At 51.8% G+C, this 68,466-nt stretch overlaps 6 protein-coding genes across 6 annotated transcripts; 3 read left to right on the top strand and 3 right to left on the bottom strand.

Moving 5' to 3' along the window:
- Positions 1-7,627: 7,627 nt before the first annotated feature.
- Positions 7,628-13,667, top strand: rempA (intraflagellar transport protein rempA). Its single transcript, XM_003742272.1, has 9 exons — positions 7,628-9,976; positions 10,460-10,632; positions 10,719-10,965; positions 11,100-11,243; positions 11,387-11,548; positions 12,075-12,497; positions 12,585-12,843; positions 12,944-13,160; positions 13,412-13,667. Exons 1-9 carry the CDS (start codon positions 7,628-7,630, stop codon positions 13,665-13,667), a joined length of 4,230 nt encoding a protein of 1,409 aa, XP_003742320.1.
- Positions 13,668-14,373: 706 nt separating this feature from the next.
- On the bottom strand, positions 14,374-17,147 carry peng (Pumilio and CPL domain-containing protein penguin). Its single transcript, XM_003742273.2, has 7 exons — positions 17,031-17,147; positions 16,820-16,888; positions 16,324-16,719; positions 15,987-16,229; positions 15,559-15,885; positions 15,188-15,463; positions 14,374-15,110 (listed from the first exon to the last, which is right to left on the bottom strand). The coding sequence occupies exons 1-7, from the start codon at positions 17,142-17,144 to the stop codon at positions 14,400-14,402; spliced, it is 2,136 nt and encodes a 711-aa protein (XP_003742321.1). The 5' UTR covers positions 17,145-17,147; the 3' UTR covers positions 14,374-14,399.
- A 248-nt stretch (positions 17,148-17,395) lies between these two features.
- LOC100904462 (glycosaminoglycan xylosylkinase) lies at positions 17,396-19,049 on the top strand. The gene is made up of 6 exons (XM_003742274.2): positions 17,396-17,461; positions 17,620-17,787; positions 17,893-18,075; positions 18,232-18,437; positions 18,516-18,709; positions 18,874-19,049. The coding sequence occupies exons 1-6, from the start codon at positions 17,396-17,398 to the stop codon at positions 19,047-19,049; spliced, it is 993 nt and encodes a 330-aa protein (XP_003742322.2).
- On the bottom strand, positions 18,837-21,038 carry Slimp (Seryl-tRNA synthetase-like insect mitochondrial protein). Its single transcript, XM_003742275.2, has 5 exons — positions 20,684-21,038; positions 20,396-20,574; positions 19,695-20,268; positions 19,344-19,573; positions 18,837-19,243 (listed from the first exon to the last, which is right to left on the bottom strand). Exons 1-5 carry the CDS (start codon positions 21,036-21,038, stop codon positions 19,109-19,111), a joined length of 1,473 nt encoding a protein of 490 aa, XP_003742323.1. The 3' UTR covers positions 18,837-19,108.
- Positions 21,039-23,647: 2,609 nt separating this feature from the next.
- On the top strand, positions 23,648-27,151 carry LOC100904755 (solute carrier family 40 member 1). The gene is made up of 11 exons (XM_029111160.1): positions 23,648-23,775; positions 23,929-24,191; positions 24,343-24,588; positions 24,733-24,922; positions 24,991-25,178; positions 25,438-25,660; positions 25,768-25,970; positions 26,059-26,186; positions 26,371-26,489; positions 26,579-26,777; positions 27,050-27,151. The coding sequence occupies exons 1-11, from the start codon at positions 23,648-23,650 to the stop codon at positions 27,149-27,151; spliced, it is 1,989 nt and encodes a 662-aa protein (XP_028966993.1).
- A 231-nt stretch (positions 27,152-27,382) lies between these two features.
- SCaMC (Short Calcium-binding Mitochondrial Carrier) lies at positions 27,383-36,305 on the bottom strand. The gene is made up of 6 exons (XM_003742248.2): positions 35,865-36,305; positions 34,427-34,625; positions 30,112-30,245; positions 29,199-29,375; positions 28,835-29,054; positions 27,383-28,628 (listed from the first exon to the last, which is right to left on the bottom strand). Exons 1-6 carry the CDS (start codon positions 36,174-36,176, stop codon positions 28,261-28,263), a joined length of 1,410 nt encoding a protein of 469 aa, XP_003742296.1. The 5' UTR covers positions 36,177-36,305; the 3' UTR covers positions 27,383-28,260.
- Between the last annotated feature and the right edge of the window lie 32,161 nt (positions 36,306-68,466).

Here is a 68,466-nt window from a genome sequence, read left to right on the forward strand (position 1 = left end):
CCTGTAAGCGCAGCTGGGCCGACGATGTCCAATCGGCCCCCAAAAAATAGGTCTGAGCGAGGAACAGAAAGCGGGGGGATCCTGCAATAGCCTATTCGCTGTCCGTCCGCCGTCGGGTGTCGCGTCGTGGGGATCTGAAACGGGAAAAGACCACAATTCCTCTTGGTTCCGTTAACGGAGCTCGGTCGGGATTCACGGTGCCTACCCTCGCAAGACGGTAGGAAACTCAGCGACGGCAGGTCAGATCAAACGTATATACCAGAGGAGGAGTAGGGTCCCCTGAAAATTCATTTCCTGCTTTGATGTTCTTCGACTTAATTTTGTTATCCTGATTGAATCTTCCGGTGGCGCTCTCGTTCCGACTACTGGCTTTCGGCTTGTTTATGCCGGTCCGTTACGTCTTCTCTTCTCATCTAATCCGAGGACTCTCGCTGTACGTTCGTCCTCAACGATGATTAAGGGTGGTTAGCTTACCCATGCACGTCTTCAGTGAGTGAAACTCTTACCGAACCGGTGGAGATCAGGGCTAACAGCAGGCGCTCTTATGTTGCGAATGAGCTCTAGCTGGAATTACATCCGTTCAATTGAACATCCGCTCAAGTGATGAAACGAAGAAGCAACCCCTCCTCAATAGCGGAGGGATGTCCGGATAATTGCGGTTTCGTGAACGATTCCGTCGGATTAGTCTAGCGCGAAGTCTCCTCATTCTTTCCGGGAGAATTTAGATGACGCCATATACGAATCGACTTGCCAGCAGCGGAACATTCCGCACCGAATCTCGCAGGAAAGGGTTCCGATCCGATGTCCCGATCCGTCGAAGCGAGAGGCTGCCGAGTAAATCGGCGTCTGCGTCTCCGTTTCCGATCATAGGATCACCTCCTACGGCTCGGGGGTCCAGAGTAGCCTTTCGGCGACTCGTTCGGTTGAGACGCGACGATCAGTGAAGCGACCGACGATGGGATGTGCGAGCGATCAGGGGGAAGTTTGCAAATTAATAACCGGTCTGGAGCTGATGGAGGAGTTCGACATTCGTCGGAGTTCGTCTTCGAATTGAGCCCCTTCCTTCGGAACCAGCAGATTCATGAGCCACGGAATATATTCATGCACGCACACACGTGTGCGTACACGCATACGTACATCCATCGAAGCGTGCATGCATTCAGTCATTCGTTTAACTCGACCCGCGTTGCCGCATGCTGGGCCAACACCCGATTGAAGAAAAAGGAGCAGACTCAATCTGTGGCCCCTTATTGTCCGATGGAGAGTCTGATGGATAAGCGCCCGGAAAGACATCCCATGTCCGCGGGTTCCGATAGAACTACTGCTCCGCATGCGTGGAAAGGTTGCCGGCTAAACTCTGCAGCGATGCTCTTCCTGCGCCGATCGATTTACGAGCATCTTCATGCTAGCGGAGATTCTCCAAGAGTCCACGTTGCTGATACGAATCCAATACGAATGTCAGAGTGAGGAGGGAAGGGGTCCAAGGGGGGTTGGGGGCAGGTAAACTCCGTGAACGTAAGCCTCGATAAAATCCCGACCCCGTCCGTTCATCAGTGGTTTTCAGTCCAGATATGGGAAACCGAAGACGTTGTGTATGCGCTAAAATCAAAGAGTCAGCGTGCGAGCGATTGAGGACAGAAACCTTGCCTCGTGTCCGGAACCATTCCTTCTCGAGCGCTCCGGAAGACGCTCGAATCGAGAGCTCCACGGGTCGGAGGACGTAACGGTAAGCCCAGGGAACAGGTTCAGCGGCGTCAGCGAGCTCGGGTCTTGCTGTGATTCATGGGGCTTAGTGAAGTCTGTTCGATCCCCGAGCGTGCATTATTCCTGTCTGTGCCATTGTTTTCGACTGGATTCTCCTGACGCTCTCTGGAGAGATTTGCGTTTTTGCTCGCTGTCCATATCGGTATTAGAGTTCACGGTTCCATGCTTGTTAGTGGCTACAGCACGCCCTGCAGCTTCAGATTTCGCGGGATGTGTTCTCAACTCCGTAGCAACTCGCGACTTCCGTTCCTCTAAACGCCGTCTCAGAGACATCTTTAGCACCGAACGCAGCCGTCAATCTAAACTCGGAACCGATCATAGTCCTTAGAGGGGTCGTCTCTGTCGATATGGAGCTTTCGGCTCAATTCACCGCTCTCGATTTCCAAGGTCGTCGGTCTGCTCAAATTTTCTCATGAGATACGAGTTGCTGGATCTATTAGGTCCTATCAGAAAAATACATCGAGGGTGGCAAAAGCTTCGAGGTCTGGACCGAAGGGCAGAGGAGGCTTTCAGTACCCTCTCTTCGATGGTTCATTGTTCCTGTCCGGCTTGCGCTAGTCCTCGCGACAGAGTTTCGCATCGGAAGAAACCCGATGCAAGTTCCATACACAGGCTCCAATCATAATTTTCTTCGCCTCTTCCCGTCCTCCGTCACCGTTCGAGTTTTCTTCTATCCGCTTTATACGCTTCGAACGCAGCTCGCAACACCTTCCGTGTAGAAACGACGATTCGTCAAGAATCTCTACGGTGCCCGCGCTTGTCGCTGCCGAGAGGAGACGCCCAATGGGGACCCCCCCTCGGGGAATTGAGCATTCGAGCCCCCGTTTCTTTGCCCAAACAGGGAGAAGCGAACCTCCGAGCGTTGCCCGATCGATACGATCATCGCGAATTGAGATGTGTTCGTGAATCTAATCATTCCATCGTATGAGCATTCCGGGGCTTGATGACCTTCCCCCGGCCGGGGCTCAACACCTGGGAGGGTCTACATTGAGGCCAAGCGACACTTTAGAGTGAGAACTCCCTTATTCCCCCTCCTCAAGGTCGCTCCGACACACCTTTCGATGCTATTGCATAATTGCCTGCCCCGACCGAGCGACTCAGCAGAGCTCGCTAGCTCCTTGCGAAATTCGGTCGCTCGCCGCTCTGTAACCTTTCCTTTTTTGTTCTGCGTATCCGATCTCAATTTTCGTCTCGCTCCCTTCGTTCAAGGTTTTTCTCTGTCCACCCTGCGTCATATCTCACTTCCTCACCCTCCATCGTGTTCCACACGTTCCTGCGTTCGGACCTCTGTGTGGAGAAGGATTCTTATGCTGAAACGAAAAACACCTGGCCCGACTCTCAGAGCCTCAACCCACGTCCATCCTCAAAGATGTGAAAAAAAGAATGCTAAGCCAGCTGGATCGGTAGATCGCTAGCTGTGAGAGCATGTATGCTCGATATCCACGCGCGGGGCGGAGAGCTAGATGAACTGGACGTCTCGTGTTGGCAGAAGCCGAATGCGACGGGAAGAGCAGAGAGAGCGCGGGATTCTCCGGGGAAAAACCCAGTGCTCTAGCTCATCATGAAGTCGACCAGCGCAGCGCTAAGATGACTTGGTGGCAGATCACCTTCTCCCCGTTAACTTGGTCTACTCGTTTGTCGGTGAATCTTTTTCTGTTGCTCTTTTTGACGTTCAATCAGATCTAGGACTAACTCCTCAGACGTAGCCGGGAAGCGATAGGTTCCTGCCTTCGGGGATCCCGTTATCCGGATCATTCGGGAGGCCTTGGAGACATCGCTCCAAAATGCCCAGGACAGGATTTTAAAAGCTCCGATAGGATATTGGGAAAGATTTCTCAACAAATGGCACAGTGGGCGCCGCAGGCCCTCCCATCGAAAGCGGGTCATTACTTCTTCCTCAGGAGTCACGTTCTCAGGCTCACCGCCGATTTCTCTCAGCCTGCCCCGGGCATTCGAGGCAGGTAATTAAACAAGGCAAGCGATATGTGGGAGAAAATGGGTTCGGGCTGGTGGCTGACTCCATTACGGGTGCTCTGAGCGCGCGCTGTAAATGTTCCGCGCATGTGTATACTCTTTGAGAGAAGTCTGAATGTTCACTCTGGAGTCGAATGAGAGGAGGCGCCCTGTTTGACGGAGCTGTACTCGTTCTCTTACATTTTCGGATTACGTCCGTACTCACAGATGCCCAAATGCTGTGTATGGTTCGTTGGCCCGTTGAGGTTGACCACTTCGCTATCCGCCGGACACGAGTAATTCTCCTGTGAGCAGGAGGATTGAAATTTGGGAAACGTGGGCGATGAGTATACATTCAACAGGCTATGGCGAACATCATAGGTTTCCCACGCTTTTCCAAATGCTTGTCTTCCAATACGCGGCATGACGAGGTCATCGTAGCCCTCCGAGGTCTGGAACCATTGGGTCCCGGCTTGTGCGAAAAGATGCGCACACCGATATTGCCTAGATCAACAACGAACCGGCTTGGTTGATTCCTCTGCTGAAAACGGCACGGAGAGCGAGGGAGCGTGAGTTTCCCCCATAGCTCTTCCCCAAACGTCTCGCGAATCGCGAAGATACGGTCGAGATCCAAGGGCTTCCGTTGAACATCAAGCGTCGACTTTTCAACTTGAGACTGAAGCCGCAAGGGAGCTCTGTCGCAGGCGTCAGTGCGCCAGGATAGACGACGGGCTCCCGCTCCCTGAGAGCTCGCTACTTGATTCCAGGAGGGTCATTCACGGCTTATCTGTGCGCGGGGGATCGCCCTTCTGATAGGGTCGTTCAAATTCATGAAATTCATATGAGGATCGAGGAGGAATGAGACCCTTCACGCTAGACTGCTCGGCTGCTCTCAACTGACGTATGGGATTTTGTTGAATTGCGAAAACAGCAGAGGGTCACTGACGCGCCGCACCACAGTTACATACTCGACGGCTTACGTCACTTGCATCCGCGGATTTTTTTCTCCCCGCTGAAACCATGTCAGACCCGGTTTTCATCTCGCGGTCGTGTTCTTGTCACTGGTCAGCTCCAGATCCCTTGGCATTCCAATGAGGGACATCGCAGCAGCTGAGCCGGGAACAATAAGAGCGACAAAGTCAGCGGTTTCTTCCTGCGATAAGCGAATCGAAAGCGAAGAACACGTTCATGGAGGGCCAGCGGAATTCCTACCGATGAGAATAAGGAAATTTCGCAGAAAAAACCCTCTCTGTAGAACATCGCCATACTTTGCAGAGCATGTTACCGCTCAGATTCGGCGGGAGAGGCCACAGGTGGGAGCCGCGAGCGGAGCTGATCCTGACTGTGAATAGCTCGAGACATCAATGAACATTAGCATATTATTGGAAAACGCGCGAGGACTAACAAGACCACCCTCTCAAGGCCCTGGCTTTATTGGAAGGAATTAGGGACGACGACCGCGAGAATAGCGCTACATTCGACGTATACATACGATTGACGGCTTCGGGGCTGTAAATCATTTGATCATTGTCCAGGGTGTCCGGGCGTTCTGGATCGTTTCCACGCCGACAGCGATCACATCCGAGCGAATCGTCCTTCGCTGGAACGATCCATGGAGACACCGAGGGAGAGGTCCGCAGCTTTGCTTCTGCTCAGAATGATTTGATAGATACTCTGTGGTATTTTCGCTCGGAAAAATCCCGCTTGAAGGGATCACTTATCGGATGTAGCGTGACCGAGAAGAACATAATAAATCCTTGGACGGAGCCCTGAATCGATACCCCTCCGATGTTCCAAGGCTAAGACACCGCGATACTAAGCAAGCTTAATTTTGATGACCCCGTCCTCGCGAAACGCTCGTGAGAGGCACGTGAATGGCGGATCCGTGTATCTCGCGGAGCTAATACCTGGATGTTTGGCTCTGGATCGTAATCTTCCCGCACCCACGCTCTTTCGCCAATCATTCGCTCCGCTTCGCTCCTTCCAACTCCTGGGCAGAATTCGCGTCAGGGAGGAACTCGATCACGTGACCGAGCATCGAGGCCGACGGTTCGAACTTTACCGCGGAGGAGATGATGTCGAATAGGGATCCGGACCTGTTTGTCTCTTCGTGAAAGTACAATGCCTAACGTGAAATCCCTGTCGAGCGCCGAGAGCTGTCTCGTGCTCGTGAAGGATGTTCCGAAGCGAAAAATGTACGGATTTCCCCTCCGGATCCCACGCGTGCTACAACATCGGGCGTAAGACAGATATAGATTGACGCAAACATCGATTGTGAATTCGGTGAATTCTCAGAGGAGCAACGAACACGAACTATGTCGCACGAAGAGGAAAAATGTCCAGGGGGTGCTTCGTGACCATACAAGATTCGGCCGTCTTTCAGTGGCTCCATATCATTCAACGCCCCTATGATACTTTCTGTGGGGTGGCGTTCTGTGTGAGCGTTTGACTCGATACTTGAGTAGAACATCATCTCGCACAGACATCGGCGAAAATCATGAGATGAGGAGAGATATGAAAATTCCGTCGCGAAGCTCGCTCGACCGATCGATGTCTCGTTAGTTCCTTCTGGACGAGGAGCAAATCGATGCAGCCTTCCTAGCGAATGAGAACTGAGAACTTCATCCAAGTCGAAAGACCCAGACTCTCGCGCCATATCAGCGAACCGTCATTTTGAAATTGCGAACCACTTCTTACTCTGCTTAGTATTTCATGAATAATGACGACCCACCAGATCCCTGCTCAGGAGGGATGACAATGAATCCCATATGGAAACTATTATTCCACGACATGCAAGGACGCGACGAGCACGTCAGTCGACACCGGATCGAGGCTGTGTCCGGAACATCTTCATGCCTGACGCATCTGCTTCTATTGCGAAGCTTCAATTCGCCGCTGTTCTTCATGAAATAATCGAGAGCTGGATGACGTGACGAACAGCTCGGAGGGTCTGCCTAAGAACATGACGCGGGGAATTAATCGCGGCGCGGCGTCCGAAGGAGCAGCATGGCTATGAATAATGCATTCCATTCGTTGAGGAACTCGACCGTTTGCTCGGTGATCTCTTCCCGACACGGTCATTATTCGAACGAACTGCATTCATTACCATCAAGACCTCATCACCATGAACCTTTACGGAAAACTATCGAAGAAGCGTACTCGGTGGTGAGTCGAAAAGAAATAGATTGAAGTCTCGATAGATTCAGTTGGGTCATAGCGAAAGTACATATATCACTTCCATGAGGCCTCGAGTTCATGCACAGCAGACGCCACCGCCGTATACAAATTCAAGGGGCAAATGCTCTCTCCGTCGGGGGAGTTCGATCGCTGCAGGTAGTTCTTATTTTCTAATCATTACATGATATGATCCCCTGTCGAGTGCGCCGACTCGCGATGGAGCGTGAAATCCTTCATTCTGCTCGTTTCCGCCTTTTTCTCTGTTCCCAGAACCTCCCTTGATATTTTATGAGAGGATCAATCAGTCCAAGTATTCCGGGTCACCATTTCTCCCCGAAGAGCCGTTCTCGACTTTCTGGCATCGGAGTCTCTCCCGGGCACTTTATGCGGAAAAAACGTGAGAACTTCGACGGGGTCGAGGTTGAGAACAGCTGAGCAAAGACGGATCAGAATCGAGCGCGAGGGAGAGGAGCGGCGACCTCTGCGCGGGCTCCGCTCCGGGGATTCCCATAGCAACCCCGTGGAAACAACACTCGTGCTGTCCTTGATTGTGTTCGCCGGCTCGTATTCGATATTGATTCCCCGAAGCGAGATCGTTCCTGAGCGTTCTGTTCCCGAACCGAGACAATGACGTTCGCGAAGCAGCGCCGAGTCTTTCCTCTTTCGAACGTGTGTGCCCCCGTCAACGAGTGGAATCGGTGACTCGATCGTTTTTGGATTCAATCGGCCCACGATGCCGGCAATTGTTTATCTCGACGCCCCGCTGAAGTTCAACGACGACGATGATGAAGACGACGGCGGCGGCGACAGCGCCACCGCAGGCCAAACGACACCGAGCGACGCGGTTTGGCACTCGCGTTTCCCGCTGCTCGCGGTCGCGTACGCGAAAGGCGCCGGAGGTCTTGTGCGAGTCGTCGAGTATTCGCTCGAGCACGATAGCACTCGCTCTCTGGACGACTACGAAAGCGACTCGGCTCAACCGCACCGTCTCTCGTGGCATCCCTTCGAGCGTTGCCTAGTGGCCGGCTGGGAAAATGGAGAAGTTACTATATGGACGCCGATGGGAGGAACAATGCTCCAAGCCGTGCAACACAAGCAAGCTGTTTCCATTATTGAGTGGAGTACGGCACCGCCCCTCAGACTGATCACAGCTGACGTTGCCGGTTCCTGCCTCGGCTGGCAGGTGGAGGACAACAGCGGCGAGCAGGTGTTCTATCATGAAATTCGGGAGACTCTCGTCGACCTGGTGTTCAGGCCGCGTGCCAGGGACTTTTTCGTCGCTTCGGAGTCGAACGTTATCTACAACGTCGCCGAGACGGGTGCCTGTCAGGATCTGCTCCGAGTAGACGGCGCTCTGATCCGTCTTCTATTCAACGATGACAATAATACGCTCGTGACCGTCACGGACAATCTCGTCGTGTCTCAGTTCCGCGTAAACGACGAGGCCTCTCTCGAGCAGATCAGCCGAATCAAGTTGGCCGGTTCCGGCTACCGGGCACAAATAGAATGGCTTTCAATGGGGATCCTGGTCGTGTCTGCGGGAGATACGGCCCTGAGGGTTGTCAACTTGAAAACGAACGACAATGCGACGCTCAAAATAAATTCGGACAACGCCACCGAGCTGTTCGTGTCTCTCGCTGTCGACAGTGGCGGGAAGCGTGTTTGCGCTGGAACCACGAGCGGCCGCATTTTCATTTGGACCGATCCCTCGACTTCCGACGACGCCGAGGAGAGGAATTCGAATCCGTACGAGATCGGAGTCGCGGGAAATCTCCGGACCCTGAGCGTGTGCAACGCGTTGGGTCTGCTGAGTGCCGTGGCGCGAAACGTCACCGTATTCCGTGCTCACGAGGCGTGCATGGCGTACTCCTCGCAGCTGCTCGTGGTGCAATCGAGCGCGCGGCAGGCCTATATCGACGTCATTCACATGTCGAGCAGCATAAAGCTGGACACCGAGGTAGCGATGAGGGCGCTTTTCGCTGGACGGGATGTCGTCGCCGTTTCGAACAGGAAACGTCTTCTGTTCTACGAACTGCAGCACGCCACGAAAAACGTCAAGTTCGTGGGCGCCATGAATACGAGCTCGACGCTAGTCTCGATCCACGACCAGAACGCGTTCGTCATCGAGGACGGCCAGATTGAGGTGAGGTCGTTCCAGGGCGTCCTGAGGCAAACAATCGTCGCCCAGCAGGACCAAGGCGAAATCGTCTCGATTCATGTGGCGGGCTTCTTCATGGGCGTGGGGAGCAGCAAGGGCTTCATCCGTCTGTGGGACGTGGGCGGAAGGAAAGAAATCACTTCGCACGCCGGACCCAAGTCGCTACTCATTCCCGAACGATCCAAGCTGCACAGTGTGCGATGCAACTCGAACGGCACCAAAGTGAGCGCTATAGTCAGCGCCGCGGGGAGCAATCGCATGCTTCCGTTATTGTACGTGTGGGATATCGAGGAAGACGACGTTTCCTGTTTGGACTTTTCCAAGACCACGAAACCCGGCGATCGGAACCAAATTTACAAGGATATGAGCGGAACCTTCCCTACAAACCACATCTGGGACACCGAGGATCCCCGACTGCTGCTTGTCGAGTGCCATCCGTGTGAAGACGACGGTCGGGCGGCGATGGCCATGGTTTTCGCCACGGCCGAGTTCGGACTCGTGGTTCAGGATGCGAGCGATTTCTCTCATGAGAAGTTCACGATGATAGGCGTGCAGGTTCCGTATATCTTCATGGCCGGCCTCGGCGTCCAGGAGACGCTCGGCCTCCCCGAGAAAATGACGTACTCAAGGAACGTCTTCCGTCAGAGTATGCGCGATTTCGTCGGAGTCGAGTCGTGTGACCGAGAAACTCGAGACGCCATTCTGAAGCTGAGCTTTTATCTCACGGTGGGAAATATGGACGAGGCTTTCGCCGCGATCAGAAGCATCAAAAACGAATCAGTCTGGGAGAATATGGCTCGAATGTGCGTCAAGAACAGAAGACTGGACGTGGCACCCGTGTGCTTGGGGAAAATGAAGCGGATTTCCGCCGCGATGGCCCTGCGTCAGGTCCAGGAGAAATACCCCGACAACGTTGATCTCCAGGTTTGATATTCTCCGACTGAAATGCTTTGTGAATAGGTACGGCCGACGACTGTGACTTCGCAGGAATCGTGATTCTCGAAATGTTGTTCCCTTATTGTCGCGAAGCAGTCCGAGCGGAGGAGAACTGCGATGTCTATGACATGAGAAAAGACCGTAAAGGGAATTCGCAGAATGTCCTTTGCATTAAGTGGGCCTTGGAGGCTCTGCGATGGCGACATCATCGAGCAGCCATCCGGTCGACGAGAGAAAACTACGCCGCCAATAAGATGAGGGCGGAGATCGGGCTTTCTATCATTCTTGAGGCACAAACAGTCAGACGGTCACTCGGTCCGTCCATCCATCCGTCCGTGCGTCCGTCTTTCTGTCAGCCGTCCGCCCGTCCGTCCAGCCGGTCGTTCAGCCACAAAAGCAGTTACTCTTAATATAATGAGATCCCCACTCTCTTGCCGGGTGTCGTAACCAGCTGCTTCGTCACTTATACAGGTTGCGACCTTGGCCATCCACCTCGGAATGATAGAAGAGGCCAAAGACCTGCTCGAAGTCAGCGGAGATCATCGGATGCTCGTCAAACTGTTGTGCGACTCCAACAGGTGGGACCAGGCGCTCGAGTTGGCCGAGAAGAAAAGCCGCATCAACCTCAAAAATACCTATTTCAGGTGAGACTCCCATAATTTGTACTCGGTGGTCTCACGGCTCCTTGCTGGGCTCCAATCAGCTCCCATTGACGAATCTCCCTATGCAGGTACGCCAAACATCTCGAAGAGCTCGGCAAAATACAGGAAGCCATCACTTACTACGAGAAATCCAATACGCACCTGCAGCAGGTTCCAAGAATGCTCGTCGAACGAGACATTCATGGACTGGAGACTTACATCGTCAAAAGCCGCGAGCCACAATTCTATAAATGGTGGGCGCAGTATCTCGAAAGTCAGGGCGACACGGAGGAAGCCTTGCGTTATTACGAAATGGCAAAAGATTTCGTCAGTCTGGTAAGCGTCATGAGCCCCCGTCGAGGATTCTTCCCTCGTTGAGCTCACGAACTCTCCAGATCGAAACACCATCCACTTACAAGAGAGCGAGAGTCTTCCGGAGCATTCAACGGCGTTTTCGTTCTCTCTCCTAGGTTCGGATAAACTGTTTTTTCAACAACGTGGACACCGCCATGGAAATCGCAAACGACGTCGGCGACCGTGCCGCGTGTTTCCATCTCGCCAGGCACCTGGAATCTATCGATAGACCCTCGGACGCCGTACACTTCTTCTCAAAGGTATAATATTCGGCGGCGTTCCGTGGAAACCCGCGGAAATTTCTCCTCTCCCACGAGCTCTCGGAGATGGTCTCTCTCCGTCGGGTGAAAGTATACACTTGTGCATAAACCCCTCACGATACTTTTCGTGCCTCGAATACCAGGCCGGGGCGATTTCGAATGCGTTGCGCGTATGCAAAGACAACAGCATGGATGACCAGCTCTTCTATCTGGCGATACAAAGTCGGAACAACCAGGATATGTTGGATGTCGCAGCCTACTTCGAGCAAGGTGGAGAGACCCAGCGCGCGGTGACCCTTTATCAGGTATTTCGGAAGCGGGAAGAGAGAAACGTCGTCTTCTCCCCCCCACCGCTCAGCCCACCGATCGATTTGACTATTCGCTTCTGGACGTTGCCTTATTCCTTTTTTCACGCGGGCCGTCGGGCACCGTAATGAGCGAGACTTCGGATATCCTGGTCGAGTTTAATAGATTCGAGTACGAAAAGGTTAGGTGGTTCCCCGAAAAAAAAACGTGGAGGCTCATCCTCAACTTCCAGACAGCTCGACTGACTGCTTAGCGGAGCTATTTCGCGAGAGCCGTCGGAAGAGTGTCGGTGCTCGTGCATAGAATTCGCTCAGCTCTTTGGGGACGGGAACTCCCCGCTGACCCTGAGGCCAGCTGTGTAGTCCTCGTAGATAGACACCGTGTCGTTCCGAGTAAGAGGCCCGAACTTGATGGACAGACAAAGAAATTCGAATTCCTCTCGATTCGAGACTCAAGCGAGATCCGCTCACAATAGACTTGCTTGGGCCGCGTAAGGGATCTAACGGGATCGAGCGACTGTTGCAGAAAGCCGGATGGCTGGAGAGGGCTCGAGAGCTCTCCGGCGACGCCGTGAATCTCGGAGACGAAATTATTGGCGAAGTCGCCCAGGAAATCTCCCCGAACAGCGATGCGGCTGAGGTACAGGCGGCCACCAAACGTCTCATAGACATGGGCTTAACGGAACAAGCCGTGGAGATCCTTGCTCTAAATGGACAAGCGTACGCCGCCCTTGATCTCTGCGAGCAGTACGACGTAGACCTGACGGAACCGCTCGCCGACAAGATGCTCCGGGGAGTCTACGGAGTTCCTCGAACGCAGCTGCTGAACAGAATTGCGGAGTTCTGCATCAAACAAAAGAGTTTCTTCCTGGCTGCGAAAAAGTATACCGAAGCCGGCGATAACCCCAGCGCGATGAAAGCTTTGATCCAGAGCGACGATACCGATAAGGTGAGAGCTCCGTGGGGCTTTTACGGCCGAGATGTCTTCTCACGACTCGCTCCGCCTGTTATCTGAGAACGTTCCACAACTCGACAGGTGATTCTGTTCGCCCAGGCCATAGACGATCCTGAAATCTACGTGCAGGCGGCCAGTTATCTCCAGACGCTGAACTGGCGCTCACAACCTGCAATAATGCGCCACATAATCGAGTACTACACGGCAGCCAACGATATGGAACTGCTCGGCAATTTCTACGAGAGCTGCGCGCTGTCCGAGATTGCAGAGTACCACAACTACGAGACTGCGTTGAGTGCTCTCAACGAGGCTTACAAGGTTCTCAAGGAAGCTCCGATCGGTAAGTGGCTTCATATTGGTTTTCGATTCTCGGAAAGAGTCTCGATCGAGCGTGTGGATTATGATGTGCAATTAGGTCATGTCGTCGTCCCGTCTTTCAGGAACAGCGCTCGGAACGAAAATCGAAGCGCTGAGAGCTAAGATAAAAGATATCCAGCAGTTCCTGAAATTGAAGAAACTCTACACCGACGGCGAAGTGCGCGAAGCGCTCGACAAGGTTCAACAGATGTTGCAGTCTCCGAGCAATAATTCTGTTGTTCGCAAAGGAGACCTCTACGCTTTCATCGTAGAGCACTACGCGGAGAACGGGCAAATGAGGTGAGCTTGAAGCGTTGTGATGTCACCGCCATCCGTATCGCCGTATACTCGAATAAGCGGACGACAGGTGCTCGGCTAGGGGAAGAACTGCTAACTACTACGCAGGCCGCAGCGTTCTATCTAATAATACTGCTCTGTCCTGTGCGATGTTGTGCACAGAGTTAGTCTGTCGTATTGGCCGCAGTCAGAGTCTGATTATCAGGCTCCTATTCAGAGACTTCTCACTAGATAATTATTATCTACTCCGTCAGGACGGCGCTGCGGAAATTGGAAGAGATGGAAGCCGACTGCAACGAGGGCGCCAACAGTTTCCTTTCGGAGGACGTTCTGAATAAAATATTCGACTCGACTAGCGGTGGTTTCTCGAAAACAACGCCGAACCGCTCGTCGAAAGGAGACGCTGCAGGTGCTGCAACATCCCGGAAAGGATCCCTGTCAGAAATGGGCCAATCTGGTGATGCCGAGACCGGCGAACAAACGAAGGAAATCTGGACGGCAGCTCAATGAATAGCTTTTATATTAGCGGAAGGTTGTATTTTTCCTAATAAAAGAAAATAGTCCCGTTCCGTTTACCACGAACAGCTCTGAGCGACGGAAATTCATTCTCGACTACGCCCCTGCTACATACCAGACAGACTCGGTGGCTATAATGGATGATCGAAAAATCCATCGGTGGGGAAGTCGAAGTCCTCGCCGAAAACACTGAGCCCAGACTCGGTCGTAGCGTCGCGTCGGTCTCTCGTGCCCATTCGGGCGAGGATTCTTAATGAGCCGAGAGCTGGATTAGCGACACAGCATTCGGGAGTATGCGAAGTGATAATTGAATCAATTCAGCGGACGGAACGCAAAGCGTACGTTCCGGGTCTCACTCAGATATCAGGGCTGAACCTGCAGCAGTGGTTCCGACGTGGACGGAAGCTGGCATAAACTCCCCGATGGGTTTCCACGCATCGTGGGCTGTCCGACACCCCCCGGGCCTTGTGTGTTCAGTCATTACGGACAATTAATCCCATTATCGGAATTTCAGCGCCGAGTCTAAGATGGGCAAACGACATAGCGAGAGATTGCCGCAGCAGAGGCGAGAGGAGTTCCTTTCCCATAGGGAGAATCGACAATATTTATCTTTAATGGCTCATGGGACGAGGCTTTGACGTCCTCCACGGATTTCAGCTCTGATTTGGATTTTTCTCGCTTCAATTATTTTTTTATTGAAATTTATATGTACAGTCAGGAGGAACTCTACAATTTCTCGAGCAAAATCTCCGCTCCCTTGCTTTTCTCCTTCTTGATCCCGGCTTTGTCTTTCGAGAGGAGACTCTGCGCCCAGGACTTCACTTCTTCATCCTTGACTTCCAGTAGGCGAACGCTCAAAAAGGCTCCACGGTTGCATTTCCACCAAGACCGAAGCGCGTCCTCACGGAGGTTCTCCATGAGAATTCTTGCGAAGAAAGACTTTCCTTCAAGCTTGTTGCTCGAGAGCAGCTTCTTGAGGAGGAAGTGACCGTGATTACTCTCGATAAAGTGATTTTCAGCGTTCTTCTCATACGGCACCTGCAGGTGTTCGACGACTCGGAGGAACGCTTTCCGCCGGAAGTCTTCGTCCGCGGCAATCATGATCTCCCCGACTGCGACCGAGACCTCCCCCTCCCCGAAGAGTTCTTCGAAGTTCTCGCATATCGCATCGATCAGGGGCTGCTGGACGATCGCTCGGAGTTCTTTCCGACGGAGCTCCGGGTCTTTTTTCGAGTCCTCGTTGCCATCTCCTTGTTTCAATAGCTCGATAGTGTCGGGTGTAATCACGCAGGGATTCCTCCCCATCATCAGATAGGCGAAAACCTTCACTCCGAACTTATGTTTCACGAGCTCGTTCCGGTTTTTCACGAGTTCTGAGATGATATTCTGATTCAGCATGACGGTATCATCCACGGCATCAAACAATCCCATGAGGACCTGCAGAGGAATATCACATGAGAAATCGTCCCCTCGACTTGTCTCGTTCGCAGCAGCGACATTCGGGAAGTACTGACCTTGTGACCCTGATCATCGGTGGCGATTCTGTTGACGAACTGTTTGAACGATTTCGCGATCGCTTTTCGTTCTTTGGCGCCCGAATGCCAGATACATTGGAGCGCGACCTGCATTCCTTCCTTCGTGTGCAAAATCTCAACGAGTATGTGTTGGATCTGTTTAATCATGTCCAGTCGATCGGCTTTGTCAGTGAGCACTTCGAACAGCTGTTGCAGAAGCATATGGTACAGTCCGTACTTGATCACTCCTTTGTCGGTCAGCTTGACGAGTGTCTCCTGAAAGAAGAAATCGAAGTCCAGGAATCTCCGAGTATGACTCAAGACCGGAACACGCTCCCTTCCGTCGGATACGGGCAGGAATCTGCTCTAACCTTGAACTCGGACAGCATGTTTTCTTTGGCCAACTTTTCGGTGCAATTGTCGTAAGCCGCTTTGAAGGTCGTCGCCGTCTCGCTCTTGAAATAGACCAACTCTTTCGAATAGAATTCTTGAGCCATTTCAGCTTTCTTCTTATTATTGCAGACGTCTTCGTATAGGGTGGAGATGATCTGGGCGGCTTCCTTGTGCAGGAACAAGTCCGGAACCCGAGTTTGCACCGCTTTGTAGATGACGTCTTTGTGAGCTTGGCTACCGTGTCGCAGGCAGGCCATTATGAGGTTTTTCGCATACTTGCACTTGGCGTAATGCATTATTTTGTCCTGGATAGGGGGAATGAGGTTCGGAATTCCAAGGAGAATACGAAAACTTGGTTTCCAAGACTCACTTGGTGAACAATCAGAGGAATCGTCCTTCATCTCACCTTGATCTCGTCAAAAACTGAGTTCTTTATCTCAGGACTTCCGTTAGTGTAGAGACATTCGACAACTCTGGAGGTGTCGTGAGCTTCCGCAACGTTGACGATATTACCCTTGAGTAACTTATGCAGTTCCATCGCGAGCTGGTTTCGCTCCTCAGAACGAACATCCGATCTCCGCAGCTTTTCCCAGATTTTCTTGGCGCTGCATTGCAGCACGTAGAACTTGTTGTCTTGCTGTTGACGCATCTAAGTAGCAAAGCACGCCCCTAATTAGAACCCCAGCGCTCAATTTTCGATCATCTAGATGGAAGAATCGCGCCACAGGCTGTGCGTGGCCTACCTTCTTACGGTCCTTCTTCTTCATCTCGAACCACTTCGGTTTTTCATCGGAGGAGCCTTTTTCGTCGCTCTTCCCGGTTTTCTTCGCGAAGGGCTTCTTCGCAAACGGTTTCTTGCCCAGAGGCCCCTTCTTCGTGAATGATTTCTGACCTTCAGCTCCTTTTTTCATGAAAGGCTTCTGAGCCCCTGTAGCTTTTTTCGCGATGGATTTCTGACCATCTGTATCTTTTTTCAATGATATTTTGCCCGTGATCTTTTTCCCGTCTCCGACCATAGTCTTGAGGGTGGGTCTCTTCGTCACCGATTTCTCTCCATCGGATGCTTTCCTGAGTTTCCCAGGCGGACCCGTCGCTCTTTCAGCCGGACGCTTGACGGGCGATTTTTTCTTTGAGGAATTCTGCAGCAGAAATCGATACACAGACATGACAACGATCTCGACACATGAAACTAAATGATGGAGAAAGACCTCGGTAAATCAAGCGTGAGCACTGACGAACCTTTTCCAAGGGTTTCGATATACTTCCTCCTTTGGTCTTGGCTCCGGCCTTGTCGCCCATCCTGTTCTCCTGCGATTGAGGGAGAGTCAATTAGGTGAAGTCGCCGATTTTTTTTGCTTCCATGCGCCCCAGCTACAGCGCCGGTAACTCTCTCATAACCCCGAGTTGTCGTTGAATGACGCGGAGAGCCCGAGCGGCGATCGCAACACACCTCGAATCCTGAGGAATATCCCGGTGGATCGTTCACTTCTCGAATGTCTAGCAACGAAAAATTTAACAACCTTCGGAAGAACACGTGTGTTTTATTTACCTCGCGACTGGGCATACGTACTCTCTCCCAAAATCAGAGAGTGAGTACCCTCGTCGTGATGCGGTTCGAGACTTGAAACAAAAGCGAGGGCGTACAAATCACCGGAATCTGGAGAGCTCACGCTCTAGACCCCATCCCATCGAACCGTACTGTCGATCTTCCACCGAGGAAGCCCTCAACTCAACTCCACATCAAGCAAGCAAGCAAGGGTCCTTTCCTATGTCAGAAGTTTCGTCTGCTCGAATTCGGCGGTCCTTTCGAATGACATGGAATCGAACGAGTGGGTTCTCGTCGAACAGCTGACTTGGCTTCAGGGAAATGATTTTGAGAATGTGAGCTGACATCTGTCGTCGGTGGACCCCTCACCGGTCCTCGGAGCAGCACGAGCTGCGAGGAGGTCAGTAGAAATTTTCCGCCTATTCCCCGGTCCTGGCAAGAATAGGACTGAAGGAGCTCTCATGAAGTTCTTAGGACCAGCCCGAAATTACAGATGTACTCGATTCGGCGCTTGACTTCTGTGACCGCTATTCTGTGTCTCCTGATGCTGCTATACTTATTGTCCGGGCTCGACAACTTCGAGAAGCAGTATGTTCGAAGTCGCGCCAAGACTGACCTCCGAAGAGGCCTCAAAGTTCCAGCGCACAAGAAATCTATACCGGTAAATTTTCCGATGAAGTACGGCTCATGTCCCGTGAGCCTCGTTTAGCTGCCTCTCGTGATAGCGCATCCTGCTCTTGTTTCTGTTAACCTTTCGATACCATAGATCATGCCGTCAAACGTTCTCGAACCGCGACTTCTGAGCGATCGAGTCAAGAGTCTCGTCCACAAGATCAGAGTCGACCAGCAGTCCGGTGGCGCAAGAGTGAAGCTCATCCATGTGAACATGACGAGGGAGCGAATTCTACGAACTTACGAGCAGGAGTTGATGGCGTCGGAAACTATGGAGGTCTGTGATCGCGTGCAATGTTTCGCTTCATTTATTCCTGAAGAATTCCTTCCTTTGCTCATACATGACTCCATGACGAACGCGAACTCTGTCTCTCCATGGTAAACCCTGGTCACCGTGTTCCGACGAGAATGTCGACATGTTTTTCCTCGACAGCAAGCGAAACCACCCTGGGAGTTGGCCGGAGGATGGATTGAGCCCACTAGGCATATCATTCCACCCGCAGAGCCACAACTGGGGCAAGTTCTGAAGGATCTGAGCTCCACGAAGATCATCAGAGCGGATGTCGCGGACAGAGGAACTCAACTGAAGCTCAAGCTAACATTCGAGGACGGCCAGGAGGTCTTTTTCAAGCCTCAATTGTGAGTTTTTTCGATCCTTGGATTATCACTCCTTGATTCGATTAAGAAAACTCTCTTGCTAAGTATGCTCGATTCCAGTTACTCAAGGGACCACGTCATCCATGGTGAACCATATGCCGGGGCCGATCGGCACAATGGGGAAATTGCCGCCTTCCACATAGGGCGACTTCTAGGGTTCAATCGCTGTCCCTTGGTGGCAGGGCGCAAAGTAAATATAGAGGAGCTCAGAAATATCAGCACCCAGGTTCTGGAGCGAACTTTCTACCGAGAAGGTGGGAGAAAATATCCGGACTAAAACACGGATTCTGATCGCACATACTACATACATTGTAGGAGTCGGGAATCTGTCGTGATGTCTGACGTACGAAAATAGGCGGAGCGAGGGAGGGTTCGAGGAGTCCAGCTCAGCTTTTATTGAACACATTCCTAATTTCAGGAGATGAATGGTGTTTCTTTGGGAAATGTCGCTACTGTAAACGGAGCAGCGGTGTCTGCGGAACATCTGGCATTATCGAGGGTGCCGTCGTCTTATTGCTGCCAAAAAAATACGTCCTGCAGAATCATCGGAGCCCGTGGCAACGCACGTATCGGAAAGGCACATACGCCAGGTGAGTTCGCTGGAGTTCCTCGTCACCTCACCGTCATGAGCCCATCCAAATCTCCTAGATCCGTCAGCAGGTCACTAGGTGCTTAGGCATTGAATAAGTACCGTCCGGATTCTGATGGTTTTCTAAAAGTAGCCCGATGATCCTCTGAGCGTCGGCGCAAACCCCGAACATTGTGAACATGGGTTCCCCTCTCGAAATCTGTCGAATAGGGTGCGTAATTATTGTACCTACTGGGGCTCGGTATCGATTTGTCGGAAGGAGCAGCAATTTAAGGAAATTATCAGGAGGAATGTCTCACCATTGTCAATCGGCTAGCGATAAATTGTCCGTGAGAGGCGACGTGGGCAACCGGCTTCCAAGTTTTCTCGAAAGGACTCCATATTTCCAGATCCACCCGAAGCTGCTCCACGAAGGACAGCTCCGGCGGATCGACCAATCGCAACCGGAAAGGTATTTCCAGAGAAGCGTAGACTTCGACCAGCAGGCGAAGTAGCTCGTGGACATCATCCAGAACTTCCCTATCAGATCCTGAAATTTCAATGTCATCTCATTATGCTCTTTTTCTACCGCGTCGCGCTTATTGCTGCAGAATCTCTTTTGATATACACATGCGTCGCGATAATGATGCGAGACGAGCAGAAAGTCTTGCCTGTGAACGCGGAGACCCTCGTTGACTGCGAGAGCGTGTAGAGACCTCCTTCGACGCTTCCTTCCCGATAGAAGCGAGCGCAAGCGTACTGCCGCATGAGTTCCGTTCCGGTGTCCAGCCGGACGAATTGGGCACAGAAGGCCTCTAGACTGCTTCCCCCAGTGAGATGCATTTGGTGTCCACCGCTCTCCTGATCTTCTACAATTATATTGTTGTCTGTGGCAGCGCCTTCAACAATCGTGTCGACCACGAAATCGGGCCCTGACACGGGCGTGCGGCCTGTCTGATCTAGTTTGTCGATGAACAGATCGCAGATTCTCTGTTCGAGACCCGCGAGGTCTTCCAAAAGATAGCAGAGTGTCTGATTCATGAATTGTAGATTACGGCCCCCTAATTCCACGTGGCTCTTCGGTTCGAATCCGAGATCACGCGGTGGGACGTAAGTTTTACAAAGCGAAGTAATCGGCTCGATGTTTTTCGTCAATATCATGTTCGGCGTTTGGAGGAGCAGGGGCGCACAAATTGTGTCTACTTTGTAGAATTCACTCTTCACATTCCGCAAGACAGCTCGCAGCTGGAAAGGAGAAGGGTATGATTGGAAACCCGGGATTCCCATCGGATACATAATAACGCCGGCTAGGAGGACGATCCCCTGATGAGCTTGAGGGAATTCGGTCTGAAGGAGGAGTCAGGAGAAGTACCTCTCTCAATTTGGCTGTTACGGCTATATCACGGGTCCTCCTTTCCTCAAGATCTAATTTTGTCGTTTCAGCCTCGAGTCTCATGAGCTCCTTGCGAATGACCGTGTAGTTCCGAGCGGCGTCGCGCAGAGGAGAGAGATCCAGGATGCGCCCTCTCAGCTGGGCTTGACGTTCGATTTCTGGTGTTTAGGAAAAATGAAAGAGAAGCTATAGAATATTCCCGAGAGCTTGAGCTTTCATGCTTCTCTTAGAGACTCGTTGAGAAGATTCTCGTGTTCCGGTACTCACCAGGAGCATTGTTTACGATTTTCACTAGGTCGAAGTACGGCAATACCAAGGATCGCTTTTTCTCTGACGCTCTTCCCCGGAGGTACAAGGAGGTGTTCGCCAATATGTCGATCGCGAAACCGCGGCGCGCGTGGAACGGCAAGAGAAAACTGCGAGAGACCAACATTCCCGAGAATTGACAGAGCTCCACTCGCGCATGGTTCTGTTCATGCGGTGCATCCGCACAGCTGATTTCAATGGAATTTCCCGGAGCGCGCCAAATTTTGAATCGGATGGCTTTGAATCGGAGAGCACTATTGGCCCCGCAGCTCAAGATTTCGACCCGGATCTCGCCCGACGTGCAGAGATGCCTCATCTCGAGGATCGTCGAATTCCGGGGGAACGCATCCGCCAATGTAACGCCGACATTCTCTCGAACTACTTGGTGCAAAGCTGAAAGTCGACTAAGCTGTCCACCGCTGTGCTAAGGCCTCCACGATACAGAATCGCACCGTGCTGCTCCCGAGAGCGTGAGACTCGATCTAAGAGCCGAACAATAGTCTAATCGTTGCGTCATAACAATACAGGTGGGAAACAGATCCGCACTTCTGCAAGAAAATTCGATTTTCCCCCGAGTCTTCGGGACGTCGGCTTCTGGATCTCATCGATAATTCGATACTCGATTTCCTAACTCAAAACGCAGACCGACATCACTTCGAAACTCTCCAGGGATACCCGGACAGTATTATTCTGCTCCTTGACAACGGGAAAAGGTAAATCCTCCGATGAGACTCCCATGAATTGAAAGCCTGCGATGGGGACCGGGGGTGCTCTCCCGTACATTCGGAAGCTGCTTGATTTCTTATCGGGGTCCCATCTACATCTCTCATCCGTTTTCCAGCTTCGGCGATCCGCAAACCGACGAGTTCTCCATATTGGCTCCGCTTTACCAATGTTGTTTGTGAGTAGTCAGCCCAAGCATTTTATTCAGAGCTGAAAAACGAAGACCATCACTAATCCTACCTGATCTCGAATTTTTTTTTCGCATCGTTCTCAGACTACGCAACTCAACTTATCAACGACTGTCTCTCTTTGTGGATCATATGGGGAGCAGCGTCGATCGGATCACGCGCAGCGATCCCCTATATCCCCTTCTCACGAATGACCACTTGACTGCTCTGGATAGGCGAATTCGATTAGTGATGGCGACGGTAATTTATTGTAAAAAATGGGCGCGCTCGAGTTTGTATAGTCGGACGTCCAAGCGAGGGCCATACCGATGGAAGTGCTCAGTCTGTCTCCGAATTGTCTGGAGCCCTAATTGATTCTAAAATACCGACCTTCTCATAAATGACCCATAAGCCCTATGCTGCCAAAGAATGAACTCCTGCGACTGATTCCTGGGAGACCCTCCAGAAAAATAATCAGCATCGAGATCTACGGCGAGACCCACGACTTGTGAATGACGAATGTGACGAATTTCATGAGTTCAATCGAGGGATGGAAAATGAATAAACAAATATGGATCCGGAATGGTCAAGGGGAATGGAAGTCGATATGATTTTGAGAAATCGGAGTAGGACATGCATGAGTAAGCGATTTGCTGGCGTTGGGCGTCAACATCTTGAGATGTTGACAGACGAATGATCCGGAACTCTGTGGCAGTCCACGATGAGACACTCACCCCTGCTCGAAATCACTTTTTCTTCTAACAAAGACGCGATCGGTTTCGCGCCTAATCGGTCTAGCTTGTGCGCCCGGAGAAAACTGCTGTGCACAGAACTCTTTCGTTTCCCATGAGCTGTCGGGAATTGTTTGCCTCAATCCACCCTCTCGAGCACGAGGCTGGAAAGTCATTACGGAGAGGGATCGAAATTCCGCTCTGTTGAATTCGGCCTTCGCTCGGTCTCCGATCCAAATGCAGACCGAGACTGCTTATATAACTCTGGCGCTAATTGCGCAATATCAGTCCGGTATCGAGCATCCGATCGATATGAATCGATCGTGGTGGGTTGAGAGCTTGAGAAGAGATGACCATTCGGAGCTCATCTCCATGATTTCGTCTGTAGAATGCCATCTTTGTCCTTCGCGATCGATTCTCCCCCGCCCACGGTGCGTCCTTCTCCCTTCCTCTGTCTTCTACTCGTGGGAGCATCGGCGGGATATCTAGACGATGGAATCCACGGGGGGGATGCCTGGCCCTACAGGAACGGTCAACTCTCAGGACGCGCGTGGTCCCACGGATTGTATACGGGACACGGATACGGCTACGGAAACGCTCTTCATGCATATTGAAAATGACCCGCTGGGACCATCCTGCTTTCGTTGAGCCAATAAAGTCGTTGCCATATCGGTTCTACTGACTCTCTGTATGGCATTCTCTCCTTGCTGGAGGGCTCGACGGCGATGATCAAGTCGACAGGTGTAACTTTCCTCAATTTCCTTGCGAGCTAATCGTAGGACATCCTCCTGCTCTATTTGTGAAATAATGGATTGGTGATGAACTCGTGTAATTTGGAACCAGGGACAACAACCTAATGGCTTGAAGCCTCCTCCAAGAGCCTAGATTGATTATCTATCTCACGACGGTCAACCATGTGAGAGCCCAAGCTTGCGGGTCGCTTAGTGAAGAGTACAGTCTGAGAAGGCAAACTCGCTAGCTGGCACGAGTCGAGTGACTTAGTGGGTATGTAAGTGTGCGAGCGTTTGTTTGTGCAGCAAGACCTCAATCGATGAGTTTCCTGAAATAACTCAGGAGAAGGGCTCTGCATCATCCTTCGTGCTGGACCTTCCGCTCTTCTGCGAATTCGTCTGTGGACCTCTGACGCTTATCAGCAGAACCTTCATTCGCGCTCGCTGTCGAGCCAGCATGCGATACCTGCGGACTCACGCCGCGATGGGTGATCATTGACAGCTCAGCGCTTCGCAGGAGCTCTCGAGTCCTGAGCGGGATCTTTCTCTGTCACCGGAGGAGCCTCGGAGGCCATGCCGCGTTACACGAAGACCAGTTTCCGGGAAGTGGATGACGATGGCCCAAGCTCCGGTGGCACACTGCGGAGGAACCGAAGTCTCGACAAACATCCGCGGGGCAGGAGGATCGACAAAGAGAACCGGTGAGCATTTTATGCGGGGCTTTGAATTACCCGAACGGCATCGCATGACGGAGCCCACGGGGGAAAGTTGCACCTGTGTATCCTGGAAGCTCTTCCGACGCGGCTCCGTCTCTGATGTCGAGTGATTGTCCATGTTCCGTGTCTTCATTCCAGGAGAGCTCGGCGAGCGGATGCTAGGGGAGATTGTGAAGGAGGTAGTAAGCCACGGTGGCGAAACACAACGAAGCTCTACCTCAGTCGTGCTTTGTCTTCATGGGGTGATAACATGTGGTCGTTCGCGGTGGGACTCTTTTATATTAAACTGTACCCGGACTCATTGAGGCTAGCCGCCATCTACGGCTTCAGTGCTTCAGTCGCAATCATTTTGTTCGGTGCACCTATAGGCCGTTGGGTAGACAAGACGGCAAGACTGAAAGGTGAGTTTCCGGATGCGAATGAGTTGGAATTCCCAGCCGTTGCTGTTGCCATCCGACTTTTTCGGAAGTAGCCGGAAACTTCTCGAACCTACACTCGTATCGACTCTGGCGCTACGAGGTGATCGGTTGATAACGCGAAGAATATTTTCAGCGGCAAAGATGTCTTTAGGTTTCCAGAACGCGACCGTGGTTCTGTGTGCGACGTTCCTCTGCATGGTAATGATGTTCGAGACTCAACTGAAGACGAATATCCATGACGCTTGGATCGAGATCGCCGGCCAAGGCCTGGTGGTAGCTATGGCGGTTTTGAGTCGTCTCGGGTCCCTCGCGAATATCATATGCGTGGAGAAAGATTGGCTGATCGTCTTGGCGCACGGCAGCCGTGAGAAGCTCGCGGGTGAGCTTCTGATGTTCCTCATGCTTACGATCCGATTGGATGCAACCTCCATATCGGGTGTCCGGCAAATGCTTGGAATGGACTATAGGATCATTCAACGTTGAATCATGTAAATTCGGAATTGAACGAATATTCCCATTTCAGTCATGAACGCAATGGTCCGTCGAATCGACATGGTGTCGAAGCTCCTGGCCCCTTTATTCGTCGGCCAAATCATGGCAAGGTCTCTCGCCCTGGGAGCTGTATTCCTCGCGGCATGGAATCTCGTTAGCGTATACCTCGAGTATCGACTCCTGTTAGACCTCTATGTGAACGTGCCCGTGCTCGCCATGAAGTATATCTCCCACGGAGCATGTGAGTTCACCGGCCCGTTTTCCCCCAGTGCCAAGATGTCACTCGTAGGACAAGCTCATTACCCGTTCGTGTTTCTCTCGTAGATGAGAACATGCGACCCTGTCAACGAATCCGCTACAAAATTCGAGATTATCTCGGCGGCTGGATCCGTTTCCTCCAGCACCCGGTGTGCTTCGCCGGATTGGGCTTGGCCTTGACATTCATGACAGTCCTGATGTTCGACAGCATTACAGTCGGTTAGGATAATTTGACAACTCATCATCTGCCTCAGTCCAATTTTAGGAAATGTGACACACCGATGTCGATGCTGTCGAGCCTACTAACGATTGACTTCAAAAATGCATTTCGTTTCACTCCAAACCGTTTTGAAATCGGCGGGAATCGTGTACTGATCGAATTTCCTAACCGGGAAGAAGGCGGATTAATCAATCGCGAAATGCTGAAAAGCTCCGAGTTCTCCGGATCTGACTCGCAGGCTCGCTCCTCCTCTCGCAGGGTATATCTACAAACAAGGGATCTCCGAAGCGGCCGTTGGTATCGTCTCAGCAGGGACTGGATTCGTGGGAGTATGTGGAACTCTTGCCTATCCCTGGTTGCGAAGGCGAATAGGATTAGAGCGAACAGGACTCTTCGGATTCGTTCTATTGGTGTCCTGTATAACACTCTGCGTCGCCTCCGTGTTCGTCGAAGGAAGTCCCTTCGATCCCATGCTGACCAGGTGATCGATTCTCTCTGATGGACTTATGAATCGATCCGCTCACAATTCTGGGGATTAGCATCGACGAATGACAACTCTCCAAAGACAGCTATTCAGTTAATCCACAGACTCTTCGGGGACGCTGTATACAACTTCACCCGAACCTTAGGATTCGATATCCGGAGAGAGATTGACATCACGGGAAATCTCAACAACGCCACGATGTACTTCGTCAACGATACGCTGCTCGAAGATCCCCCGCACGATTTATCGCTCGGGGCGAATCGTTCGGTCGTCATGCTCGTGGCGGGGATGTGTCTCGCGAGATTCGGTAAGAATTCAGAGCATACACTGCCTGAGCATTTTCACTCAGAGAGCCGTATCCCTATCGAATAATATTTTAAATGGTCATCAACTAGGATTGTGGATCGCGGATTTGGCCGTCAATCAGCTGCTCCAAGAATTAGTCGATGATGGGGAACGCGGCTGTATCAACGGTGTTCAGTATTCGATCAATGTATCGATGGATCTCCTGAAATTCGTCATGGTAAGAAACTCACGGAATGTCTGACGGTGACAAAGAATCCGGCGGGTCTAAGGAGAGACGACCCTGAAATCGGAAGTGAGGATATGATTCAAACAGATGTCTCAGCGATCGAAACGTTAATCGACCAGACTTCGGCTTTCGGACTTAAATCCCTAGTATCGCCATGAATTTTTCTTCATTCCAGGTCATATTCATCCCGTGGTTCGATACGTTCGGATTGCTGATCATCATCTCGTTTCTATTCTCCTGCGCGGGGACCGCATGCTATGCAGAGTTCTGTCGACGTCAGGAAGGGGGCGGGAGGTGAGTTCCGAGATCTCCGACGCAAAAATTCCTGGAATTGAGGCTCATGATTTGCTGGAAACCCCATTTAAGACGCACTGCCCTCCAAGGTCGCTCTTCTGCTACTTCTGCCTGAACTGCTGTTCCCGACCATTGTCTGATCAGGAGGACATCGGGACTCCGGTCACGGAAATCGTCGACATGGCTCACGTCGACGAACTATTCAGCTCTGTGCAAGTGGTATTGGACAGCTCGAATCCGGAGATAATATTTCCCGACGACGGAGAATGTTCCAGCATTGACTCTGAGGTGAGGCTGTTGTAGAATGGCATGTCAGCACATTCCATTTTTAGCTCCTATAGTGACCGTGGTCGCTGCAGACTAAATTTGGGCGTATAAGTTTCCCCCACGACGGACAGACGAGACTGGCGGGGTCGCTCCACGATTGCGGGGAGTTCTCATTTGATTAGAACACGAAAGGGCCTTATGAAGAAGAGACCAGTCTGGAGCGGTACGCAAGGACTTACGGGCGAGTAAGCTTGACCGAGCGTGTTGAGGTAGTCTTTACTCTCTGCTTGCAGGAAAACGACTTCAGCCTGACGAATCTGTTGAGTTCGATGCCGATCTTACCGCGACTGAGCGTCGCCTCAAGCCACGAAGGCGTTCGATTGCTGCAACATTGACTTCAATCGACGGGCGCTGTAAATGTACATTTTTAAAGATTGTGTGATCTCGAAATTCCTTTGAATCCGCCGAGTGATTTCGCCCGGAATATATCGATGTCAATAATATATCAAGCTATGCACAATCCAGTAGCATAGGAGTGATAAATATCATCGGCCTTTTAGACGCTGAGAGAACTTGATTTTTTATTGTGGGGGCGCTTCGAGTGAAGATTACCAGATTGAGATTTCGAAACGTTCAGTTTTATTCGCCATCGGGCAAGCAATATGGTAACTTAGAGCTTTCTCGCTGACAGAAACCTTGGCGCGAAACCCGTGTATAAGGAGGTTCATCAACGAGAGATGACTTCCACCAATTTTCCTATTCTACGATGTCCATCACTTCGATCATTCTCCTTGCAACGATGAAGCTCTCCGCGCATCTCGTCCGAGCGAAGGTGATATCTCTTCTCGTTTGTCTAGATTTAGATCAATCGAACTAGTTTGTTCGAAGAGCGAAACATGCCGAAAGAGCCGCGCACAGTAGCGATCGTAGAGTCCTCGCGGGATCAGCTCCGTAGCGACGGTTTCCGATATAAAAAAAGCAATCACGTGATATTTTGCAATTAGCAAATCCTTTGGCAAAGCTGAATAAGCTTCTGTTCCGTGTCGAAAAATTCGTCTATCTATCACGAAATTCCCCGCCGTCGGATGACTCCTCCACGAATCCATTCGTCTCCTACATGCGTCTGTCTTCCAGAGCTTCATCGCGATGATTGTTTATGTACTAAATTAGTTGATGATGATACCTAAATCGCGGGAGGACGTTTTCAGGATTCGGCCTGTCATTCTGTCGCCGAACTTATACAAGATACGTTCAAAAACCAGCAGAACCTTCAATCGGTTTCTCGATTATCTCCCAGAGCACTCTAGGACCGGAGGTCCTGGGCAATGTACTAGAGAGAGTCGATATCACAGCACTTGTCGAAGCGATCAGCCTCGCGACCTGACTTTCAAATTCTTGATAATGCTAGCACAATAATGCGGCAGAAAGTATACGAACAATGATATTCCGACGAACATTCGAGAGATTAACATACGCTTCAGTTACGGACACTTATACGGAGCGTTCACGTCATTTCCACTCCGAGGGCCTTCCGCACGTGTTCGTATACGACGTAGCTGATAGAAACTGCAGGTGCGACTTTCATGAAGTTCGGCGCGATCCCCCGATAGAGTCCTCGGGGACCTTCGTTGACGACAATCTCGTACAGCATTTTCCCAAATGAGTGCCGAGGTAGTGAGGGATCGGCGGCTTGTAGCCGTGTCCTGACCAACGCCAGGGGATAACTCGCGATTTGACCACAAGTCGAGGATGTTGTGCCACAAGCGACCATGACCCATGCACTGGGATCCTCGCTCAAGCCCCGCTCACTTATGTAAAGCTTCTTGAGCGTCTCGTACACGGCGAGGTCGATGCCGGCATACGGAATGATTCCTGCCAAAAGAGAGTTCGCGATTAGGTCGGTAGTTCAATGCGCCAGAGGCTGGTGGCGAATCTGATACGATGGATGAGATCTTTTTTTTGATTGTCATGAGTGAACATACGAGCACTCAGCTGTCCCGCATTCCAGAGAACAGCTGAGCTCCAAGTGAATCCAGAGCTGTGCTGGACAGCGGATGCATTGGTTAGGTGGTACGAACCGAGCAGATTGGGCACATAACCCCTGTAGAATGAAGAGAGGCCCTCCTGACGGAATATCTTGCGTGCGGCATCGAAAATCCCATTATACTGTCCAGTTTTCCTCAGAGCCAATCGTGTCTTCAAGACCTCCATCGGATAGATGATCGTCTGCGCAGTCGAGCCGGCTATGGAACCGGCGCAGAATCTCTCCATTGGTGTGACATCCCTCTGCTCATCGCCCTGAAAGAAGAGACTGACAGGTGAACTTTCGTCGATCGATAGCCGCCTCCCGCAACAATCCCATGGAATTTTCCGGTCACGTGATCTTGATTCGATTGGAGCTTCGGTAAACGAGGACGCTTTCGACAACGACTCGAGACTTACCCGAATGATTTGTTTGGCCTTCTCGTATGCTAGGAACTTGATGGCGGACTCTGGACCGATTTTCATTACGTTCACGCCATTCCCTCTCCATAATGATTTCCGTCCGCCCTCTGCTATCATTTGCTTGTAACAGTTTTTAACCGTACCACATTCTTTCCCGTGAACTTGGAGGAATACCTGGAATACAAAGGGAAATCAGTCTCGAATGATGAGTCACGAAACAGAGTTCCGCGAAGCGTCAAAGCCGCCGCCGCCAGCTGCGTTTTCCGGGATTCCCCATTTTTCTCCGCCGCGTTCCGGAATGTTAGAATGTGACGGTTGTCTGACGGGTGAAAGGATTGCTGAATTGTTATCTTTGGCTGCCCACCAATCGTTTTGCGCAGAAAAACCAGATCTAATCGAGATGCAATTGAGCGGCACGCCGATGAGGTTCCCCAAGAAGAGAAGCACCTTTGCGGGCAGATTAAGGTGGTCTTTGCACTACGACCAAGCACCGGTCAGCGATAAGGAAACCTCATTTCATGATCCTACAACCGCTGAGAGGTCCAGAGGTTGATTTTTACTGTGAGCCTAGTGCGCTGTCAGGACGACCGACATCTATGAATTCGATTCGGTGACCGGAACCGCTGTGACAGTGATTTTCCGCTTCGGAGTAGGCTAACGTTCTGTTTCTCCCTTCGTCTGCTTACTAGCCGCCCCGCAGTTCCGGGTCCGCTCAATTCGACATGTGCGTGACGCAACTAAAAGAACTTTCCAGACGGTAACCAGCGGCCCTCGCCGACGCCGCTCGCGTTATGACGGAGTGATTTCGATTCCCGACATTTCACCGCTCACAGGAGCCGACACTTGGGGGTCCGTGGCAAACCTCGGAGCTCCGGCTCCGCGCTCGGAGACTCGGGATAAACATACTAACCTTGATTCTGTCCAGAGGTGCCGTGCAGGTTCTTGAAACTGTTCCAGCAATTCCTCCTGAAACCAGATGTCGCCACCAGATTCCTTCCCGAAATTCAGCCTCAGTGAAATCATCCGGAACTAATGAGTCCTCGCCTGGAAATTAATTGGACCACTTATGCCTTGAGAAAGATCATGTGTTCGATGTAGGTGACATTGTACCTATCCCAGAATATCCAGTGTTTGCAGGGTCGTTGCATGGCGACCAGAACCCGAACTATCCACGCCGGTAGATCTGAGTCGATCAAGGTATCAGGAAAGAATCGATTCTGTCTCTCAGACAGCGCCGTGAGCGCGGAAGGTCCTTGGGAGCCCTCGGACGGCGTGCCCAGAAACAGGGAATGAGCTCCGCAGGACCAGCTAGCAATTTAGATCATTTGAGCCCATCAAAAGGGAAGGGTCGCGTGGAAATTTCTCTTGGACTTGGCTTCGGGTCGGAGGTACAAGGAGCCTCGAAATTCTTGAGCAAAGCTACAGGTTCCGCAATCATCTCTGGATCAAAGTGGGACAACTCCAGATTTCGCGTCCTGGGGTGTGGTGGTGAGGAACTCATGGAAGATGAGAGTAATTTGCCGCTTAGCTCTCAGCATGCCGATGGAGTCGATCGGTAAATCGAACAATATCATAAGTTCACGGAGCCTCCACGTGTCGCGGTGATCTCCGGACAGAAGCGGTCACGCGCCGTTGCCGTCGTCGAATGCCCTAATGCGGGATTTCGATTGTGTGACGAAAAGAATTTCGCAATCACGCTCCAATGACAAGTGCTCAGTAGGCAACGCATGAGAGCCGAAACCGATGATTCCGTACAGTCGCCCGGTGGCTCCGCGGAACGAACAATTAGGCGACGAGACGTCTCGCGATACCCAGAAGAACGACGCAGAATTCGATGTGCCGAGATAAGTGGAGTCAATACGCGAAAAGGCGAAGCGCTGCGTCAGCGGCTCAGCAACATCGGGGAATCCCCCTCCTCTGTGAGTTGGAATCAGACAGTGCATCTCGCTTTCTCTGATTATGTTCTAAGAGATCAGACAGAGGAGCGAAAGCTCTCGAAACCGAACGCTGGGCTTCGGAAGTCTCAAGAGAAACCTCTGCGGATTAAGAGTCAATAGCTTTCTAAGCAAGTCGACCAATTCCGTTGGAAGCCCCGGCACTCGACAATCGCTGTCCGAAGTCTACGACGTCATGACTGCTCACGGTGACGTAAAACCGACGTCACAGCGACCGGGGAGCCAGACGGTGCGGGCGCCTGCCACGATGACGCGTCGACAGGTGAACATTCATATGTAGCGGCTGTTCTCTTTGAATGTCTCTCGGAAGACGATCAGATTGCCAACTCTTTGTGAGAATTTCGAGGTCAGACAATGACCTCAGTCGCTTCATCGCTTTGCTTTTGGAGACCGCGCGTCAATCGGACAAGGAGCCGCAGCATCTGGAGGCTCGGGACTCGTTACTGAACTAGAGTCGTTGCTCGACTCGAGGCTAGCCAACTTGTGACAAGTTTCGACCGCATAGACGATGAATGAGGAACTGAGAATGCTTACCGAAGACATTGCCATGGGATGTCACCCCTCTGCTCAGAACTTCATCCCAATATAAATCTGGTACTGGAGAAAACTGGAGGAAGAGTGCGCTCATCATCTTCCCGGTGGAAACGATCGGTTCGAGATCACAGTTCAAAAAATATCACACGAACACACGGAGTCGTCTCAATGAGCCGGTAGAGGTTTATCCCAAACCTGGGCCCAATATCACTGACACTGATTCGAACGAGGTCCGCGTTTCTTGAAGGAACGAATAGCAACCCTTTTTTCTCCACTGGATCAGTGAGTTCTCTCGGCGCGAATTCGGTACAGATCGTGGCCTTCCACAAACACCATATCACTCACAGAGCGGATGCAAGAGGTCTGGCCGAATGCTTCGGCTCGGCAGTATCTAAGGGGGCTGGAAAGGGAAAGCAGCAGCGAAAGTCCGCTTGCCCGCGCGCTCGCTGCCGCTCCTCCCGCCTACAAGCACCGTCGGGTTTTCTCACGAGAAAGTCGCCATAAAATCTCCGCCCCGATGGTGAATCTGATCTTGGAGTCACGTGTCACCTTGACCCTCGAACGGGAGGAGGATATCGGTCACGTTTTTCCGATTGTCAAGGTCGCTTGGGGTTTTCTCTGGCTTGGAACCGCGGCCCGTTGCTCATGAGTGATGCTCGATTAGTCTTCCGGTCTGATAGTGAAAGTTTCTTCGAAAGTTCATTCGATGACGCAGAGAATGTCGGGAGATTCGCAATCAGCTTCCTAAGATACCGTATCAGCGAATCTCCCGCACCGGCAACACTCCGCAGGTATCGCTCAAGCCCGGATAAAACGACCTGGGGCCCGACCGAAGTTCTAGAAACTTCTAGAACCCCACAAGCGGCTTCTAGTGAGGGAGCTCTGCTTCGGGGATTATTTTTTTGCGGTGGGAAGTTGACCGCTCTCTTCTCGGACCCGAATACGGCACTCTCGACAAGGAGGATCGTCAGACCAGACGAGGCACCGCGAGGTTTCCCGGACGAAGATTTTCTTGCCTTCGAATGGTGATGGAAATCGAGTTCTACAACTCACTCGTATAGAAACAACGGATGTCGAGATGAGCGAGGGGTTTCGAGAAGAGAGTCTTCTGGTCGGGAGGTAGTGCTGGGCGGACTCACGAGAACATTCCAACGACACCCTTAACCCCACTGATGGTCTCTAACCATGGGGACGCCCCCGGAATCTAAGAAAACGCTTCAATGAGACCCACTCTCAGCGTGTGCAACCCCAGCTGACGAGTACCAGTCGGAATGGGTTTCACTGGTGAGCAGATGTTCGGGGGCAAAAATTGTTCTTCTCGAGAAAAAATCGTCAATCAGAGATCCGACGCAGATGACGATCGCGGAGCTGACAGCAGATGATCCGCGAATCCGGCCTCGGACCGTCTTCTGCCTGATTCCGGATCGAGGACATACAATAAATCAATGAATCCTCCAATAAGCCACGAGCAGGGAGACAATCGGTCATCCCTAATCAAGAGTTTCTAACCGACTTTCGGGATCAACCAGCTGAATTCACATCGACGTCGTGCAACTTCCTATGATTGTGAATTCCGACTCTCGTCCCGTATGACAGCAGCCTGAGCTGCCTGCTCCGTCTTTTTCATCGGGTCTGTCTTTTTATTGCTCCCGATATGCGGGAGACTGGACGTTTTCCCCGTACCACGGGGACAGCTATGCGAAATCGCGCTGTCGATTGTGTAATCCTCGCGCCGCAGCGAATATGCAACGAAGTCGCGGAGATACGGATAATTCACACTGCTTGGGAATGCAGGGAAGTGGAAGAGTAATCACCTGTCATCGCATTAACAACAGAAACAGGTCTTCGGGAAAAATGTTCCGAGCGAGACTAGCGGAGCTGGGAAGCGCCGCTGCTTGTGCGTATTCTTACGACAGCAGCTCTCAGACATATTAGGTTGTTTCCATCAACCGTATCGAATGTCACGCTCCTTGCCAGCGTTTACCCATAAAGCGAGTCAGCTCTACAGAGCGCCTCGATTCTTTCACTGAGCGAGCAGACGAGCTGGACAATGTGGCAGCAGTTGAACACGCGAGCAGGCGGCTATCTCACGGGACCTCGCTAGATGTAGCCGATGGAGATATTTTTCTTCCCAGAAAGATAGTAGGACTCGGCTTCAGATTCTCAGCGGCTGGACGAGTATTATTGAGATTGAATAGTTATATGCATGTTCACTCGGCACATTGCACCCCGCGGGACCTCCATAAATAATGTGCAGCATCTGAGCAGATTCGTATTTCCGAATCCTCTGGAGCTGTCAAGAGATTCCCGAATGATATTGATCTGCCTTGCGCATATGAGATGTCGATGACGGCTAACAGAATACCGCACAGGATTCCCTCAGCATGCGGATGAGGACCTCCTCAGGCGACATCGAACGAGGAAGATACGGTACATATAGCTGAAGCTGTTCTGTTTGGGTATCGCATTTCCACGGGAAAGCGGAGAGACTCGAATCACGGGAACGACACCGCATTTTTCCCGCTGTGGATGTCTTTGTCTCGCGAGAACCTCAAGGACTCGCCGCAGAACGCGAGCCGAGAGTGAGCAGGCGCTGTCCAAGCTGTGACGAACGCCGAGGAGTTTCTCGAGAGCTTCCGCGGTGAGAATGTCTCGGCGAAATCTTCTCAGAATGGCTGCACCCTCGAAGTCTTGAATGGAGCGCTCTCGTGCAAGAACATCTCTCTTTGTACTCACCCACGTCGAGGATGGTCGAGTGATGCCTCCAAAGCGATATGATATCATGGAGGTTCGATGCAGGATGGAACAGGAGGTAGTCTCGCCATTCTTCATAATTTATTGTAAGGGAACCGTCCGTGTCCATTCGACGGAGCAATCTGTGAGCTTCGGTCTGATCAATCTTGATCCCCATTTTCCAGAAGGATGAAATTATCTCCTGCGGAAGTGCGACAGAAAGAACGATGAGCCGAGTTGTTATATCGTTTGAAGCAGAGTCCATCGTTTCCCGCTTCTATCTGGAGCGATAAATATTGATAATTATAACGGGGTTTTCGTAAGGCTCCGGAGTTCTATTCTGGTAGTATACACTCTCCAACGCCGTGGAGTCATCGATTGAAATCGATCATTCGATCCGAATCTGTCCCGCCGTTCTCGGAGTCTGATCATTCTACGAGTCTTCTCATTCCGCATCTCATTGACTCGAGAGAATCACAAGAAGAATGATCCGAGCATTGAAAATGATCATCACAGCGGATGTTGCTTCTCCATCGAGATCAAGTGATTTCTGTCCTGTTTTGTCGGCAGCGCCACGTTTGTTTGATACTAGGTACATCCCGAGAGACTATTCAAGGACCTCAAGCGCGGCGATCTCGGCCCTAATCATGTTTTTGTTTCCCGCTCGAACAACTGGAAGGCTGGAATCGTCTAACACGCTATGGACATCCCGAGGGGACATAACCAACCTAGTGCATGTTTACACATATGAGCAAGCCTGGTTGGCTTATTCACGGAGCTCTCCTTTCATGGATAGGCTCCGGTCATCGCTTAGGCATGCAGCGAACGGGCCGAGCCGGAAATGCTGTCCCAGTCGTATCAAGACACTCAAACGACTCAAATCATGTTAGTCCTAGAGAATTCAAAAGCTCCCTCTCCTGAAACCGGGTGGTTTCATTTTTATCCGGACCACGCGGTGGAACGGAAAGGCCGCACTGAAATTCTATTCCTCTCCCTACCCCCGTGCACAGCGGCACTTCCCATACGTTCTCTCTATCCAGCGCACGAGCAGCTCAGCAGCTCGCTTAAGAAGTGAGGTTACTGTCTCTCGGCCAAGTTTATCGGGAAACCATTCCTTTTTCGCGCCTCCTACTATTCACAATCATATGGAACTCTGCCAGCCTCCGAGGAGCCGTAGAGATAGGGGATCGCCGATCTCGGACGACAAACCGGCCAATTCGTGTTCGGAAAAGTCACCTCTGTCTGGAGCTCGAAGGCACTTCCGAGCGAGCCAACAAACCATCCAATCGACACGCTCGGTCATTCTGGGTCAACGACACCCAGAGCCGGACCCGAATTCTCCACCTGGTTGAGCGTACATGCTTTCAAGCCAGGGAGCTAGGGATATCGGTCCCGTATGAATACTGAGAACTGGATCGCAGAACCCTTCGGGGGAGCTCACCTGTTCATCGATGTGACCGTCGGCGTTCTCGTCGATGCGATTGAAAACCAATTTAAGGTTTCTCTCGTGCTCTCGCACATACTGCGCGAACTCGGCGAAATCCACCACTCCATCGCGGGTCAGATCGGAGGACTCGATGAACTTCATCGCCATATTCGACGAATGAGGGACCCCGAGCTTCTGCAAGCCCTCTGTGAGGTCAGAGACGTCGATTCGACCATCTCCATTAACGTCAAGCTTCTCAAAAAGATCCTCGAGTCGGCGCTCCGTTTCCAGTGTGAGCTCATGCTGCCTGGAATCCGCTGACTTCATCGCAGTCGACCAAGGCGTCGAGTCAGGCACTGCATCAAATATCCAGCACAATGAACGAACTCGGGTTAATTTTTCGCTATCTTTCACTCCAAATCGTCTCCTTCCAGCGGAGCACACACAGCGGCTGGGCAAAGTAGCAGCAGACACAACAGAATTCGAACCTCTGCAGTCTTAGCCTTCGGAACTAAAGCACGGAAAGCAAGTAAAAGTCGCGCGGCTACTAAGAGATGAGAGGGGAACAAACGTATGCCGTTTCGTGTTTTATTTGATTCCCGCCAATCTTTGCGACGGAAAATCGTCCTCATGCCAGAGAACGGCGGTTTCGAATCTTCAGCATTGGATTGCTGAGAAAATCGTCGAGCGTCTTTGTTGACCGGTTTTCGGCAGCCGTTGCGGCTCCGGGGATTCCTACTCCGCTCGTCCTACGATTCTGGCACCGACTCTCAACCAAGTCCTGAGGCTTTTCTCCCTAGTCTCCTGGAATCAGCAGCCCTGTCGTATTGATGACGACACAATAAGGAAAGAGTCAATCGTAAACGTGATCGTAAATATGGGCTCGAGTCTCGAGTCACCTAGCAACGATCCAGAGTTTATCGCCGGATGATGATCAAAGTCGACGTGTTCGCGGTAATCGACTCGATTCGGCAGACCGCTTCCCTGCATGTCTAGACCGTTTTTTTCTGGTTGTGATAATAACCTTGGCCTATCTCTGCCTCCGGCATGCGCACTGACTTGGTGCTACCTGCGTAGGCGGCGGCGAGCAGGTCTCCTCGAAAATAGTGATGGTGGGATCGAATGATGCGTCTTGGTAAAAGCCCGTAATATTTTCCACCGCAGATTTTGGTCGCGTAGCGCCCGTCAGAAAGCTCGAGTCGAGTCTGGAATACCGCTCATTTCCAAGTGCTGACAAGAAGATCTCCATAGTTCGAGCGAGTGGCCAAACTCACAGGAAATCCGAAGCTCCCTCTTTCCACAGATTAGACCTATAAGGACAAATATCTCGTCGGCATCTCAGCGTTCACGTCGCGCCGCGCTGGAAACAAGCGAGCAGTGGCCCGCGGAATGAAGAGATAATATGTTCCCCCAGAGACACATCAGTAGAGCTCGGGAGTTCAGGCATTATGCCTTAAATGCCTGTATCTGCCTTCTTCGGCTTTTTTTGATCCAAAATGCCTGTTTCATTCTTCTCGTGCCTGGAGTGTCTCTTTGAGCTTCTGAGAGGCCGAATCCCGAGGGTTTTGGGCAAACTGGGGGTTTGCTATTGAGATCGGCGATGAGATGAGGTCGGCGATCCTGGTTTCCAGGAGCACATCCTGCTTTCGACGAGTTCTGATGGTCCGCCTGAACGCGCAAAATTTTTGCCGTTGTAAAATGCTCGTATCAGATCGGCGTCGATTACTCGCCGATGGGAATCCATGTTACGAGACTGATGGACGCTTTGATGCGTTTGTTTCCCTGCCTATAACGCCTATTCTGCCAAGTTTCGGTGCTTTTTCCGAGGGTTTTCACTGCCTTTTCGCATGCCTTTCCTGAGATTTTTCGTTGCCCAAACTTATGAACTCGACTGATTAGACATAATTCACCCATCCGAATGATGGCGGATTCTCTTCAGCGGCAAACAAATGCCGGTGTCCAACCCTCGACTCGAGCTCCCGGAAAAGGAGAAAATCAAACAGCGGAGGTAGAATATTACATCTCGATTTCCGAGGCGATATGACGAGGAAATTCAACTGGGTCGGATTTTAAGCTCCTCCTGGAGAGATTCACTCGCTCCGTCGCTGCCTGGAGGGCTACCGCGGTCCTCCAAGCACAAGACTCACCGCCGGGAAATGAGTGCGAGGACGGCATGAGAGCCCTACATTTTTTGACAGTGTGGCCGGTCCTGGTTGAGACGTCGGCCGCTTTGGCTATCAGCTGGGATCTTGCCAGAGGAGATGCTCGAGTCGCATGGAGGTTGTCACAGGTTGAAGTGACCACACGCTACACTGTTCATAAAGCCCGCGCGAAGGAATAGCACGCCTCGCTCGAGACGCGCTAATCACTCGTCAATCATCATACATATATCGTAGGGAGGAGTGTTTTCGGCGTGTTGGGTCCTGATGCCGCGCTTGAACGTAGGCTGGCGCGAGCTGAGAGGATTTCGCCTCGATCGAATGCCGAGTTCGGTTGACAGATAAACAGATCTTGCTTTGTACGGGGAGACGAATGGAGGGCTGAGGCGCCCATGATTATGATTGGCCCCATCTGTGGCCGCTTGTTCCTATTCGAGGAGATGGTCTGAGTTCCAGCGGGAGAATAAGATAATGGGATGGGTCGCTCGTTTCAGAAGCGGGACAAGCCGAGTAGGCGGGGATGCTTAATCGGTGGCGGGGTCTCAGAGATCCCAAAAACTGGACCGTCGAGATCGAGGGACGCTCGTACGCAGCACTCCAGAATACCCACCCTTTCAGAGAGAAAGGAATATACCTCAGCGATCGATGAAACTACAAAACGAAGGACTCTCCCTCCCGCGACATTGGAAAGAAGGCCCTTACTCGGAAACTCACCAAAATCGACGCCCGAGGTCCACTTCTGGTCGGACGGGAGCTTCTAATGTAAGAAGAATGAGTAGTTCAGGCAGAGTCTCCGTCGCCTCGAGGGATGTCGCAGGGAAACGGAGGCTGAGTGTTCGCACTGTCCTGAAACTTCCGGCTTCCCTCTGACAGCATTCTAGGATGCGGGAGATACACCCGGAGACCTTTCAAGCGAAGCGATGGTGAAAGTAGCGAAACTGAAACGGTGCAACGGAGCCCTTATATTTTCCTTCCAGGGTCGACGATCTCCCCGGGTCGGAGCGATTTCTCCCATTCTACCAGAGGCGGAATTATGTTCCCCACGGGAGATCCGACTTCTCGGTGCCAGCGCAGTTCATTCGTCGGGGATCCTTTAGGATGGGGTATAGGGCGTCCAGAGCTCCCACGACTACGAAAGAAAGTGGGTCGCAGTAAGATACAATCCCGTGGCTTCCTCGTGGAGATGTGGATTTCTCTTCAAGACTGAGAGTATCGCGAGCTCCGCCGGGTCATTCGAGCTGATAGCTAGCTTTTGATATCTCGAAAGTCAATATTTTCGTCGTTCAAGCTCCGTGCGTTCGAGCTGTCGGCTACGCAAAGCGTGGCACGAATACATAGCCTCCAACTTCTTGTTTAACCTTCATACATGAAAGAGCTTTCAGAAAAGCTCCTTGGCTCAATATTGTCTCGAGCGATACCGCAAAAAGCTCTCATCTTCTGATTTTCTCTCCTCACCTACGTCTCACATTCGCAAGGGAAACTTGTCCGAGAGGCAACTCGAGTACTCTTATGTCAACGAGTCGCAATGGCTCGGATTCGAAGGAAATGAATTGCGGTAAAACGATGTTCGCTCATACAAGGAGCCCTACTTCTCGTTTGCACATGCGGTTCCACTTTGTAAGGATTGTAAGTCATCAAGCGGGGTTTTGCAGGTTTCACAGATATAGAAACGCGTAGGTTCTCGCTCCGAGAGAAAGAGAGGATGGCAAACGAGCCCGGCGTTTCATGGGACTTGGAGCTTTCCACCATGCGGTTTTTGAGCCTCATTCTCGACATTTCGCGGTATGTCTGCGAACCTCGGTCGGAAGAGACTCCGTGTTTGACACAAATAAATAAAATTGGCCATTGAATCAGACGCTGCGGGGAGCTCTTATGTTAAAGGAAACACCTTCCGGTCAGATTCAAACGGTGGCCTAGCGAGGAGCACAATCTACCGCAAAGAGACCACGCGCGTTACGAAAGTGCTGCGGCGCACCCAGCGGGGGGATGAAGCTCTGAATTTAGATTGCTCGAAGGTCCATTGGGAGTCTGACTCCGATCTTCGCAGTTGGAATTCGAAGGGACTCGAAAGTCTCGCGTGAATGAAGCCGGATAGGCTCCTTCTCAAGTCCCTAAAGCTCCCACCTGACCTTCCGGTTGAAAAATCATCTACGCTCCGAAGGGTTCTACTCTCGCAATCCAGCGCGAGTGTTCGACCGCGCCTTCCCTTAGCAGACTCTGAGAACTCGGAGTTCCGGAACAACGGAGGTGTTTGCTCGTCAATTTGGTGCCTCGCCGCTTTTCAACTTTGTCGCCCTATTTCGGATTGCGGTTCGAGAAACACTCCGGGAAGAAGAGCAGGTCGAGTCTGTGCGTAAACAAGGTGCTGATCAAACAGAGTAATCTGGGCATGGGAGCTCAATTATTCAGAAATCGGAGTTCTCCCGCCGCGGAGGTTCTGCGAGAGCCAATGGACTCTGGGAGATGTTTCTCGAGGGCGTCCCGCACCCGCAACAGAGCCGCGGGGCTCATTCAGTATTCATCACATTTCTTCGTCATCGCGAGCTTCATTCGGTACACCCCGTCTCATCAGTGCCGGTATGAGCGGCGATGATACCCATCCATGCGGTGAATATTTCCTATTTTTCGTGCAGGTCACGTCTGCTCGATTAAAAAACTAGGTGCGCTCGAGCTTCGTAAGTGAAACACCACGAACCTTTCTGAGTGCCGGATTCTCCTAAAATATGCTATTCCTCCGCAAATAACAGGACTCGTTAGGCTTGAACACAGGTAGAATTTTCCGAGCTCTACCCGACACAACAACGTCGATGGGGCACTGAATATTTGAACCTTGTAGACGGAAGGTCTCCTTGATGAGGGTTTATGTTAAGCTGTTTACCCTCGCTGTCGCCAATTGGTTCGAGCATGTCGCCTACGCTAAAGGCACTGGTCTGCGTCAACTTCCTGTCCGAGAGAAACTTTGTATGTAGATCAAGTTATCGTACGATGTCGCAGCGGCCACGCCAGACCGCGCCGCAATGACCCGAGATCTTACGGAGAATTCTTACAATAAGAGATCACCCGCACCACGACGCTTACGCGATCAACGACGGCATCACACATCGATCGGACGCGCGAGATAACCCTGAGATCCTCACGCCCGTACGGTGAGATATTGACACGTCTCAGTGATGATGAGTCCATCTATAAAAGTATCTCGAGCGATCAGCAATCAGTAGGGCTATGCGTTTGTGGCGGCCGCCACATCCGCCATGAAATCCGCGATTTTCGGCCGGAATGCCCACCTTCCGCGAATTTCGGAGTTTTTTTACGGAATAAACATGGTCAGTTTGACTCCTCCCGTGACAGACCCCGCATCCCGTTCGATAGATTCCAAGGGGACCATCGATGGCGAGATGTCCTTATCCGCTGCGAACTTCTCCCGCGCCTGTCGCGTATTCGACCCCGCGAAGTTGAAAACAATCGAGATCGAAGCCGGCTACGTCGTCGAAAATATACTGTGGTTCGAGGAAAACGATCCGGGGGAGGCTGAACTCCGACTATACTTGTCAGCCAAGAGAAAACTCGAGGCTTCGTCTCATCCGATAGTTTTGTGGATAAATGCGACGGCTCGTTTTCCCGAACTGGCGAAGATCGCTCTGACTTGTCTGAGTGTTCCCGGCACCAGTGTTTCGGCTGATGAGAGATCTTTCAGGAAATGCGCAACTGTTCTTCGAGATGATAGACGTAGTATAAAAAGTGAGAATCTCAGCATGTACAATATGCTTAATCATAACAGTGACGAAATGTGAGTTCTGGTCCTAGCTTCAAGCCTCCTAGGTAGCATGAGGTGATTGACGACAGCAGACAAACATAAGCATCCGCCGTAAGTCCGCGATTTTTGTTGGGGAGATCCGCCACAGGTCCGCGATATTCCCAAAAAAAGTCCGCCACAAACGCCTAGCCCTAGCAATCAGTCTCGCCATCGTATCCAGAGTTCCCGGGGATCATCTCACCGCCAACCACGACGTACGTACATCGATCCGCCACGATGTGGAAACGGCCCCGAGGTGAAGTAGCAGTGATCGTTTACTGTCTACCCGAAATAGGAGCACGAAGTCCTCATCCACGTAGAACCCTGAAAATAAATGCAGGATGTTCCCGAGCAGCCATGAGATGGAATATCAATGATTCGATAGATCCTCGCTCGATGGATCACGGCGGAATTGATCTAGATCCTCATCATTTTTCCCCAAATCTAGGAATTCCACCTGAGGGTTGTCTGCGAGCTTGGGGGAGCTCGGGAAGATGACGAAAGGAGTATGATTCGATCAAGCAACAGAGATTGGCCACGCATGACGCGCCTAATGTGAAGGGGGAAAACGTCAGATCCAGCGCGGCTGCTCTCAATTAGAGTAGACTATCCCAGAACACAGTCCAGTCCGGCGCGGCGGTTGATCGCGTAAGCGTCGTGGTGTGGGTGGGCTCTAATTGTAAGAATTCTCCAGACTCGGCAAGCTGGTGCGGCACGAGTCTCAGCCTAAATAGTTCTTCTCTGCCCCAGGGCTGCATCCGCAGTCCCACGAAGTCCGTGTGACTGTTCGAGGAGGCGTGTAAGCGAATTAGTATTCCTCTGCGCGACTGAGCATTTCGGGGCTCAGGAAGCCGCGATAGTCCCCAGCAGAGACGGAAGTTCTCCCAAGGAGAAGCAATTATTCCTACGAGCAAAGAATATCGTCCGGCGGTTGGACTGCTCAAGCATGGCGGAAGATGAGGCTCAGCAGAGATCACGATCTAACCACGGTCGCGGGGATCACTCGTGACGAAATATTCCACAGACTGATCGATAGCTTGAAACACGAGTGATGTACCACACTACTTAGATTGACCTTGCCCGCCAAAGAGGCTAAAGAATCAGCACCGCGATAATAAGTTTCTTCTCAGAGTGAGATCTTGTGCCTCCTCTCTGGGAGTGCAGTGATCCTCGCTTAGCCCGCCGGAGCTCGGATGCGGTTTCCTCGAATGGGGCCTTGATGATGTGAGATTCTAAGCGATGTCGCCTCGCGTCACCTTGCATCTGATGGAGAAGACGTTCTACCACAAAATGCGACGCTAAAGGCCGAGTCCGGCTGCCCAGGATACGAGCAGCGGATCGATGGACCGAGACATTCGCAAAGGAGGAAAAAATACCTCCATCCATGCTAAAGTGAAGAGTGAAGACGGGCTCTCGGGAAATGGAATAGTGCCTTCCGAGTTCTCCGGGAAAGAAAAAAGAGTCGACCCAGAGTCCTACCGAAAGAAGAATTCGCCGCAATCGAGACTGAAGTGATGGGAAAGTGGACGAAAAGCTGAGCCCTGAGAGGTCGGGCGGCTGCAGCATCCATCGACGAGAAGCTCAAGGCAAGGACCTTGCAGCGAGAAGCCCATGCGAGTGGAAACCGCGTTGAGATCGCCAATTATCAAATCATCGCATAAGGTACGGAAAATGTGAAGCCCCGCGTCACAGTTTCAAAGGTCAGCAAAAAGATGCAGGTTACATCACCGATTCCGAAATACTGGTGGTCTTTCGGATCGCGAAAGTCAAAGTCGCCGAGACAACCCAAGGTCGAATTCAACTGGTTGTGCTCGGCAGATTTTATCAAGGGAGTCGACAGACTCCGGGAGGGTCGAGGAACACTACTCGAACGCTAGAAATGCTCAAGACTTCCAGCAGTAATCATTAATACAGTAATCATTAACACCGAGCGAGCTTTATTCACTGAGATGGCTTGCCCTGAGGGAGGACGAAGCACTCAACTAACTGATGATGAGAGAACATCAGGCGAAGAAATCAAGGTGGATAAAAAATGGGAAAGATTTCCTCCTGTAAAAGGCTCGACCGCGAAACGAACGACGTTGATGAAAGGGCCTTCGACTGTCGATCTTGCGGTGGAACCTCACTTAGATAGTTACTCTGCACCTCTCTAGGGGAAAGAGAGCACCAAGATGAATCGACATAATTCATGTAGTCACTATCCTTAGCTACGGAGAGGAATGGGCGCCGAACTCCATCAATGCATCTTGCAACGGAGCTCGGGGCTGAGACAGGGCTCGTTTTGCCGACGTGAAAATCCAATCCTCGAACCGGGACTTATGATAACCCTCGACAGATTCCTCGCGTTATTGCAAAAAATTGATATTGTTATACTAACCGAAACGTGGCTCTATTAGCACCTATAGGATCCCAGGTTCCGAGAACCATTACGCATCGGATGACCACTACAGATCGGGTGGAGTCGGGGTGTACTCCAAGGAGCACCTACCCAACTTTCGAAATACAATTACGCATTGGATGAAGTAAGCGCGATTGTACCCTTATCCAAATCGGTTACGGGTACCAGCGGCTGCGATCTACGGTTCACCGACCACCTCTTTACCGGACGGTGCGGTCTCTATCAAAGTGGACATCTGGATCGTTCCATCCTACATCCGATAGGGAGGCCAACAGTTTCATTTTGAACGAATTGAACATATGCATCATGAGTAAGAGCAGTACAGAATACATGAGGTATATGACTCACGAAGGGGTTATCTGACTGGACGCAGCATTTACCATGAGCCCGAAACCTCTGAACTGATTGTGCAGCATTAGCCTGTAATAATAAGAAGATGCAGGGAGGGGAGAGGAGAAGCAAGTACAGGTAAAGAGAGTCACTAGTATTGGAGTTTTTTAGATGTCAGGGGAGTCTAAGTGTACGGAATATTTCTTGAGCAGGGTTTTCGAATGGCGTCGTGAGCAAACAAACTGGTTATCGAGGTACTGTCTGATTTCGTTCGGGAGATGATTAAATAGCACACAAAAGTTGAGGCTCGGTATTTTTCGGCAGCTTGTTTTCCGTTGCTTAGTGAGGGAAAGGAGTCAGTCGGTTCTGAATCGTGTAGAAGTGGGAAGGTTTGGGCAAGGAGGGCAAGGAGGGTAGAGCAAATGGAGGAGGGAGAAAGCGTACAGGGCGTGGAATGACAGAGCATTGGTATCCACAAAAAGCGGTTCAGAGTATGCCGCCCAAGACGCATTACAAACAGATCTAGCAGCCTTTTTCTGTAGCCTCAGGATACGATTCGTGAGATAGTCAGCGGTTCGTGAGAGTTCGGCCGATCCGAGAATGGAATTCGCCGGGCTTGGTTCGATCGATTCGTGAGAGAGCTCTGCTGTTCAGAAAATACTGGAGAAGTAACTCGATCAATACTAGGATTGCGTTTGAGAGCTATGACACGATCCTGAATAGACGGCTAAGGACGACGGGGAGAGCATACGACTCGAGAGAATTCGGTGAAGTCAACCATGGCTTCCGGAAAGCTCAATCTATGGCAGATTTCTCGTGTAGAGGTGGTTGGAAGGGAGATCTTCGGAAGCCGGACCTTACGGGTTTCGCGACATAAGGCGGGAGAACAGTGAGAGTAAGTATGGGAGAGGTGGACCCTCGGCACGGGTCAGTCATTGGTAAGAAGTACATCTTCTCAGCGAGTTTAGAGGCAACGACGCTCTGGGGATAGGCGGCTTGCGAACCAACATCTCCGAGAGAGGCCACGAGTCGCGTCGACCTACCGAAGAATCTCGAGACTGCGCTATTGTTGTGGGAGCGACATCGCCGGACCTACCCGCTTCCCGTGTTGGATAGAGCAACGGAAAGGATGATGGCTGATCGCCCTTATGAGTACCCCGAGAAGTTTGGACCGTTGAACAAGAAACAATCTGCGTTCCGGAGCGGCAGGGTATGCGAAGATGCTGCGGAATATCCCCTGCGAGCAAAGGAAGCGGGCGAGTCACGCACGACAATTTTCTGCGACCTGAGCGACAGGTTGGAGGCTGTAACTAGCAATGAAGCTCCCGTATCATGCGAAGTACCGCAAGGCCGCGTTTGGGTCTCAGGCTTTTCACGATCTAGATTCTAGATGAATGACCGGTCGAACACAAGGGAACAAACGTATGAATCAGTCACTTCTGCTGAGGACACGGTTGCAATGCAGAACGATCCAGCGGCGCTGAAGATGGAGGCCACCGGGTGCTTAGGCGGAATCAGCAGACGAATGCACAGAAATGGACCGGTCATGGACGCAAGTCAAATGGAAGGCACGCTATTCAGTCAAAGCAGGGAGACAGCCCGCGAGACTCCCTGCAAGTCCATAATCGAATCTTTCATGTTAACGATTGTCAACGCACATCCATTGAGCTCGTAGAGAGCTGCAAATATCGTGGATTAGCTCTGCGGGTCAACGTGGGCCGTGGCATGCGCGGTACTTCGAGTCATCTCGGAGATGCGCTCGGGCGTCGCTATACTAGCGCTGCTGAGAGGCTCTTGCGCCGCGAGAGGGTCTCACATCCCCCTAGAATGAAGCAGTGGTGTCGGTTCGTCACCATGCCGAAGATCGGAGTAATTAGCGTGTCAAAGGACTTCAAATCACCCCGCGACGATGCAGAATCATTCCTGCTAGCGTAAGAAGCAATTTTCCACTCGATCAATCGCATCGTTCTCAAGTTATTCCGAAAAATTGGCAAGTTTTTTTTCCGGAGTTCGCTGGATGTTTTTCCTCCCCACTAGCTCTCTTCACATGATGCTTCGACCTTTCCGCTAGGGCGCGATTCGAAAGACGTCGCAGCAGCCTAATAAGTGAACATGATCGGGGTGATCAGAGGATCGAGAGCGTACCAATAAGTTGCATACCCCCCACCCTCAGAAGCTCATCCACTCCTGGAGCTCACAAGTCAGCATCGCATGAGAGTCATGTTGTCATTCATGGTATCCCGACCGCCCGGGTCTGCGAAACTATGAGGACCGCTCGCTTTGCTCGACGAGCCGATAGCTCCGAGATCGAACGCAGAGCTCTCCAGGATATCTTCGAATGATCCCACGACTGCTCCGGCGACAATCGCACGATTTGAATGGAGGCGCAGCAGCCCACCGAGCGAGCTTCCCTAAACCCCTACGAAGGTTCGAATCGCCTCGGGACCATGATCGGGATGATCAGTGATCAGAGGATCGAGGGTTCCAATGCATTTTCTTCTTGCCAGCCTCAGGAGATCATCGCCTCCCAGAGCTTGCGTGTCAGCATCGCATAAGTTTCATGTTCCTTCGCGTTCTTCTATCACGTTCTTTCGCATCCCGTCATGTTATTCCGAGCTCCCGACTGTGTGAAGTTATGAGGGTAGCTCCCTTCGCGTTTCCATAAGAATCGAGAGCTACGAAATCGAACGTAATGCTTTCCAGAACTATTCCACAAGGAGGTTATGTCGTCCATAATTCTGTAGTGAATCCGACAGATGATGCCCATATATTTCACCTGTTTTCATTTTTCCTGCTTTATGCCAACGATGGGAGAGTCCGACCCTGCGTCCATGTATCTTCTCCAACTCCGATCGGAGTTCCTCCGTTTTCGTTGCGAACGACTTCGACAAGAAGAACGTTGAAACTCACGCGCGGACGGCGCACATTCTTCTAGAATTTAGGCGACGAGGAGGAGAAATCCGAGCAGTGGATTTCTGTGGTCTGTGCTTTCTGTCGACAACTCCCGACAAACTCGCTCGGGGCTTCGAAGCATCGCATCCGGCACACGGGCAATCTAACCGTGAGGGCGCGAGTCCCACAAAACACAACCTGGTAGTATTCGGAAAGTGTTCGAGAAATCTGTGGCATGAGATTCATTTGTAATGCCGGAAGGGATGCACAGTCGGCTCCCCTCTGTGAAAAAAATAGAGGATGCCACCCTTCCTGGCAGGGAGCTCTAGACGAGGAGTTTCTCGAGAGTAACCTATAACCAAGCAAACTCCTTGGGAATGCCGCAGCACGAATACTCAACTAGATCAGGGAACGAGCGCAGCCTAATAGTACCAATAACGAGGCGAGATTCCACCCGAAGGTCGGCCAGATGCACTTTCATACGATTGCACAATGCCCTTCCTGTAGATGTGAGGGAATCGTTCGACAGCCGAAGCGCAACAGATTGGGAGATTTGCAAGAAGAGTGTCAAGGAATTAGGTAGGGGAAGCGTACCACTCGTGACTCACTTAAGGCACTTGCCTATGAAAATCTACCTGATTCTGGGGAGGGGGAGACCAGTTGTGCCCATCTCCCATAGAATTACATGGGTGGCCCCCTTGATCAGCTATGGTCCCCCTGGCCCCACATGTTGTAGCCCTAAAGCCATATCTGGTCGGGGGGAGGAAGGGGGGGCGTCGGTCTAACGCTTCCCCTGTAACGATTATTCCATGGCAGAAGACTCAGGAGCTGGCGTTGTCATCCCCTCCCCCATGGCTTCCGAGGGCGAGCATGATGAAAATTCGACAGCGCATGTGTTTTCTGGCGCAGCTGAAACGCGGACCCCAAGCGGGTCGTCGCAAGCGGCTCGAAGTATTTCACCTGTAGCCGCAGCGATCAGTAATGTCATGCTCTTGAACGCTTGGAACCGCTCATCCTTTGAAGCAGAGCCCCGCGGTACGACGACTTTTTCGATTATTAGACCGAGTTCATTCATTGCTGGAAGACGCTTGTTGGCTTCCCAGCGCTTGCACTTGCGGGCCTAAGGATTCATCCGGTCGTCGGTCAGAGGAGCTGTTCTGCACGAGGAGAGATCGCGACGTCCCTGAGAAGGAGTTCAATCGGCGACTCAGCCATTTCTTCTGGAGAGTGCTGTCCAGACCGAAAGTTATTAGGGCTCGGATTCTCAAAAAGATTGCGGACCGTAATGGCCACCAGGATATACCGCATCAGAAACAGAGGAGCAGCCTCTGCCAAGGCTGCGACATCCTTCGAGAAGGTCCGATGAATCTGGATCAGTGGAACCATAGAGTCTGCTTACGAATGCGACAGTTTCGAATGGGAAGTCGGACAGAACGTCCAGGTAGATCCCTTGTTGTCGAAGGTTTCTTCGATCTCAATCGCTCCGGAAGAATGAAATGTAGCGCGCAGCAGGATGAATGGTTTTCCATCACAAACGGCTTCGTTCCCGGGGGAGGATCAGCTCGGTATTTCAGCGGGCAATTCCTTTACGGACCGAAAGTTTTTTTCGTCCAAGGGAGGAGAGGAAATCCGACCCTCTTGAGTCGGATTGTGCGGCTAGAAGAGCGCCGGCCTCCAAGAAAAGTGCCACTCGGCAAGAACGACTTCAGAAGCCATCTCGCGGGACAAACAAGCCCGTGGGACCGAAGAGGAAGTCGCAAGATGTTCTAAAGTTTGCCGTAATAGTTTCTGCCTTTTCTCACTTGTTGTTCTCGCCTGGTCGGAGTCGCATCTCGCCGACGAAGTGAGGACCCTCACTCGGAAAGAGGAAAAACTCTTCGCAGAGGCATCTTTTCTGCTTTCCCGCAGGCATCATCGTTACACGGGAATGGACACGTTCCTGCCTCCCACGCCATGTCTGGTCACAACTCTTTGCTTTTCGAAGATGCTGCTCTCACAGGGGAACTCCCAGGACAGGAATAGATATTCCCTCCTCAGAGTCCCGATGATGTCGCTGACGAAATTCCAATGCCATTGGATTCCGATTGGGGGATTCTACGTCGGTGCGCCGAATAGAAACTGCAAAGTCGGTATGCGCGTCTCCGATCGGTCGGCGTACGTATCGCGGGTGATTCTCGACATGAGGTCTCCATTTTGCCCTATAGACGTTCCGAGGAAGGCACCGCACAGCATCTGGCTCAGACGATAGAGAGCGAAGCTTCGGATCCAGAAGTCAGACGCAATGAGTGATCCATACCCTGAGGCTGAGCCAGAAAAAAGCATCAGAGGACGGGGGCCTTGCAAAACATCTGAACTCCTCCGGGAGAACCTTTTTTCCGGAGGGGCTCATCAGGATTCGAATCCGGCTTCGGTCATCACAGGAGATACAAGCGCACTAGCAGCGACGCAATCGCGTCGTGTGAGTTCAGGCCGCCATTGTGATGACGACGACGGAGCCAGGCTCTGTAAATCCCTCGCACCGCAGCTTGGAACGCAGTGGTGAGAGTCCGGCGTGCCCTGTGCGAAACGAAATCCGGTGAAATCCGGTGCTGCCGGCAATGTTTGCGGCAGGCTCTGGCCCTCGCAAGACCTGAAAGCCGCTGCGATATACCTCTCCTATTTTTTGCCCAGAGGGGACTCGAGTCGGCACAGACTGTACAGTGATGATTCCCTGGGTTCCGAGTCCCTTCGCAAGAGGAATTCGACCACCCGGGGAGAGCACCGAATATTCCAGAGCTCGATCTACCCAGGGACGTAGAAAGGGCTCGGGACACTGCCTATACTGGCTTCTCATTGTTCCCGTACACGAACGGACGTTCGGGGACATTCGTGCTGTGTCAGGGACATACAGAACGTACTTAAAACTCAGCCGAGGATCGCTTGCGAATACCCGTGTCCAGGAATACACTGGTAGTATAATGTGAAAATAGTCTGTGAAGCTATTCATGTGGAAATAGCAAGCAGCATGCGCAGACAGCCTAGGATCCGGGGAGGGCTTACCAAACGACAAGCGCAAGTTTAATTAACAGCTTCCGGCGCATTTCATCTAGAAGGAAAATACTTCGCGGGACAGAAGCTGCAGAACAATATCCGCGGCCGGAATAGATGACTTGAGATTCAAGTTCCGAGCTGAATGTCCACTTTACTTGTTCTCCTGTCGGCAGTTCAGCCCGGCTATTCCGAGAGGCGGAGTTCCTCGAGATCCAGAATTCGTTTCCGTCCGCCCTCACCGAAATCCGAGGCGCTGTCGCGTCGCCGCGGGCGGAACCGATAGATTTCCCGACCCCGCATTCCGAGCTGTCGAGTCGGCGCTCACTACAAACAAAACGTGATTTGGATCCACGCGGTCGTTTGACGAATATCGATTGCATCATATTCGTGTTTTATCAGCCGTTTTGACGAATTCAACGGGCGAAACCTCTATCAGGGTAGTTCTGACCGACTCTGAGTTCGGAAGCTGAACGGGAGGCGCAAAAAGTCTTTGACCTGGCCACGGACACGCTTAGCACAACATCCCGTTTCGCTGAGACTGTTCGTTCCCTCCCGAGGCACGACCCGAGTTTTCGAAAAACCAAGAGCGAGCGATTCCACGCCGGTCGAGCCTGGAACAAGAATGGTGCCGCAGCCTAAGGCTCGTCGCGCAGTAAACTTCGTTCCGGCACAAGTCGTTCGCTTGAGCTCAGCGAGCATTTTTGCGAATGCATACATTCTCTCGTTCTTTTTATTGCACCTCCTTCCTCACCTAGCCTTTCGGTCAGATTGGCCCATGATCATTCAGCGTTCACGTACGTTGATGTCCTATAATTTTGACGCAAAATGCGTCGAAAATTATTCCGGGAATCCAGTCGACGCTCGGATGTCGCGCGAGATTACTGCCTGTGAGACTTGGAAGATTTTCGTGTAATGATCTCAGACCGGAAGAGCGACCGAGTCTGCGAAGCAAGCCATGTTGCCTCCATCGGCGTTTTCTGAAAGAGGAATAAGGTCACCGACGCTCGGCAAGGAAGGGGTTGGCTATAACCTCGACACTATCCATAAAACGAAGGCTATCCGTCGGAAACGGAATCCTCGTTCTGGTTGGAGCTCTAGCTACTCTCATGTCCCTGACATTGGGACGAGGCGTCCCCGTCGGCGTCGTCGGGACTCAGTGCACCCCGTTGATTCCGGGAATCAGTGGAACTCGCTGTCGGTTGAGCAGACGGGTAGTCCCCCACGTCCCCGATCCTCGTTTCCCCGAATATCCGACTCAGGAACTCATTATTTTGACCGATGAGTTGGAATGGAGCGAGATCCCGCTGCTTGAAGTTTCCGTAACCCAAAACGCAATCAGTTTCTCCATTTCGGGCTTTCCGTTCGTCTCCCACCGTCTGTCCCTCTGCTCACTGTCAGCGCATCGTAGAGCTCGATACGTTCTCGTTCTGTCGCCTGCATTTTCAGATATAGTGGACTGCGCTCAACGGGTGCACCGATATAGGGGATCATCCGCTCAATCGAATCGTTCTCAGACTGTCCTGATGCGATCTGGTCCAGGCGGTTCCAGGAGAATTCCGGGAGAACGGCCGGTTCCATCGGATCCATCCGAGTTTCATCGGATGCGTCTTGATGGCAGCTACCGATTCAAAAAAAGCAATAAGAATTGAATCGAGTCAACGTGTCAGAGCAGCGCCCCTGCGTCGAAAATCGGGGCGAATCGCAGAACCGCATATGAAGCCAAGATAGGATACGCCCGAGAAACGCATCGGCAGCCCTCAGAACTCCGCGAGCCTTAAGCATGCAAGAGCGTCCGGGACTCGAAGGCTTTGAACCCATCGCTGCGCCTCCTATCCGCCCATCGCAGTGCGGGTTCCGAGTGAGACAAGTTTCATTGCCTCGAATTTGAGCCGACACGCGCCCTGGAATCCGAGCAGAAGTGCAGATCACGCGATGCCGAGCAACGCCAGTGCAACCCATACTTTCTTCGACTTTCGAACCTGTCGAGCTGGAGCGAGCTAATGTCCGGGTCCTCGGAGTGGGTATCGTCGCCGAGGATCGGAATCTCTGGTATGAAACGCTCTCTTCCTTAATATTTCAGATTCTAGAAGAAATATCAGCCTCGCGGGCAGGGGGCTTCTCGAAGAACTCGCGCTAATATCTGTGGAATTCAGATGAGCTCAAGTCGGATCCTATGTCGGAACCCGAGACAGATCACAGAAGGAGGGAAGCCGTCGAGTGCTCTCCTCGAGTTAGTGAGCGATGCCGATCTTCCCGAGTGTTTTCCCCGGAGAAAAAGCAGCAGCCCGCGTTTTATCGCCCGACGAAAGCTGCTGGGAAATTCACAGTGACAGACAATCGGAAGTACGTTTCTGGTTCTCTGCAGCCTCGTGTTCGGCTGCGAGCGGGGGCGCGAGACTCAGGCAACAGATCAGACAATTCGTCGTGGGAGAGGGGTGGGGGATGAACGCGTGTTTGGAAACAGAACTTCCCCGCATTCATCGCAGCCTTGAAATTGCTCGATTTATCTTGCGCTGCTACGCCTCTGTCCCGATCCTGAATCCACATCGACAAACGAGACTACAGACATACACGATCTCAGTCAGCGGAGTGCATTCATTCCCGGACCCGAGCATTCGTTCGGATCATTCCTGTCTCGGCAAGTGCCACAAATAGCGGACGCTCCGGGATTACCAGAGCTGGTGTTGCTCGTTTCGCTCACGGAGGACAAGCGACAACAAAGTCCGGTTGGAACGACCGACGGAGAAGAGACGGACAAGCGGATGAGCGAGTGAATTGGCAAGCCGCTGGACTTAGTATCTCATTACAGACTCATCAGGAGGAGGTTGAGAGTGCGTCCTATTCCGTTTGTATAAGCTCAGCGTGTGACTCCGCTCCAAGGCAGGTAGTACGGCTACGTACGTAGTAGATACGTACATGCATATGTATGTACATTCAGACCCCGCGGTCGAATATTCACGACCGTTTTGATGAGCAACGGGTTGGGCGAGCATCCAGATAAAAGCTGTTGGATGCTTTCAGCTCCGACGGCGGAAGGAGGTGTATCATTCATACGATGACAGGACCCTTCCAAGAATGTCCTCACCGCCCGCTTTGAAATGGAGCTCTCGTGGACGTTCGCGTGCTCGGGGGCATTCTGCCGTCTGTGCTGCACCGATCTGATGGTTTCGTTCGATCTTCACTCGTCGCTCCTCGGGACCCGCCCACGCGCATAATGTGGAAAGTTTCTCCATTCGGAAAAAAACGGCTACCGACAATCCTTCTCGAAAGGCAACGGGCTGAAGCATTTCGACTCCGACCACGATTGAAACACCTTCTGACTTCAATCTTTCGGGGGCTCTGCCAAAGCGTCCGAATCGTCCCTCCGGGACCTCTCAGCTTCAATTAATATCCGGGAGCATCGATCTCCCGGAGTCATTGACGTCACTGGACGGGAATCTTTTGTTTCCTTTTCCCGCGAGTAATGAAGGGGAGAGAAAATATCGCGCCTGCTCCCGGATGGGAGTACTTGTCGCCCAATAGCGTTGGAGGTTTCGGCGATTACCGGTGCGCGATGAGTCGCCGGTCCTCGACGGTCCCATCGGACGAGGAGCGTGCATGGAAATTTCCGCGGGATTCTGGCGGGACACGGCTTGTTCGTAGCGAGGACGAACCTCGGTCCGATCTTACTCCATGAGAAGCCAGTCGAGCGAGGGACTAACCACATTTACCGCCGAATTTGAATTCTCGATATGCAGAATCGTGAATATAGCTCGGTAATAGCTTCGGTTTCACAATGAGCTCGCTTTTTTTCGGAAATCGGGGTAGCGCTCCGAACAGAGGTCTCGAAATGGAAATAGTGGCTTCAGGTTATAATGACCCCCTTGTCTTGATCCCATTTGTGTATGATTCCCCTTGGTTGTTAGGCCGTCCCGCCAGTCGGTCTCTGGCATTTCAGCCGGGGACCCGTTTCGGAGGTGCTCGCCGAGGTCGCTCTCGCAGCTCAGCACCAGTGAGCTCCAGCACCAGCTTGTGTGCGATGCACAAATGCGCGACGAGAGTACGAGAGTTCCGGCGCTCATCGCTCGTCCTCGATTCCTGAGATCCCACGTTCATGGACGGAGATTCCGAGCGCGTCTCTTATTTCCCTGAGTGACTGGATTAAACTACGACTTCGCGAGCGACGGGCGAGGATTATTCCCTCAGAAGGACATGAGCTTTTGGCGCTGAGAGCGAGTCGGCGGAAGAAGAATCGTGAATGACTCACTGAGATCCTCAAGCGTAGTCGATGCGACGCGGACAAGACGGCGATGAACTCTGGCTGAAGAACAAAAAGACCAAAGTTGAAAGGCAAGCATGTAGGGGCCCAGCGTCTAGTCTCTGGACTCGGCCTAAAGTAATTTCGATAAAAGCCTCCCGAAGTCAAGCTCTCTTCACGTGATGTTATTATGCTGCGGGTCTCATGCATTAACGACGCTGCTTCACAAACTCGTCGACAATGACGGCTTACATGCATGCGCACAAACAGCTCGCCAACCGAGCTCTTGGCACCTCCGGATCTAGTTTCTCGTTCCGAAGGCCACTCCGAGAGAGCTTTATACAGAGATTCCCTGAATATTCCTCCGGTGGGCAATGAGCATAGGACCGGGTCTTCTGGAAATGACCTCGGACGAGATTTCTCCCAGCTATGCATTAGAGTTCAAGCCTAAATGAGGGAGGGAAGCGAACCATAGAATGAGTCAACCCAGGCGCAGGAGTGGAGCGATCAGACTCATCGATCTTTTTGAGAAAGCGGTATCGTTTTTCAATATTTATCATTCGTTATTATGCTTATCGCTCAGCCCCGGCATTTTCGCTTGAGGGTTTAGGCGTTTCCCAGAGTCTCAATGCTGCTCCTTGTCTCGCTCGACTCTCTCAACTTTAAGCTTCGTATCGACTCTCCCGTCCTTCTCTGTGATGCGGCATTGATCCTCCTCGGCTCCCACAGGACCGGTGCGCATCATCCCTCTTCTGCGGTCTCGAACCCTCGTCGGGAATTCCTCGACCATGATTGAGTCCGTACAGACTAGGAGCTGTTAATCGATAAATGCTCATCGGAAAACTTTCAAGCGAAACTTCAATTCTGAGCGCGGAAAATACTTGGACCGTACCGCTCGCCCTTCCGCGCGAGTAATCATCTCGCTCACGCTCCTCCGCGCGGTAGTGCGCATTCCCATGAAGGGATCAGAAGAGACTCGCCGCTGTCGATCCCGAAATGAGCGCTCGCGCTCGCTTTGGAGGAAAATTCTCTCTTGAAGAGAATCTCTCATGTTTATTATACAGCTCACCGTCTAGTCTTTATCGAGACCGGTACGCTGTTTTCTATTCAGCAAGGGAGTGATGTTCAGCAGCCTACGGGCTCAGTTTAATCCCGATTGCACAGAAATACTCCATCGGGAGAGTTCTGGTCGAGCCGGACGGACTTCGCGGAGGCCTATCGGAGATTGATGATGATCTGGTCTTAAGCTTCGGCCCACTGAAGATTACCCGTAGAGAATGGTACCTATGCGAAGGTTCCACGAAACGGAGAGGAGCGATGGGGAGCAAGCTTTTACCTTGGTAGCCCGAGAGGAGGATCCGAGCTCCAGTCGGAAATTAGCATACAATAGCATTGCTATTTTCTGCCTTTGACGTGAGCTGCGCATTGTATTCGGAGTTTTCCCGCACCAAGAGACGTCGAGCTCCATGAATTGTGTTGGTGTCTTGAATGTCTCTGTAACAAGCTCCGAATCGTCCGAGTCCTGCCTGAGTCGTTCCCGTGACGGCACGGACCTCACGTTCGCGACGTGAAGGATGCCGAACTTCTCACGAAATTGCTCCGTTCTCATTTTTCAGATTCTCCAAGAACCATCCAATCCAGAGAGTTTCCCGGTCCTCAAGGATAGATTCGAGGATTCCAAGAGATCTGCGTCGCTTGTGCAAGGTGACTCATGGGGAATCACATGCTAAACTCCTCCTCTTGTTCACATTCATGAGTTGAGACTGCTCCTTCGTTCAGACAGTCACATGCGAATCTACCATTGAAGTCGATCGCCTCCTCAGGAAATCAGTCTTCCTGTCGCTTGGCCTTCTCCTCCGTCGTTCCGAGATGGAAAGGTATTTGTGCCCGCAAGGCTACACGGCAATGCTCGAGGGCCCCCGTGCAACGTTGAGCGCCTCTTCCCACGAGAATGATTTCGCCGACGTCAGATTCGGTAGCCTCTACACGTCACGCAGCGTTCTGAATCAAATGAATGTTCATGAAGAAGTTGATTGGATATTTCTCCGTCCTGAAATATCTCTCCGGCGGCAGTCTCAATCCGCTAGGTTCCAATTTCAACGATTCCGAATATCGAGGAAAGTTCCGATAATTAATTTCCCTCTTTACGCCCGCGGATTCCTTTGCGTCCGTCGGCAGGCCTTGGTTCGCCTTCTTCCCTGTTCTATATTAAGTAGGGGAGTTCAGGAGAATAGATTCTTGAGGAATCCCTTCATCCGGCCAAAGAGGATGAATAAAGCGGAAAAACGTCTAGGGTCGTCGAAGGACGCTTTGACGAGTAATTGTTATCCTCTGATCTTCTCCGGCACAAAGGAGTTCGCGTTACCCGAATCGGTCACTCTCTCGGCGGAATAATGTCAAATATGCGTCTCTGAATGGGATTCCGGATAAGTTCTTCAACGAATACAACGGGGAGAGAGAGCAGGTTCCCGATGGGGAATGCCGTAAAATCAATCGGCTGCCGATCTGATGCCCGGTCGACATCGAAACGATCAGTGGAGTCCGAGAATGAGGGCTCAAAGCACCCCCCTGCCGCTCGGGTTCTCGCGCAGATGCGGAGATACAAATATCTTACGCAACGCAGTCTCAGATATTCATTCGACGATGAATACGTCCTAAAATCGGTTGTGCCGACGGAAGTCGACCTTTGCCGCGGACTTCCCCTCCGTCGGCTGGAATGCATCCGAAATCGCTGACGTTCCGTGAAATTGATCCTCCTTCCGATTTGGTGAGGGAGTCGGGGGTTAGATATGCTCCCAAACCCTACCCCCTACCGCTGTCGAATGCCCGGGGAGGATCTCGATATAACGCAAAATTATCGCCAGTGACGGAGATGAAATTTTCGGTTAATGGACATTGTTGGAATCCGACGACTTTGGAATTGACTGTTCGGTTGCGAAAATAATTATATGTGCGCATCGAGGTTGGAAAACTTACTCAGTCAGATGTGAGGACACCTCTCGAGGATAGCAATCGGATTTCCGCTGGACGGTCTGGACTCTAGACGCGCGGGGGCGGCCGCATCTACGGTTCCCCATAGGTTATGTTATATCTCTAGGGGCAAATTGATTCGCCTAGTTCCTAGTTTTCATGCGATTCCTAACGAGTCGCATGCGTTGATACCTCCGGGGAGCTTTTAGCGTCTTCACCCGGACTGTGCCATGACTTCGCTGCAAGTGATTCACCTGCAGATTGGAGGCAATGGAGAAGCTCCAAGTTCTGCACAGCGGTTCCGTGTGCATAAGGCCCATGAATTACTTCCTTCGAGATTTTTTTTCCTATCGGCGCTGCACATTGAGCTCGGGGACATGAGATCTGAGAATGGTGGCCGAATATGCATGTGTTCTAGAATCGGCAGCCGCCAATCGATGGAACCCGAAATCGACGGCACTGTACTCGATTCGAAATCTCCGCTATGGATCATCAGAATAGATTCCCGGGTTATCGATCAATATTGATCGGAGGCACCGGAAACAAGGCCTTCAATGGGGGCAATTGTGTCGAGCGAAAATCATAAAACTTTACAACGGCTGACTATCCCCTCCCACGTAGATACATGAGAGTCGTATGGAATTATGACTCTGTCCCGGCGCTAAAACTAAAAAAGTCATCGCCGACTCGAGCGAGGATCGAAGAAAGAGACTCTCCCTCCACGCGCTCGTCGTCTTCGCGTTTAGGTTCACGGATCGGCAGTGGAGTGCTCCTCGTCAAATCATCGCATGCGAAGAAGAATGACTGAGGATCGATGGCAGACTCAGAATTCGTTGAACTTCTTGGATGGAATGAAAACCCATCGTGGTCTCTCTAGCTCCGATTTCCGACCGTGTTTTCGAACCCCGAGATCGATATCCCGGGAAATCACGCAGGAGCCTTTCATTCGATTGAGCTCCGAGTGAGATCCGTGCCGGAGAATTTCATTGTTCGGCTCCTTTCGGAGGTGCTCCTGCAAATGATTGTCGCTGTCCCGTCGCTGGATTATGATCCGGACCACGGGTGCCCTAGTCCGCAGAACATATGCTTTTCATCCATTTCGCGCTACCATGAGAGAATTTTGCTAGGGGATGATCTGCAGAGTGCGGGCTCAAGTCTACTGTTCCCTCCTCCCATCGCCCTGAGAGCGGGACGGGGTCTGCAATCTACTAAGCTTCATGGTCGACGGGAGGGAGAACGCAAAAGCATGGCCCATCTGAAAGCGCATCGAGGGACTACGATGCAGGGGGACAGACAGTATCCAGACCTCGAAAGGAAAGCAAGGAACGTCTCTAGCAAGTCGCGCCTAGTGATGATTTGACTCTCGATTATACGATTCTCGTTGGAAACACGTCCTCGATTGGTAGAAATTATCATTTTCTCCACTGGAGCTCACCATCACTGGAGATTCTCGAGGATGCCGAGATGGAGCGAGCCCGAAATCGAAAAGCCAGAATTGTCCTTGTCCGATATTTAAAAATAATAATAATGATGTTGCAAGGCCAGAACTTCTGTCGAGTGCATCTTAGCTCCTAGTCCGGTGACTCAAGCTTCAAAAAAGACAAGGGGACGCTATTGGACGGCATCGCATGGAGCGGACTCGAGGAGGACTCTTTGGAAGAAGCTTCTCATCGCCACAGGAGGTTTCGTGCGGTGAGAGAAGTCGTCGACCTCCAGGTCTCTAGATTGGGCGGCTTGATCGTCGGTGACCGCACAAATCCCGCCTTAGTTCCTGGACTCGGTGCAGAACTGACCCCTCCGAGCCTACTGCCTCACCGAGACTACGATGAGCCTCCAAGGAATTACGTGCTAAGAAAGTCGAGATCGCCGACCTGTAACTCCAAAGTGCATTGCCACGGGCTGAACCTAAGCGAGTTGCACTAGCTTGAGCCAAGGGAACGTCTCCTGCCGTCTCTCTCTCAGGGGACCGGAAGCTCAACCTCGATCCGTACCCGAGCTCGAATTATGGTTTTCGGTGCCGTCTGCGAAACGCTTCGCATCGACCTTTTCGACGGGCTGAGGTTGTCGGGTTTCCCAGTGCCTAATTACTGGTCCGAACCCGAATGCAGGCCTGATTCAAGAGCCCTTCCGAATATCCGCGGCCGAATGCATGAGGAGAATCTCCAAGTAGGGTTGTTAGAGATCTGAAACCAAACCCTTGCGCCACAAGCCCTAGAGACCTTCTTCGGTGGACCGGAGCGGACAGAGGAGCGAAAAAAGAAGAATACCTAAGTAGCCGTAAGCTGACTCGGACCTTTGGAAGACGCGTCCCCATTCGTATGAATTGTTCTTCCCCGAAGTCCGCATCCACTCGCTTGCCAAGTTGTGCGGACAAGCCTGCGCCTCCCTCTCAGAGCTCAGAGCCTGGCCGCAGCCCTCTGGGTTAAAAGGTTCCATCCTGGCCACGCTAACGTTTCCGAATGAGGCAAGCTCAGGAACTCCAGCGCGGGTCCCGGAAAAACAGTCCTGATGAGCAGCTCGCGCCACGCGGAGGACTCATGGCGTATTTTATGATGCCCGGCAACCTATTTCGAAAACCGTAGTTAGCCTGAAATAGGAAATCATCCATCCTATGGCCTCCAAGTTATTCATCGATGTTACTGCCACGAGCTGCCTCGGAAGATTGAGATTTCTCACTCCGGGTGAGAAGGAGGAGCTTGCTGGAGTAAGGGAGCGTTATCGAGGGAACGTTTCGGGCTGCGAGCGTGGCGACGATATCATCAGTCTACTTCCAATCCGCAGAGGGACATCGAACATCAAGTGCTCCCAGGCAGGGAATATCCCCGCAGATGATCGAACACCTTGCCTCTGCGTGGTCTCGAGAGTAGCTTTGCCGTCCGAGATCTATCCGGAATAATTCGAGGAAACCTCAAGTCGCGGTCACAGAGGCAATCACTCGGTGTCAGCCCAGTGACCGCTCACCACCGAGAGTCTCGAGAATCGTACGGCAAGGTGTGACGGTCCGGAACTACTTGCCGCGATGATCGGTAATCGCGTGGACGAGAACGATTACGCCTCTCTCGAATCAGCTGAGGAACGATGAGCCTCTAGGACGGGAGCGGATCTTGCACAGCTGATATTGAGATGGTGTTCGGAAATTCATTCCGAAAATTCGTCTCTCGGAGTAGATGCGATTCGATGTGTTAAGCCAGCGGAGAACCCCCAGGGCATCGAACTCTACGTTCCAATCGACAGTCCCTTGAATTAGCGTGACCGATGACGGCTAATTCGAATGGGTGCTCTCGGAGACTGTCAATTGAGCTCCGAGTTCCATAATTCCTTCTCGTTTCGAGGCTGGGCTGTGATTCAGGTTCTTCCGTAGGGGTTCTGATCTGAAGGGTGGACATTGCTGGCTCAATCTCATTGTCTCGTTCCCTGACCGCATGCGGAGTCTATCGAGTCAATTCATGCGGCTCCAGTATTCGGGTAGCGCGAACGAAGATTCAGATACATCGCGGAATTCGTTCCGGAGAGCGACATAAGAGAACCCTCCGACCAATCAAGAAGAAAGCCTCCTCCCAATACCGCGTCCTTCGACCTAGATAGTTGGCGGATGTTCCGCTCTAGAAAAGCCGGAAGTGGTTAAATATGGTTCTCAAACGCCGGGCGGAAACACGGCAAATCGAGTTTATTTAGCCGCAGAGAATATTTTATGAGCTTCCCCCCACGTCATTCCGCGACTCCTCAGCCATCATTAATCCGCGATGGGCGGTCGCATAGAGCCGGTCTTCGTCCTCTTTCCGAGACGGAGCTCGGAAACGCGGCACTCTTTAAAGTCAGGGTCTTTGCATGCAAGAATTGCATGCAGAAAGCAAGCTCGGAAGGAGAACGTTGCTCAGTGCCGAGCGGAGACTCTGTCGCAGGCAAGGTCAGACGTTTTTAGAATGTTCAACTCTGGGAGATTTCACTCCTGCTGCGCTACGTCGGAGGCAAACTCGAGCTCCGGAGTTCTCTGAAGGCTGCGTCCCTCGGATTTTCAGGGATTGTTCCTGACTGGGTAGCGAGGAACGAATTTCCAGCTTTTCTCTGCTGCCGAAGCCGAGATGGAAGAAATATGAACTCCGAGTTTGCGATTTCAATGTTCGAAGGATTCGGTATCCCCTCGACTTGGTTGGGAAGAGTTTCTCGTTCCCCATCGTGAGCGCAACGCGATGATTTGCTGAAGCAGGAATACCCGGGAGCGAGACTGCCTCGGATGTCGAATTCAGCATGCGAGTCTGAAGGTTCCACCTCCCCCATGGAGGGCCTGACTCTTCTTACTTTCATTCCGATGCGCCCCCCTGCAGCCTTAGCGGCTGAACACCCGAAGCATCATACTCCCCCCTCCCGTGGGATATAACGATCTGGTTTCTCACGTTGTAGTCCGAGTTAGACAAACGAGGTCCTAGAGATGTATCCCACTCAAAGTTGTAAGGGACCCGAGGCCCAAAGGGTATATTAGCGATAAACGAAGTTCGTGAGTCAGTCTATGCCAGTCTCATTTTTCAAGTCCGATAGGGGAGGATATCCGAAGGGATGCCTGTAAGGTCTGTATCCTTGCAATCGATGAACTACATATTTGAATGAGAGTCTGTTTCTATTCAGAATGCTTGATGATGATCTTCCTTTGCGTGGAGCGATAATATCCATTGGTTCGATGTGCTTCTAACGTCTTCTAGATTCCTCCCCGAGAGTCTCAAGGGAACTCGAGAAACTTCCGGCGAACTCTCCTTCGTGGTGGTTCGACCTACCCAGGGGCTCGGATGCTCCCGGAGCCCCCGGAAACTCATTCATCACAATCCATCATAACTAAATGTGATTCTCCTCTGTGTGTTTCGCGAAGGTAGGGCATCGATTCCGATGCTTTATTGAGCACCACGAACCTGTGTCGAGAAGTTCAAGCACGCGTCAATGGTGTGGCGTGGGATTGTCTGAGGAGTCTGTGTATGGATGAAGTGCGTGAGAAGTCTCGCTCGATATGCGCATCAGGTGATTATGCTTCGATGGGAACATCCGTATAAGGAACAGAAGGCGTTCTGGAAGCAGGTGATTTCCGCTATCGACGATATAGTTCGTTCGAAGACGTATAATCTTCAGGTTATACGTAGGCGCAGCCCGAGACGCAACTGATGAGACACCTATGCTTCTGATATCAAACAAAACTAGTGGGAGGAGACCGATTCCCGACGGCCATACTCAATCGTGACGCCTCGGTTCGAGAGGGAGCTCTGAGAGGCATGCATACATCGATCTAGGTTCCTGCTGGGGAACCGATGCATCACCGAATCGAGGACAACCAACTCACGATTGCTCACGCCCACAAATCAAACGACAGACACTACGTGGGTGGGATTGTGAACGTCCGACTCCGACCCACGCCAAACCGCTGCAGCATCGAGCGGCAAGAAAAGTCCCGGACAAGACTCTGACAGCGTAGCTCTTTTTTGCGGCCGATTCCACGTCCTGCTGACTGCGAGACAGAGCCCGGAATCGGAGAAAGATTGCGAACAGCAAGATCTGTTTCACGCATCAATTTTCTTGAGGGGAACCGGCCCAGGCAGCTCGTGCCTCGCCCGAGTCGTTCCGGAGACATTCTTATTTGTTCTGAATACCTATAGGTCGGCGACCTATGATGCATGTATCTTCTCGAAGGATTCATTCTCTGAGTGAACCACCGGTAGACGTTTCCGCCCGGAACGGGGCTCGCGAAGTATCTGAGGACTACAGATCGTCGGAGCTTTCGAGAGGAATGCGATGAATGCTCTCTATGGGGCGTTCCATCCCACTCAAGCTGGGAAGATTCGCTCATTTTACAGGCGCCAACGTACAGGGTGGGGCATTATAAATTCCCCATTTTGTTTTGCCTATAAAATCCGAACCAAGAGGGCTAGCGAGGTTCTGTTTGCGGCAAAATGACCGGGAGGACTTGCCCGTTCCGAAAAAGAAACCATCAGACCGATATCCCCCACTTAGCGGACGAAAATCAGCGAGATAGTGAAAAAAACTGACTTTTCGCGGAAGACAATATTCCAGCTCGTCGACAATGACAGAATGGACTCACATGAGGCCATTCCTCCGAAATTGAACCGACTTTCGAGTTTATTGACGATTGCGCTAAGAAGTTTTGAAAATGTAATCGGTCAGGTGTTTGCCCTCACTCGAAATGCAATTCCGAAGCCGCTCTCTGAAACCGACCACGACCCTCTGCAGAACCTCCGCGGGGATGCTGGCGATTTCGGAACGGATCGCTTCTTTGAGGGCTTCCAGTGTGCGAGGTCGCTCGCGGTAGACTCTGTCTTTCAGATGACCCCAGAGAAAGAAATCACAGGGCGTGAGGTCTGGTGACTGTGGTGGCCACACGATATCGCCCCTCAGTGAGAGCAGCCGGCCGGGAAACATCTCACGCAGTAGTCCCATCGAATCTCGCGAAGTGTGGCATGTTGCTCCATCTTGCTGGAACCAAATGTTGTCCCTTCCGACCTCCTCCACAAGAGCATCCAGTTTCGGTCTCAGAAAGTTCTGCAGCATTTCACAGTAACGATGCGTGTTGACTGTGACCGTAACACCATTCTCCTCGAAAAAGTAGGGCCCCCAGACCCCGAAGGTCCCTATTGCACAGAGAACTGTCAGTTTCGGGCAATGTAATGGCTTCTCGTGCACCACGCGCGGATTGCGAACACTCCACCGACGATCGTTTTGTTGATTTGAAGTTCCGTAGAGATGGGAGTGGGCCTCATCCGTGAAGATCATGATCGCGGTCTCGGGAATGATATCGAGGATGGCTCGACACGATATCCGGCGTTGGTTCCAGGCTCTTGGTGTGAGTTCTTGAGCCACCGCTCTTCGATAAGGATAAAATCCGAGATCTTCATGCAAAATTCGTCGAGTTGTCCGGATAGGGATGTCCAGCGCGGAAGAGATTTTTCGCGCAGAGCGCTGTGGAGATCTCCGGACCACTTCCCTGACGGCTGACACAGCTTCACTTGTTCTCACAAAGCGCCTTGCGGAACGTTTCTTCCTCGCGAGGGAACCCGTAGTCTGGAATTTCTCGAACCACACCCTCATGGTCTTTCCGGATGGGACCGAAGAACGGAGCCGCCGACGGGGGAGGTCAAACCTCCGTCGGAAGGCATTCTGTGTTTTGGTCACCGAGTAGCAGCGTGCCATTTCGGTCACCACGAATGCCTTGTGGACGGGTGTCCAAATCATGACTGAGCGGATTCGTTGGTCACCTCACTGAGAGCTCGTCCGTTCTCAACTGACTCTCAATCGAAATCTCCACAAGACATTTTGCTTGGGAGCAAATGTCGGTCATCGCTCGCTCAAGAATGTCAAGCGTCAATGTTCAAAGATTCGCGAAGTCACCTCGGAAGTGTGGGACCATGATCAAAAAGCTTGCTCCGCTCCAGCATTCGACTTTCGAAATCCAGATTTTGTCATTGACGACGAGCTGGAATATTGTTTTCCGCCAAAAGTCAGTTTTTTCACCATCTCGCTAATTTTTGTCCGCTGAGTGGGAGATATCGGTCCGATGGTTTTTTTTTCGGAACGGGCAAGTCCTCCCGGTCATTTTGCCGGGAACAGGACCTCGCTAGCCCTCTTGGTTCGGATTTCATAGGCAAAACAAAATGGGGAATTTATAATGCCCCACCCTGTACTTCAATGATTAATGATTCTACTTTGAGAAGGCTGTCGATCCGTGCAGAGAATCTCGCAGAGCTTCTAAGGAACGCGCCCGAGCTGGAAGATAACCTCTCGTTCGCGGAGCGACGCGAACGCCAAGAATGCGCCGTGGTGAATCTAGCGCTCATGAATGTTGGAATAGTGCTTCGCCAAATATTCTCGTCGTGGTTCAATACAGGTCTTGTGCTCGGAAATTCAGGCACGATCGGATGCGACGAGCCTCTTTCAATGAGTTGAGAAGTCGAATAGTACCGATAAGCTCCGAGGAAATTATCGAAGGGTGGGTGGATTCCTTGACTAACGTAACAGAGTTCCAGAACCTGAGCTCAGAACGAAGAGCTCCGGGTACCTACCTCAGCGTTTCTGCGACGAGCCTCCAAGGAATTACCTGCTCCGGGTAGATGGATTCCGGAGCTTTAGTCCTATGCATAAAGCGCGCTCCGATCGACGATGGAGTCGAAAGTCAACGCCCGTTTAGCGGATACATCGCTCCCGAGAAGAGCTCCGTACGGAGGCTAATAGCCAGAAGCTCATGGCAATGATTCCCTTAGCCGGTGCAGGATTCGAGTGTCCGATATATTCATTTCAATACGGAAGCTGCGAGTTCGCGCGAGCGAAGTCGGATGAGTCGTGAACCTCTGTGGGCATGGACCTTGGAGCTCTCCCATTCCAAGCCTACCCTGCGAATGCTCCGCAGTTCATCAATATCCTCGGTGAACTTTTCGACCCTCGAACACGAGTCCCGGAAGCGCCCATCGTGTCAGCGAAATTTGATCTCGTCAAATCATCCAATCGTCACAACAGCGAATATCATACGTGGCGACGTTCACGCGGATCGAAAAGGCGTCTAGCGGCCCCCTTCCTACGTCATCGATCTCAAGTTTCTGATAGCCAGAAGACACAGTCGAGCTATACAGGCCTCTCAGGTGAACGTTGACGTCGGCGGCCCAGCATGAAGGTCCCCTAGGTCTCATTCCATGCGCGAGACGGATCATTATTTTAAACCCGATGGTTCCCTAGTTCACAGAGAAACATGAAACTACAAGAGTTAAGAATCCTGTCAAAGTATACGCTCGATTTTTCCTCTCCGAGCCCCTCAGCCGGCATGCCTAAGCTATATGATTGGATGAGGTCTGAGCCTCCGCTGCGATTGAGAGAAAACGGCTGATTTCCCGTGATGGATATCCGATATTTCGGTGATGGTGACGAACGATTGTGATCAGACCTCTCGAGCGATGAGCGTCATCAGTCAGTCTGTCGGTAGAGATGATCAGTGATCACTCATCACGAGGGTGGAACAGGTTTGTATTTCGGACAATTCGAGCTCGATTTCTGCATTTGGTCTCCCGATTCCGACTCATCTTGCATCAGGTGAATGTTCCACTGCAAGCACGCTCGTAGACCTGAGTCAGACTAAGGACCTCGGTGGAGCAGCCGCGTATCAGATGTCGTGTCATCGAACATGTGGGCGATGAATGAGTCCGGATGGCGAATAACAGAGCCAGGTGACCACATTCTATTCCCCTTTCATGATAGCTCTGTTTTCTCTAATGACGGCGTATTCACGCATGGCACACCCATATGTGGATTGTATTCGCGTGATGCAATATGGTAACTCAAGAACGTTAGATCCCAATCCGCCGAGCTGCTGCTGAGAGCGCAGCGATAATAAGTCAATCTATTCGTGACCTTCTACGCACAATCCGGCTCACAGATCTCGTTGTCATGGCGATCTCTTCATTTATAAAGGTTCCGCCGGAGCTCTACCCGATCCAGACCTAGACGAGCTCTGACTCTCCGAAGTAACAGGAAACTCAGGTCTGCTCCTAATTTCAACACTCCCAGATCTGTTCCTCCGCTATTTTCTTTGTTCTCGATGAGAAGCGAAGCACTCAAAGGAGGAAGGAAGATCAGATTACGGGCGGTAATGGTGCACCCGAGTCCGCGAAGCGATGCTTTCACTATAATTATGAGTCGTAAAAGTTCCTTCTCCGTACGTTTTCGTCACGGAACTGATGCTCAACCCGGCTGTGGGAGCATTCTCCGTGCTCTTAGAATATCTCGATTGTGAGCTGCTCACTGCTTCTCCGGTCTGAGTAACCGCACCCATTTCACTTATGGGTTTATGGCATCAAGTATCAAGTATGCCTGCCGTATTCAATCGAATCGTCGTGAACCAATCCGAATCATCGCGCTGCTTCCCGGTCTTATCTCGGGCTAGTTATAGGAGGCTCTACTGCTATGATGATTTTTCGACGTTTCGTTTTGCGAGGTTCGTCCAACTTTTCTGTCCGATACTGTGAGTGGGAACAACTCATTAATTCCATAGGGTGTCGCGCGGGATTCACTCAGTGACGAATTCGTGTCGGCTCGATCCCGGAAACTTTCGCGCAGACAAAATTACTAGTGGAATCGGACAAGTTTCTAGGGAGTAACCGATATTGGGAGCGAACCACTCGGGTTCACAAAGAGACATCTGCTGCGTCGCAGGAGCCCTTTGTTGATTGCGGAAAACTGAAACTTCGAGCTTTTTGATGAGTTTGAAAGAGAGCTGGGATTTGTCCCATATGTACTCATACCCTCATCACCGGAGATCAGGAATTTCGATATGCCGATGCTGCACATGATGATAATGATTAATCGATGCTTCTGCGCAGTAGCATAGAAGAGCAGTGGCTTCAGAATCCTCTCGCGTCAAAGCGGCATAGCGATAAGAATAATGACTCAGACGATTCTCCTCTTCGATGTTTCCCAATAAAAATTCCCCGATTCACCTCCCCTGTTCCCTTCGCTTTCATTCATCTCTGGAACATTCTGAAAATGAGGAACTCCCGTGCGCACGAGTCCATCCAGTCTCTTCAATATTTCGTTTCGATTCCCATCCGAGCCCGACCGAGTCGGCAGAATGGAAAGCGATTCTCCCGAACCAGGGGCGCTCCTCGGGAATTCCAAGGGGAGCCATCACGGAAGGGAGGATGTTGAAGTGATTCGGTTCGCTACGCGGAGCCCATCGGCTCACTCAGTGCAGTTTGTCCCTCAAGATACTCAACGCCGAATCTAATTTCCGGAGCCAGATCGCGGCGTCCAGATGGCCATAGAGACTCCAG

This window comes from Galendromus occidentalis, unplaced genomic scaffold, assembly GCF_000255335.2.
Source record: "Galendromus occidentalis unplaced genomic scaffold, Mocc_1.1 scf7180000077360, whole genome shotgun sequence".
In the NCBI taxonomy this organism is placed as follows: domain Eukaryota; kingdom Metazoa; phylum Arthropoda; class Arachnida; order Mesostigmata; family Phytoseiidae; genus Galendromus; species Galendromus occidentalis.

What these genes read in the sequence shown, in the direction of transcription:
- rempA (XM_003742272.1), top strand. Translation starts at nt 7,628, where the DNA reads ATGCCGGCAATTGTTTATCTCGACGCCCCGCTGAAGTTCAACGACGAC. An exon ending in CTCAAAAATACCTATTTCAG is followed by an intron (nt 10,633 to 10,718) that starts GTGAGACTCCCA and finishes CTCCCTATGCAG; the next exon opens with GTACGCCAAACATCTCGAAG. An exon ending in CAAAAGATTTCGTCAGTCTG is followed by an intron (nt 10,966 to 11,099) that starts GTAAGCGTCATG and finishes TCTCTCTCCTAG; the next exon opens with GTTCGGATAAACTGTTTTTT.
- peng (XM_003742273.2), bottom strand. Translation starts at nt 17,144, where the DNA reads ATGCCCAGTCGCGAGGTAAATAAAACACACGTGTTCTTCCGAAGGTTG. An exon ending in TATCGAAACCCTTGGAAAAG is followed by an intron (nt 16,720 to 16,819) that starts GTTCGTCAGTGC and finishes TTTCTGCTGCAG; the next exon opens with AATTCCTCAAAGAAAAAATC. An exon ending in AGAAGAAGGACCGTAAGAAG is followed by an intron (nt 16,230 to 16,323) that starts GTAGGCCACGCA and finishes TTTGCTACTTAG; the next exon opens with ATGCGTCAACAGCAAGACAA.
- LOC100904462 (XM_003742274.2), top strand. Translation starts at nt 17,396, where the DNA reads ATGGAATCGAACGAGTGGGTTCTCGTCGAACAGCTGACTTGGCTTCAG. An exon ending in AGGGAAATGATTTTGAGAAT is followed by an intron (nt 17,462 to 17,619) that starts GTGAGCTGACAT and finishes CCGAAATTACAG; the next exon opens with ATGTACTCGATTCGGCGCTT. An exon ending in GTCTTTTTCAAGCCTCAATT is followed by an intron (nt 18,438 to 18,515) that starts GTGAGTTTTTTC and finishes GCTCGATTCCAG; the next exon opens with TTACTCAAGGGACCACGTCA.
- Slimp (XM_003742275.2), bottom strand. Translation starts at nt 21,038, where the DNA reads ATGAGGCATCTCTGCACGTCGGGCGAGATCCGGGTCGAAATCTTGAGC. An exon ending in TAACAGCCAAATTGAGAGAG is followed by an intron (nt 20,269 to 20,395) that starts GTACTTCTCCTG and finishes TCTCCTTTCCAG; the next exon opens with CTGCGAGCTGTCTTGCGGAA. An exon ending in TCGCTAGCCGATTGACAATG is followed by an intron (nt 19,244 to 19,343) that starts GTGAGACATTCC and finishes CCTATTCGACAG; the next exon opens with ATTTCGAGAGGGGAACCCAT.
- LOC100904755 (XM_029111160.1), top strand. Translation starts at nt 23,648, where the DNA reads ATGCCGCGTTACACGAAGACCAGTTTCCGGGAAGTGGATGACGATGGC. An exon ending in AGGATCGACAAAGAGAACCG is followed by an intron (nt 23,776 to 23,928) that starts GTGAGCATTTTA and finishes TCTTCATTCCAG; the next exon opens with GAGAGCTCGGCGAGCGGATG. An exon ending in CAGCCGTGAGAAGCTCGCGG is followed by an intron (nt 24,589 to 24,732) that starts GTGAGCTTCTGA and finishes TTCCCATTTCAG; the next exon opens with TCATGAACGCAATGGTCCGT.
- SCaMC (XM_003742248.2), bottom strand. Translation starts at nt 36,176, where the DNA reads ATGAAGTCAGCGGATTCCAGGCAGCATGAGCTCACACTGGAAACGGAG. An exon ending in CTCGACCATCCTCGACGTGG is followed by an intron (nt 30,246 to 34,426) that starts GTGAGTACAAAG and finishes ATTAATTTCCAG; the next exon opens with GCGAGGACTCATTAGTTCCG. An exon ending in TTATGTGCCCAATCTGCTCG is followed by an intron (nt 28,629 to 28,834) that starts GTTCGTACCACC and finishes CTCTTTTGGCAG; the next exon opens with GAATCATTCCGTATGCCGGC.